The sequence below is a fragment of the Ciconia boyciana genome, chromosome 22 (assembly GCF_034638445.1).
Source record: "Ciconia boyciana chromosome 22, ASM3463844v1, whole genome shotgun sequence".
In the NCBI taxonomy this organism is placed as follows: Eukaryota; Metazoa; Chordata; class Aves; order Ciconiiformes; family Ciconiidae; genus Ciconia; species Ciconia boyciana.
In genome coordinates, this window is record NC_132955.1 from 7,202,185 (window position 1) to 7,274,273 (window position 72,089).

Here is a 72,089-nt window from a genome sequence, read left to right on the forward strand (position 1 = left end):
AATAGATATGGGGCTCTGGAACTTGAGGGCCAGGCAAATGAGGATGAGGATGTAGGTGAAGATCCATCCAGGGGGTTGCCTTGGGTAAACCAGCCAGCCCCACGTATTACGACTGCCTCTGTTAAGAAAAAAAGGAGGGTAATTGTTGTAGGCAATTCCCTTCTGAGGGGAACAGAGGGCCCAATATGCTGACCAGACCCTTCCCACAGGGAAGTCTGCTGCCTCCCTGGGGCCCGGGTTAGAGATGTTACTAGGAAACTCCCTGGTCTGGTACGGTCCTCTGATTATTACCCGCTATTGGTTATACAGGTTGGCAATGATGAGGTTGCGCAGAGAAGTCCAAAAGTAGCCAAAAGGGACTTCAGGGCACTGGGGCGATTGGTTGAGGGATCAGGAGCACAGGTAGTGTTTTCCTCAATCCCATCAGTGACAGGGAAGAATAATGAAAGGAACAGGGAAACTCACCTGCTCAACACATGGTTCAGAGGCTGGTGCCATCGGCATAGCTTTGGTTTTTTTTGTCCTGGGGATGTTTACACAGAACTGGGCCTGCTGGCGACGGATGGAGTTGAGCTATCTCAAAGGGGGAAAAGGATTCTCACCCATAAGTTGGTGGGGCTCATTGAGAGGGCATTAAACTAGGTTAGAAGCGGGAAGGGGATGTAACCAGGCTCACTAGAGAGGAGCCTAAGGGTGGCATGCCAATGATGGGAGTGAAATCGATAGCCTAGCTCAAGTGCATCTACACCAATGCATTCAGCATGGGCAACAAACAGGAGGAGCTGGAAGCCATTGTGCAGCAGAATAGCTATGACTTAGTCTCCATCACAGAAACGTGGTGGGATGACTGTCATGACTGGAGTGCTGCAATGGATGGCTATAAGCTCTTCAGAAGGGATAGGCAAGGAAGGAGAGGCGGTGCGGTGGCTCGTATGTTAGGGAGTGTTTTGATTGTGTAGAACTCAGCAATTAGGACAATAAGGTTGAGTGCTTATGGATAAGGATGAGGGGTGTGGGATAATAGCTGGAGGTGACTTAGAAATTAAACTTATATTCACACTTTTAGGTAAGGTACAGCATTGAAGAAAATTCCCGGGTGGAAAGCAGCTGACATGCAAGGCCATTCCATGGAAGTTCCCTAGGCCTGTAACCTTAGAGTTCAGTGACGCCAGGGGAGCTTGGTGTACTGACTCTAAGAAGGTACTGTTCAGAGGGTGGAGCAGTGTGGAGACGCCACGGCCAGGCTCTGCAATTAAATGGGAACTCAAAGGTATTGTGTGTGACCAGTAAGCTGCACATTTGCTATCCTGGGCCAACAGTCTGTCATGCTTCTCATAAAATGCTGTCCTTTGATGAACTTTGCTCATTATAACATCATTATGATACCAAAACACACCTCCATCCCAAAAGCTACCCGCCTCCAAGGTGCGACCACCCCTCACTGAGCTTGCGCTTTGAATTTTTCCTAGCCTATACCTTTAAAAGCGAAGCGAGAAAACTTTACACCAATCCTAAACAAAGATGTATGACTAGAGTCACTCAAGCTCCACCCAAAAGGTGAAAGATAGTATAAAATGGCTTAAGAGAAAGTGAATGTTAGGGAAGACACTATAGCGTACCACTCTGACCTCTGGGATCAGTCAATGGGTTGAGCCTCTCTTCCCCCCCATTGGGATGCCTTTGGGTAAGAGTCGAACACTTGGTTATTCCAGGTGCCTCCTCGGGAAACTTAGAAATCTCTCTAGAGTTGCTTTATCATCTTTAATGCGTTTATAGCCGGCAGTGTCACTCATACTCTTGGTATTTGCACGTGCTTTGCAGACAGTAAATTTATCACCGGTAATCCAAAGAATCTGTGTATCTGTTGCTCTAATAAACTGCACTCTTTATTAATGTGGCCGTGGTAGCTCATGCAACATGACTAGACTGGGGGGTGCAGCGCGTTTAAATTAACGCTGTTGCCTTTACTCTGATGAATGGCTGCATATACAGTCCTTAGAAAATAACCGTTGACCAAATCTGAGACTAGGACTGGACTTAGCCACACCTAGACTCTTCTCTGAGAAGGAGTTTAGAAAGCAAGGGGGTCCTGTCTGAACCTCGTGACTCAACGGGAGGGTTCCCCCCCCCCGTCAGCCACTCCTCAGACTCCTACACGACAGTAACTCTTAACGCAACAGAAAATTGGCGTAGTCGGCAGGATTACCATGGATAAACTGCTGCAAAAATACGGATGTGACCCTTCCCAGACTGGGAAGGAGTGAGCTCAACAATTTTGGAAGGATGAAAAGAAAGTGGTAGAAAGCATTAAGCAGTGTCAGGCTGCGCAAAGGCTAGTAGCAAAAAAAGGTAAAAGGGTAATTGGTGTGGTGTTAGGAGCCTGTTGGTCTTGCGGTCAGCAAGAAGCTAAGAGAATCCCTGCTCCCAAACTAATTTCCAATGTGGAATATTCAATTTTAGAATCGGAAAATGAGGTGTTGAAGTAATCATTGGCCCTTGAGAGGGAGACAGGAAAAACACTAAGAACCCGAGTTGATAAACTTGTGAATGAAAACGATAAACTTGTGAGTGAGAATGATAAACTTGTGCATGAGACTAATAAAGGTGTGAGTGAGAATAATAGACTCATGAGTGAGAATAATCATCTTAAACAATTGCTGGAAAGGATTAATAGGCTGCTAGACAAAATGCAACCTTCTGCTCCATTTGAGCAGATTCGTAGATTAATGCGTGGTGCAAACCCCGAAATTTGGGATGATGATCTTTGATTTGACAGTGATGATGATGAGGTCGAAGGTACCTCCAATTCCGAGCCTCAATTGATTTCCTTACAACCTTTGGTTAAAACTGAGACCACTGTTGAAGTCCGCACTACTGTGCGAACAATTCCATGGTCACCATTGGTCCAATCTCTGGGTAAAAGAAATAACCCAGCCGGGGAGAATTGCCTAGCTGGAAAACCCCCAACTCACAAGGAAAGTGCACCTTCTGCACCAGGCCTAATTGACGAGGCAGAATTTCAACAAAAAAAACTTCCACCCCTGGGGAGGGCAGTGAGCCACCCTGCTTGGCGGGTATTAGCAATTCAATGTCTCTCTGATGAATACTCTGACCCTATCATTGTCATTCCCATTGGACGCCGAAAAATATCCAATCTAAACCTCCCCTGGTGCAACTTGAGGCCATTTCGTCTCGTCCTATCACTTGTTACATAGGAGAAGAGACCAACACCCACCTCTCTACAACCTCCTTTCAGGTAGCTGTAGAGAGCAAGAAGGTCTCCCCTCAGCCTCCTTTTCTCCAGACTAAACAACCCCAGTTCTCTCAGCCGGTCCTCATAAGACTTATGCTCTAGACCCTTCACCAGCTTCGTTGCCTTTCTCTGGACATGCTCCAGCACCTCAATGTCTCTCTTGTAGTGAGGGGCCCAAAACTGAACACAGTATTCGAGGTGTGGCCTCAGTAGTGCCGAGTACAGGGGGCTGATCACTTCATTAGTCCTGCTGGCCACACTATTTTTGATACAAGCCAGGATGCCATTGGCTTTCTTGGCCACCTGGGCACACTGCCAGCTCATGTTCACCCAGCTGTCAACCAACGCTCCCAGGTCCTTTCCTGCTGGGCAGCTTTCCAGCCACTCTTCCCCGAGCCTGTAGCGTTGCATGGGGTTGTTGTGGCCCAAGTGCAGGACCTTGGACTTAGCCTTGTTGAACCTCATACAATTGGCCCCAGCCCATTGATCCAGCCTGTCCAGGTCTCTCCCCTCAAGCAGATCAACACTCCCGCACAACTTGGTGTCATCTGCAAACTTACTGAGGGTGCACTCGGTCCCTTCATCCAGATCATTGATAAAGATATTAAACAGGACTGGCCCCAACACAGAGCCCTGGGGGACACCACTTGTGACCAGCTGCCAACTGGAGTAAACTCCATTCACCACCACTCTTTGGGCCCGGCCATCCAGCCAGTTCTTTACCCAGCGAAGAGTACACCCATCCAAGCCATGAGCAGCCACTTTCTCCAGGAGAATGCTGTGGGAGACCGTGTCAAAGGCTTTACGGAAGTCTAGGTAGACAACATCCACAGCCTTTCCCTCATCCACTAGGCGGGTCACCTTGTCGTAGAAGGAGATCAGGTTGGTCAAGCAGGACCTGCCTTTCCTGAACCCATGCTGGCTGGGCTTGATCCCTTGGTTATTCTCTACATGCTGTGTGATAGCACTCAGAATGATCTGCTCCATCAGCTTCCCCAGTACTGAGGTCAGGCTGACAGGCCTGTAGTTCCCCGGGTCCTCCTTCCAACCCTTCTTGAAGACGGGCATCACATTTGCTAATCTCCAGTCAGCTGGGATGTCCCCAGTTCGCCAGGACTGCTGGTAAATGATGGAAAGGGGCTTGGTGAGCACATCTGCCAGTTCCTTCAGTACTCTTGGGTGGATCTCATCAGGCCCCATCGACTTGTGAGTGTCTAAGTGGTGCAGCAGGTCACTAACCATTTCACCCTGGATTATGGGGGCTCCATTCTGGTCCGCATCCCTATCTTCCATCTCCGGGTGCTGGGTACCCAGAGAACAATTGGCCCTGCTATTAAAGACTGAGGCAAAGAAGGCATTAAGTACCTCAGCCTTTTCCTCATCCTTGGTCACTGTGTTCCCTCCCCTGTCTACTAGGGGCTGGAGATTCTCCTTAGCTCTCCTTTTGCTGCTAATGTATTTGAAGAAGTATTTTTTGTTGTCTTTTACAGCAGCAGCCAGATTGAGCTCTAGCTCAGCTTTGTCCCTTCTAATTTTCTCCCTGCACAGCCTTGCTAAACCTTTGTAGTCCTCCTGAGTTGCCTGCCCCTTCTTCCAGTGGTCATAGATTCTCCTCTTTTTCCTGGGTTCGAGCCAGAGCTCTCTAGTCAGCCAGGCCAGTCTTCTTCCCCGCCGGCTTGTCTTTCGGCACGTGGGGACAGCCCACTCTTGTGCCTTTAGGACTTCCTCCTTAAAGAATGTCCAGCCTTCCTGGACTCCTTGGCCCTTTAGGGCTGCCTCCCAGGGGACTCTGTCGACCAGTCTCCTAAACAGGCCAAAGTCTGCCCTCCGGAAGTCTAAGGTGGCAGTTCTGCTGACCCCCCTCGCCGCTTCTCCAAAAATCAAAACCTCTATCATTTCATGATCACTCTCCCTAAGACGGCCTCCAACCATCACATGGCTCACAAGTCCTTCTCTGTTCGTGAACAAGAGGTCCAGCGGGGCCCCTTCCCTAGTTGGCTCCCTCACCAGCTGTGTCAGGAAGTTATCTGCCACATGCTCCAGGAACCTCCTAGACTGTTTCCTGTATTGTATTTCCAGCAGACATCTGGTAGGTTGAAGTTCCCCACAAGAACAAGGGCTAGCGATCGTGAGGCTTCTGTCAGCTGCTTATAGAATAGTTCGTCAGTCTCCTCATCCTGATTGGGTGGTCTGTAACAGACTCCCACCACAATATCTGCCTTGTTGGCCTTCCCCCTGATTCTTACCCATAGACACTCCACCCTATCATCACCATCATCGAGCTCTAAACTATCCAGACACTCCCTGACGTATAGGGCTACCCCACCACCTCTCCTGCCTCACCTATCCCTCCTGAAGAGTTTACAGCCATCCATCGCTGCACTCCAGTTGTGCAAGTCATCCCACCACGTTTCCGTGATGGCAACCATATCATAGTTTTCCTGATGTACAATGGCTTCCAACTCCTCCTGCTTGTTGCCCATGCTGCGTGTATTGGTGTAGAGGCACTTGTGAGATATTAATAGAAGTCTGCCTTCAGGCTATTGAGTCAAGCCTGGAGAAGGAGGTCCCAAGCTGTGTGCATGTGGTTTGTCTTCAGCTCATGCCATTTTGGGCACATAAATATTGATCATTTGGAATGTAATCTGACTCCAGATCCAGACACCTATTTGCAGGTGTCTACAAGCCCACTGGATGTCTGAATTCCCATCATAGTCAAGAATAATGAATCCATAAAGTTAATGTAGCCTGGAGGCTGAATCTACTGAAAAAGTGTAGCTGGCATCTATAGTCCACAGTGACAGCTTAAGCACCCACATCAAATGTAGACATTTGGATATTCTGATGCCTAAATAAATATGTCTAGTGTCATTTTAGATGTCCAGGAGTATTGCATCTGTCCCACAAATGCCATTTGAAAGTGATATGAGCCTCTTATAACTGTTGTAGCTCCCAGTTGTATGTCAGAAATCTTATACCTAATCTATGTTAGGGATCCATGCTAATAATGACTTGATAGATACTGCAACAATCATTTAGAGAGTATATGTGATAAGTCCAAGATGAAATCAATTGTTCCTGAAGAACAGAATTTCTAAATTTATCTTGGAATCTCTGTCTCTCCACCCTTTTATAACTACCACTAAATCACTCCTACTTACCTTTGGCATAGTGAAAGTAAAGATGTGATTAAATCACCAATCCATGCTCTCCATTATAAAAAAATTAAACAGCCTCTCAGTATAAGTCCTTCAGCTCATATGGTACATTATTTTCTGATTACATCAGCAGTGATATGAAATATGTCTCAAATATGGTTTTACATTTTAAATCACAGATGAGATTTGAAAAGATGATGTATTGAATCTCTTATTACCAGCTCATTTTCTGTTTTAATTCACAATGAAAAAATATTCTTCATTTTTCTATTTTAATTAATATTTTTCATACAAATTAAGATGTGAATAAAACCAAACACGTTAAGCTTCTGCAAAGAGGTACACCTTGTAATTCTTCCATGGAATTGCAAGCTCTCGATAAAAATTCAGATGACATAGAATTCAGAACACTGTACAATTATGGTGTTTATATTTACAATTATTTCCAGGAATGAAGAATTAATTTAAGGAGTCATTCATGTCCTTACCTTTCCAATTACATTTAGGTTTTGAGGATTTAATATAAAGAATTTGATTAACAGTTAGAGAACATCGCAGTGGCTATGTTCAATCAAATGGCCTCTTCTGAAAGAGTCATGTTGCAAAAATGATCAGACAAAAACACAGTGGGTACACTTAAGGCCCTCAGGGAATAACCTATCTGACCAGATTAGGTATCTATGGCACATATGTCTACATATAAGAAAAGACCAAGGATGTTTCTTTAGGGTAAGATTAATTACAACCTAGAATTTTTTTGTTAATAAAGGAGGTCCACACAGATTAGCTAAGATGCAGTAACCAGTATTGCAGCTACCTACATTTCACGAGAGGAATAATTCTTTAAGAGTTTACATCATTGCTGACATACAATGGGAATAGCATACTTGGCTTTTTTTTTTTTTTTGGCTGTTTTCTGTTTCGTTTTTTTTTTTCATTTGAAAGAAGAAATTCATTTCTTGGTGGAGTCACAAGGAAGATTGGGCTTTTCTAACTGCTGAATACAGAAAAAACAAAGAAAATTAGTGTAGATCTCAATAAACATGATATTTACAGGATTAGATGAAAGAAAGCCCTCTTAGCCTTGCTTCTTTGTTATGTTTCTCTCCTGACTTCAGATAATTTCACTGTAAGATCTCAAGGTTAGCTGCTGCTAGCTTTGAAATTGCTTGAGATAATACGATGAATTACATTAGGCCAAGATCATCAAAACCAGAATAGCTGAGGCTGGAAGGGACCCCTGGAGTGCCATAGTTTAAGACTCTCTGCTCAGAGCAGGGCCAACTAGGGCTCAAAGTCTTTTCCAATTGGCTTTTGAATATCTCCAAGGATGGGGACTTCACAGCCTCTCTAGGAAAGCCATTCCAGCATATGACTACCCTAACACTAAAACAGGTGGGTTTTTCCTTATTTTTAAAGTAGAATTTCCAGTATTTCAATCAGTGTCCTTTGCCACTGAGAAATCTGTCTATAATTGCAAATATGAGGGCCTTGGGTGGATTGGAGGGCTACAAAATAATCTTTTTAAAGTGACCCAGAGCTATGGATGTAGAACTGCAAGTTCTGGTTCTCAAGGGGAACTTTAACAACCACAAATACTTCACTTTTAAGATATTTCTGTTTTTTTAAAACTTTAGTGCAACAATATAAATTTTGCCCTTCATAAGCAATCTTCATAAGATATTTACAGAACAAAGGCTGCAGAACAGCAGATACACATCTTGAAAAAGGGCCACAAATTCATTAAAACCTTGAGTAGTTTAAAAGTGTGTCTTTTAAAAGAAGAAGCTGCCAGTGAAGCAAGCTGGTGGGTTTATTGGTCCTATTCTAAGTTTTGCTTTTCCATTCATCTCAGGGTTTTTGGTAAAGCAGTGATGGAATACGTGCAAAAAAGGTATCTGGTTCCTGAATATCAGCTGGAGCAGCTATGGGAGTAGCTACGGGAGCTGTTTGGTGTTTTGGCAAGGCATTGCATTCTCTTGCATTCTCTTCAAATATATGGAAGACAGCTCCTTTTTTCTTGCTATTACTAATGGTGCTAATTTGGCTTCTCTAATTCATTTGAGGATTTCTGTATTTGGGGTGCAATTCATCTGCTTTCATTGGGCATATTTGAACAGGACTCAGGGTTCAATTTATGGCAGGAATCCACTACTCAAGAAAACACCACCTAGGTACATTTTAGATGTTTTAGAATTCCTTAACTGTCTTCTGATCATCACTGCAGAAGGGTTTGGGTCTCCCACAGATCCCGAGTAGTATCAGAGAAATGTCTTTCATTACTTAAGGCATTTGAGATGAAATTAAATTGAGATGAAATTGAGATTTTGATCCAAATTCTACACATCATAGACTGTTCTTCATCTATAAAAAATTAAGTCTAGACTTGCTCTAAAATTTTTACAACAATGACTCTGAAATTAAGCAAAGATCTCTGGGGCAGGAATGCAATTTTGCACACTTTTTTTCATCAATAACAATCTCAGAACTCATAATTGGTAATTAGTAATTTCCTGTAGTCTTTATTATAACTTGAATTATGTCTTCTTCTTTCCCCAAAGAAATTTACTAAACATTTTCAGGAAATTAATGCAAACTGATGAAAACTTATTCTTCTCAGTTCTTTCAGTAAAGTCAGGCTCTTTTGTTAAAAAATCATTACTCTTTTGTTCAAAAAGTCAGAAGCATGTAAAACATATTTTTAAAGTTTCTGACAAATAGCAAGGAAAAAGAAAAATAAAGTATATTATTTAAGAATTCCTTAAGTATTTTGAAGAAGTTTCCTTTCAAAATCCTTACATAACTCTGCTAATGCTGTCGCTTATAGTTGAAAATCTACACTCTTCTTCCTCTTCCCTCCCCAAAAGCTGAAATGTTCTTGGGAATTATTTGGAAATTATTTTTACTGAACAAGAATTTACAGTGAACAATACCACCCAAACCACCTGAAACAATGAAAATATTCTATTTCACTTCCACACAAAATTAATATTCCTCCATCTTTTTCTCAGGGCTCCTTTCATCTCCTCATTCCTCAAACTATAGATAATAGGATTCAATAAAGGAGTCACCACAGTATAAGAAAGTGAGAGCAACTTATCAACAGATGCAGAGTAGCTGGATTTTGGCCGCAAATACATGGAGCTTGCTGTACCATAGAAAAGAGTCACAACTAAAACATGTGAGGAGCAAGTGGAAAATGCTTTCTGCTGGCTTTCAGCTGATGACATCTTAAGAATTGTGGAAATGATGCAAATATAGGAATAAATGATCAGTAAGAAGGGACCCACAATAGCAAAGAGAGCCACGACAATGACTTGAATTTCACTTGGGGAAGTGTTACCACAAAGCAGCTCCAAGAGGGGTTGAATCTCACAGAAGAAGTGGTTGATAGCAAGACCACAGAATGGTAAGCTGAATGTTATGATGGTGTGTACTAAGCCTACAGCAGTCCCACAAATGTAAGTTCCAGCAACCAGGCTTTTGCAGATTCTACTGTTCATAATGATAGTGTAATGCAAGGGGTAGCATATTGCCATGTAACGGTCAAATGACATGGCAGCCAAGAGAAAACATTCTGCAACTCCAAAGAAAAGGAAGAAAAACATTTGCATTGCACATCCTATTTTGGAAATACCTATTGTTCCCACCATTAAATTCTCAAGAATCTTTGGGACAATGACTGACAAATAGCAGATATCCAAATAGGACAGCTGAGCGAGGAAGAAATACATGGGGGTGTGAAGGGTGTTATCACCATTTATTATCAGAGCAATCACTGTGTTAGCCATCAAGGTGAGGATATAAAGAGAAAATAAGACTACAAAGAGCAAAGGATGCAGGTGAGAGACTTCAAAAAAACCCAGGAGCCTGAATTCACTCACTTCACTGAGGTTCATGGGAATCATCCCTCTTTGGTACCTAGTAGAACTATTCTCTCTTCATTTTAGGGCTCAGTAGTTGATGAGGTTGTAAACAGCCAGGCAAAGTGGCAATCAAACTACAATTGGCCAACTGAATAGGCAGGATGAGTAGAATATATAGAAATTATCCAGATTTTGAAAAGATCTGAACAGATTATAAAAGTTTCTAAAGAAAATCAGGCAGTCTTATGCATATAATTTCATCTCTTTTTTGGCTGATTTTTCTTCTTTCATAGCATTGCCTTTGAAGTTTGCACATTTACTACTGTCTTCAAATTAGCAGCTACAGTTTTTACCCTGTAGAACAAGAAAAAAAAATATGTTTATAGCAGATATCTTTTTATGGACTAATCACTTCAAGTTTCAACAGCACCAGTGCATCAGTAACAGCATTTGAATATTACAAAGATAATTTCTCTGTTATCTAAGTAAGTGATCTGCTCCAGGGGATGATTGCTTCTCCCAAGGTCAAGTGGTCCAAAGCATCTTGTGACTCTATTCATAGGTAGGCTACACATCATGAGAAGGGTTAAAGGGCCATTGAAGACAGGCTTGCATGCACAAGGTTTACTTGTGGGATCCACAGCTGATGGCAATCATGTATTCTGAAGTTACCTTGTGGGGAGGGTGGTGGAACAAGAGGAAGAAAGAGAAAATAATGATGGAGTCTCCAGAAAAGCATTCTTCTCCAAGCACTCTTTCCAGTGAAGCAGAAGAGATTATTTTCCCCAGCACTATATACTGTCCACTGAGACTCGCTAGTGCTGATTGGAGCAATAAGGGATAGTTGTTACTCACAGGTTGGTTGCTAAAAGGGTGGGGTATGTATATTAGTTGGACTCACAGACACCCCTTCCGGTCTCTCCAGGTTTAGATAACTTGGAGCACACTTCTATATAAACCCAGATGTCCTACTGGAATAGCAAGACCCGTCTTTGGCTTTGAAGTAATTACTATTACTTCATAATGCACTCAAATTAATGAGAGAGTTGTCACATAGGCTCATCATATTTATGCTTTCTCAGCAAAATTTGAAGGGAAAGCTGTAGAGAGAGGGGTACAGTCTACATTCATTTGGGGATATAAATCCTGCTGAGATAGGGGTGGAAGGCTGGGCCAAAAACACACAGTGAAAACTAGTGAGGTCCCATTCATACTGCCAAAAAGAACAGTTCTTGAACTAATATAAACACTAAATTGTACCAGCTTCAGTGTCGGAAAGAACGATCCCAGAAGCAATCTAGTTACCCATGTGTTGTGGACCAGGAGAAGAACTCAGGATGCAGTTGCTATTGCTGCTTTTCCCACGTTGAAGTTTAGAAATAATTTCAAACCCATCACATGGTAAACAATCAATTCCCATAGGCAAGAGTAAAAAATGTATTTTGTAATTCAGTAGCTCTTGAAGATTAGTGAAGAAGAAAAAGGCTGATTTAAGTAGCTTATCTTGCAGGACTTTGATACGTGAATACCAAATAGCTATGCTCTTAACATCTCTTATCAACAAGAAATCTGTACCATGGTTTTCTCTGCTATAAGTCTCATGCTTTTGACAGTCCTCAGAAGCATGACTTTACATAAATTACAATAACAAAATTACATAACTGAGTTGGAATTTATTTCCAACTTATTTCCAATTTATTTCCAGGAATGTGACTGACCTAACATGCAGATGAATAACGTCATACATCCATGACATGAAAACCTACCACTGACTGTCCTTAAATGCTCCATGGAAAAATTGTAGAAAATGTTTAAATCATGACTTCTATAAGATTAAGAATTTCATCACTTTCATCACTTCATCACATATTTCCAGGGCTATAGACATATCACAGTATAAGTTTCCTCATGGTCTAGCTTTTGAACTCCAGATTAAAGATAACCAAAATAGTAACTTCAGTAAATTCATTCCTCTGAGCTTCCTTGAAATGCACTTACTATTGCTGAGGGAATTAACCTACTTTTTAACTGCTGAAGATATGTATTATGAATACCGCCTCTACCCATAATCCTTTCTAAAGGTTTCTTAATATTTTCAGAACTAAGAAATGGTGCTTTTAAGAGTCCTTTTGAAAACTGAATTCATTCACCTGTCTTCAGATATCTAAAATGTAGACACCTGTTTTTGAGGTATTTGTTTAGATTCTTTGCTCAATTGTGAGGTCTTTCTCCATCTCTAGGGAGATGTCTTTTTCTGAACTGGAGCCAGCTTCTATTGAAGCTTCAGAGTAACTTAGGAGAAGATCTTTGGCATTCTTTTTCCTTGTGGACCTCCCAGATCATCATCCAGGTGTACCTCTGCAGCTGTTCAGCATTCTGGCATGTGTTTCTGTGATCCACCGATTTTCCTTCTGAGTCTCAGAGCAGTGGGTATGGAAATGTTTAATTAGGACTGCTGGGATTACTTCATCTGCTTAAGAATTTTATTTCATAACTCCTTTGCAGAACCCATGACTTGGGGGAAAAGAGTCAGCCGTCCAATACAGGTGCAGAGTAACAAGCAAGTGAAGAGCCAAGCAACTACTTACATGAGAGGAGACATGCTATGACCTGCTGTCCTCCACTGAAAATAAAAAGGTTAAAATTGTACAAAATAATTGGATTTCCTTAATTTAAATCATTTTTGTATTTGTGTAATTAAATCACATTGTATAGAAACGACAGCTTGCCTTGAATGAGCTGTATGTCTTCGAGAGTTTGTATTAATTACAAGTGTTTTGAAGACTCACTTTCTATGGAACAATTTCCAGATGGCAATCCTCATTTCATTGTTCCTCAAACTATGGATGAGGGGATTAAACATTGGAGAAACAACAGCGTGGAAGAGGTAGAACAGTTTATCAACATATGCTGTGCACAAGTATAAATTGGGAGAGGAGTGGTTGGAGAGCAGCCCTGCAGAAAGGGATCTCGGAGTCCTGGTTGACAGCAGTCTCAATATGATTCATAGAATCATAGAATCATTAAGGTTGGAAAAGACCTCTAGGATCATCTAGTCCAACTGTCAACCCAACGCCTCCATGACTACTAAACCATGTCCCAAAGTGCCATGTCTACACATTTTTTGAACTCCTCCAGGGATGGTGACACCACCACCTCTCTGGACAGCCTGTTCCAATGCTTGACCACCTTTTCAGTAAAGAAATTTTTCCTAATATCCAATCTAAACCTCCCCTGACACAACTGACGCAACTTGAGGCCATTTCCTCTCGTCCTATTGCTAGTTACTTGGAAGAAGAGGCAAACACCCACCCCACTACAACCTCCTTTCAGGTAGCTGTAGAGAGCAATAAGGTCTCCCCTCAGCCTCTGCTTCTCCAGACAAAACAATCCCAGTTCCCTCAGCCACTCCTCATATGACTTGTTCTCCAGACCCTGCACCAGCTTCATTGGCCTTCTCTGGACACGCTCCAGCTACTTAATGTCCTTCTTGTACTGAGGGGCCCAAAACTGAACACAGTATTCAAGGTGCAGCCTCACCAGGGCCGAGTACAGGGACACGATCACTTCCCTACTCCTGCTGGCCACACTATTCCTGATACAAACCAGGCTGTCATTGGCTTTCTTGGCCACCTGGGCACACTGCCAGCTCATGTTCAGCCAACTGTCAACCAGCACCCCCAGGTCCTTTTCTGCCAGGCAGCTTTCCAGCCACTCTTCCCCAAGCCTGTAGCGTTGCATGGGGTTGTTGTGACCCAAGTGCAGGACCCAACACTTGACCTTGTTAAACCTCATACAATTGACCTCGGCCCATCGATCCAGCCTATCCAGATCCCTCTGCAGAGCCTTCCTACCCTCAAGCAGATCGACACTCCCACCCAGTTTGGTGTCATCTGCAAACTTACTGAGGGTGCACTCAATCCCCTCATCGAGATCATTGATAAAGATATTAAACAGAACTGTTCCCAATACTGAGCCCTGGGGAACACCGCTTGTGACTGGCCGCCACCTGGATTTAACTCCATTCACCACCACTCTTTGGGCTCAGCCATCCAGCCAGTTTTTTATCCAGTAAAGTGTACACCAGCGTAAATCATGAGCAGACAGCTTCTCTAGGAGAATGCTGTGGGAGACAGCATTCAAAGGCTTTACTAAAGTCCAGGTAGATAACATCTACAGCCTTTCCCTCATCCACTAGGTGGGTCACCTGGTCATAGAAGGAGATCAGGTTGGTCAAGCAGGACCTGCCTTTCATGAACCCATGCGGGCTGGGCCTGATCCCCTGGTTGACCTGCACATGCCTGTTGAGCGCACTCAAGATTAACTGCTCCATAATTTTTCCCCAGTACTGAGGTCAGGCTGACAGGCCTGTAGTTCCCCGGATCCTCCTGCCGGCCCTTCCTGTAGATGGGCATCACATTGGCAAGGCTACAGTTGTCTGGGCCCCCCCCTGTTAACCAGAACTTCTGATAAATGATGGAGAGTGGCTTGGCAAGCTCCTCCACCAGCTCCCTCCGTAGTCTTGGGTGGATCCCATCCAGCCTTGTAGACCTGTGAGTGTCCAGTTGGCATAGCAGGTCATTAACTGCTTCCTCCTGGATTATGGGGAGTTTATTCTGCTCTCTGTCCCTGTCTTTCAGCTCAGGGGACTGAATGCTCAGGGGGCTGAATACCCTGGGGATAACTGGTCTGACTTTTAAAGACTGAGGCAAAGAAGGCATTAAGTACCTCAGCCTTTTTCTCATCCTTGGTGGCAATGTTGCCCCCCGCATCCAATAAAGGAAGGAGATTCTCTTTGGCTCTCTTTTTGTTGTTAATGTATTTGTGAAAACATTTTTTTTTTTTACAAATGAGAGGAGTGGCTGGAGAGCAGCCCTGCAGAAAGGCATCTGAGGTGCTGGTTGACAGCAGTCTCAATATGAGTCAGCAGTGTGCCCTGGCAGCCAAGAGAGGAAACTGCATCCTGGGGTGCATCAAACACAGTACAACCAGCCCATCAAAAGAGTTGATTAACCCGTTGTATTTAGCATTTGTGCAACCTCGCCTTGAATACTGTGTGCAATTCTGGGCCCAATAATTTAAGAAGGATGTGAAGGTCCTTGAATGCGTCCGGAGGAGGGCAACAAAGCTGGTGAAAGGACTGGAAGGCTTGTCTTATGAGGAGTGGCCAAGGACTTTGAGTTTGTCTACTTTGGAGAAAAGGAGGCAGAGGAGTGACCTCATTGCTCTCTAGAGATTCCTGAGACAAAAAAGTGGAGAGGAAGGTGCTGATCCAGTGTTAGAATGACCTTCACTCCCTGGGATCCAGTGATAGAACATGTGGGAATGGTTAAAAGCTGTGTCAGGGGAGGTTCACACTTGACATTAGGAAACATTTCTTTACAGAGAGGGTGGTCAAACTCTGGAACAGGCTTCCTAGAGAGGTGGTCAATGCCCCAAGCCTGTCAGTGTTTAAGAGGCATTTGGACAATGGTCTTAACAACGTGCTTTAACTTTTGGTTAGTCCTGAAGTGGTCAGGCACTTGAACTAGATGATCATTGTAGGTCCCTTCCAACTGAACTATTTCTATTCTATTCTATTCTATTCTGTTCTATTCTATTCTATTCTATTCTATTCTATTCTAACATTCTCTGTGTTTTTTGACCTAGGTCTTTGGTACACAGCTCTACTAGAGCTAAAATATAGGCTAAACAGTCAGATGTGGTGTAAGGTAAACACAGATGTGAGGAACAAGTGGAGAAAGTCTTTTGTCTTCTGAAGGAATCATCAGAGTGAAGGAATCATGAAACTTCAAACTGAAGGAATCATCAAAACTGTCCTAATTATTTCAGTGTAGAAAATAATGATCAAGGAAAAGGGGATGACCACAATGCTAAAGATAATTATATAATTTGTTTCTGTATGTGTCCACAAAGGCAAGTTTCAGTAGAGGAGGGGTGTCACAGAAGAAAATAATAGTTTCATGAGAGCTGCTGAAGGTCAATGAAAACACCAGATAAGTCCACTCCATTTGTACAGGGATGTTGTTCAGATATGAGTCAGCTACCAGCTTAATGCAGAGCTCTCTTGTCATATGAATATAATGCAGGGGTCATGTAGGGCCACATAACAATCATGGGCCATTGCAGACAAAAGGAGATGTTCTGTGACACCCGGAAAATGGAAGAAATATATCTGGGCTGCACAACTCATGGAGGAGATACTTCTACCCTTAGTCAGGAATTCAACCATCATCTTGGGCAGGGTTATTGAGGTGTTCTGAGGAAGAAATACAGTGGGATTTGAAGGGCAGAGTGTCCAACAATGATGAGGATAATCAAACCATTTCCTACCACAGTCACTGAGTAGGTGATCAAGGAAAACATGATGAGCAAATCTTGCAGTTTGGGGACGTCAGAAAATCCCAGAAGTATAAATCCAGACATTGTGATGTCATTTCCTTTCAAAATTCCCTGTATGCAGGTCCTTCTGAAGACAAGGAATTTAGAAAACATGGTTGTTTCACTCACATAAGGAGAGACCCCATCACAAGATCTTTTAAGAGATATGAAATAACATGCCATATAATAACAATAATAACAAATAACAATGCCATATTTACATTCCCCATCTTATGATAATAGTGGTATGCTTAAATGCATGGCTTAAAAAATAAAGAGAAAATCCTTATGCCTGAGAAGCGCATTACTTTCTCTGAGTTCAAAAGACTGGGATTTGAATTTTTACAAAGAAAGTTTGGGGATTCATCTAGGAATGGTTAAAACTTTTTCAAAAACAAAATCTAAGATGTCTTGTTTACAGACAAGTAAAAATGTTGAAAAGATTGGAAATGAAAATGCATAAGATTTTTAAACTCCTTAAAGTTAAAAGACTATGAACATTTTTTTAATGGAGGCAAGATTTTCTTTGGCAAAACAGAACTTAATCTGATTGTGTGAGCTGGCACAGGCAGGACACAGGAACAACCACAAAACCACGGATGAAATGCAAAGAGTAATTTTGTTACCTTGCCAACTGGGGGATCCCTGAAGCAGCACCCGGGCAGAGGCACACAAGGAGGAACGCAGGCACCACGGAGCTCGGTCCATGCTAGAGGATTGCTGAACCTGCTGTTTTCACCTGTATATCAGGGATTCACACAGGCGTAGTTTACCACTGTGCTTTGATCTTTCCCACAGCAGGGCAGGAATCTCAAGCATGTTCAATAGGGTGCCTCTGAGCCTATCACAAGCCTATGTTATCTAAACACAGATGTTCTACTTGTCAAGCACAGAAGACTAAACAACGATTAGTATGGTATATGTGTTTTTTGACATCTCAGCTGCAAGTCACTTGAGTGTGTTTACTATCCTCCTCGCCAATCTTCCATTATTTTCCCACACTGATGTAGGCAAGGAATGTACATTATGAAAAAATAAAAAATAAAACCAGGGAGTTTAGGGGAGATTTTTTTGTCTCTGTTGTTCTTTTTCTTTATTTATTTGTCTCCTATTCATGTGGTGGACAAGAGATGTAGATATGAGGTAAAAATTATTGGAGAATCACAAAAAATGGAGGCTATTCCACAGCAAATCGAATACGTTTTGCAATCTGTAGAATCAGACATTAATTCCCTTGTAATTAGCAGACTCTGATATGAATACACAGTTTTCTGACAGCCAGAGATTTTTCAAGAAGTGCTGCAACTCCTAAGGAAATACAATTGAGTAGCTAACCCCTGAGGAAGTCTATACTTCCTTGCATTTTTTTTGCTTTTTTCAAACTGACTACCAACACCTGTTACCTTGTGAAGGCAAGTGTCGTGGTTTAGCCCCAGCCGGGAACTAAGCACCACGCAGCCACTCGCTCACTCCCCCCTGGTGGGATGGGGGAGAGAATCGGAAGAGCAAAAGTAAGAAAACTCGAGGGTTGAGATAAAGACAGTTTAATAAGTAAAGCAAAAGCTGCGCATGCAAGCAAAGCAGAGCAAGGAATTCATTCACCACTTTCCATGGGCAGGCAGGTGTTCAGCCATCTCCAGGAAAGCAGGGCTCCATCACGCATAACGGTTTCTTGGGAAGACAAACACCATCACTCCGAATGTCCCCCCGCTTCCTTCTTCTTCCCCAGCTTTATATACTGAGCATGACATCATGTGGTATGGAATAGCCCTTTGGTCAGTTTGGATCAACTCTCCTGGCTGTGTCCCCTCCCAGCTTCTTCTGCACCTGACAGAGCATGGGAAGCTGAAAAGTCCTTGACTAGTGCAGCAACAACTAAAACATCTCTGTATTAGCAACACTGTTTTCAGCATAGATCCAAAACATAGCCCCATACCAGCCACTATAAAGAAAATTAACTCTATCTCAGCTGAAACCAGGACAGTATCCACCCCTTATTCCATACCATTTACGTCATGCTCAGGTCTCACACTATCCAATACATTCTCATTACCCACCATCACCCTTCCCATCCTTTGATATAATACACACATATCGTTCCCTTAGTCTATGGACCACCCCTACAAAATATTTGTAAAATGTCCATAAATGTCCACAAAATGTCCACTGAGTTCATTTAGTCCATGACTTTGGGCTTCATCTCTTATGGTTGTTACTCAGGACAGGAGAGGTGGTGTGTTTCTTGGAGTTATTGGGCACCAAAGCCAGCTCAGGTCAGGTCACTGCTGCACTTGCACTGCTTCTTGTAAGGCTTCTCCTCCATTTGTTCAGGTGGTTCCAGCTGTAGTAATTCCTATAACATGCAACTCAAATCATGGGTTACAACAATTTAAAGGTATATCCATTACAATGTCCACCCCAGTCCTTTTGGGCCAGGTTATAGGGTTTAACATTGCAACGAACTCCTCCCCTTGCTCCTAGCCTGGCTAGCAACAAGGGGTTCCTGCTATAGCAATTCCCACAACATGCAACTCAAATCCCGGGATACAACAATTTAAAGGTATTTCCGTTACAATCTCCACCCCTGGTCCCTTTGGACCAGACCATTGGGTTTAACATTGCAATGAAGTCCTCCACTTGCCCCTGCTCCAGCTTGGACTTATCCACAGAATGTAGTACCTTCAGAATTAAACTTGCTCTAACATGGCCTCATGCACAGCCACTGATGCTTCAAGGTGTACCTGCTGCAGCATGGACTTCATCCACAGCCACAGATGCTTTGAGGTGCACCTTATCCAGCATGGACTTATCCTTGGGCCACAATCCCTTCAGAGGTATACCTGCTGTGGCACAGACATAACCATGGCCACAGACGTCTCAAGATATACCTGCTCTGGCATGGGCTAATCCATGGGCACAGACTTTGGGGTGTCCTGCTCCCACGTGGATTCATCCACAGGTCACAGTCCCTTCGACTCGAGTTCACACCAGAGTTCCAGCCTGTCCTGTACAGCAGAACAGAAACAGCAGCGATGCCCTGGCCATCTGCCAGCCCAGGCGCAAGGCCATTGCTGTTATCAAAATGTTCCCAGGCACAGCAGAGAAAGATGAGATGATAAGCAGTACAGCAGCACGGCAAGCAGTGAAAGCAAAAAGCAGCCACTAACGAGCCCTAGACTCTAACATACAGTAAGGCAAGCAAGCCTATGACAAGCACAGAAGCCTGCTGATTAATAGCTAAACAGCAATAACAGCTATAAATTCTATCATCTGGCACATTCCAATCAAATCTGTCATTATCTCGAACCCTTCGAGCCCCACGTTGGGCGCCAAAAAGGACTGTCGTGGTTTAGCCCCAGCCAGGAACTAAGCACCACACAACTGCTCACTCACTCCCCCCACAGTGGGATGGGGGAGAGAATTGGAAGAGCAAAACTAAGAAAACTCAAGGGTTGAGATAAAGACAGTTTAATAGGTAAAGCAAAAACTGCGCACGCAAGCAAAGCAAAGCAAGGAATTCATTCACTACTTCCCATGGGCAGGCAGGTGTTCAGCCATCTCCAGGAAAGCAGGGCTCCATCATGCGTAATGGTTACTTGGGAAGGCAAACACCATCACTCCGAATGTCCCCCCTTCCTTCTTCTTCCCCAGCTTTATATACTGAGCATGACGTCATATGGTATGGAATAGCTCTTTGGTCAGTTTGGATCAACTCTCCTGGCTGTGTCCCCTCCCAGCTTCTTCTGCACCTGACAGAGCACGGGAAGCTGAAAAGTCCTTGACCAGTGCAGCAACAACTAAAACATCTCTGTATTATCAACACTGTTTTCAGCACAGATCCAAAACATAGCCCCATACCAGCCACTATAAAGAAAATTAACTCTATCTCAGCTGAAACCAGGACAGTAAGAAATGTCTTAGTAGATAAAAAAGTCTCATTTTTGTACTTTACTACAGGAACTCATTTCATTTAATGCTGCATAGTGCTCCAGTCATATTTTCTGCCTGTGACAAAAAAAAAAAAAGCATGTCTGTTTAAATGCATCTCTATTTTTACAACACCCAATGCTTTCATTTCCCCCGAACACATAAAAGAAAAAAAAAATCATAAAGGAGTTGCATAAGGAGTATCATAGCATAAGAAGTTGGTAAAACAATATAAAAATGCCCACAGATCATAGAAAAACATTACCTGTCACACAATCTATGCTGTCTCTGAACACTCTGATAAAGGCCAGGATTGCCCTTACCGTAATTCTTCATTAACAGAATTACTGTGGACACTAAGACTGATAGTGAATTTCCAAAATGCTTGTGAGGATTTAAAGAACATTTCCCATTATGTTTTAAATAAGTTTGATAGTGTAGGAAAATCAAACGTGAACTTGCTTCAAACACCCCATTGCATTGTCCGTATATTGATGTGCATGTAAAATTTGGGATGTCTCTGTTTCTCAGCAAGTGTCTGCACCACTATCCTGGTATTCATGGTCTTTCCCTTTTTCTTACAAAAAAAAAAAATTCAGATTATTATGAAAATACCTTTAGTGCTGGGCAGACAGAAATCCTTTCACCTGCTTCTCACAACTCAGTGTGATGAGTCTGCTGTATGGCTATGCCACAGCTGTATATTTAAAAGGCTGGTCAAGTGACACTGTGAACTTGGTTTGCAAGAAAGACATCAGACTGTGTTGTGCCTAGTCTATGTCCTGTGGAGGTGAGGGTGAGGAAGATTCTGTATGTGTCTGTTTGGGATGACTTTTTCTTAGTTATCTGAAATGGTCTCTGTGCATGCTCTTCCCTTATCTCCTCTCTGTAGCCTAGGTAATATATGTTGCTGCCTTTACCTGTCTGTTCTCTTCTGTCTTGAGTAAAACATGGGTTGCTAATCTAAACAATCCATGTACATGCTTATGCACAGAAGCTGTTTAGCCTACATTTCTCATTTTTCTGAGAAACTTGAGTGTAGATGCCAGCTGATATTCACTGGTGCTCAGTAAACTGTGGACTCAACCCATGTTGATGACAATCAAGTCCTGGCATAGAACTTCTCTCCAGGTATAAAACAGAATGCTGCCTTTCCTGCAGTGTGAGCTGGTATTTGAGGCAGGGTAGTCACTAAACTTCTTTGATATATAACTCTACTAGCAATATATTCACCAGGGGAAAAATTGACATGGGAAAGGAAAAAAAAAAAGATCGTTAGATCTGTGCTCTCTTCCATGTATGTTATCAGGCAAGACACTTCAGATCATGTTAACTTAGCATTCTGACCAATCAAATAGATATCCTCGTTCTTATTATTTCATGGAAACACAGGAAATACTCTTGAAGTTGTCCTTGATAGGATAACTAGTTCACTGCCATCAGTACCATTGTACACTCACCCCTTCATAGTGAGAACAAAGCTCTGGACTGTCTGATTGCCACAACCTTTCAAATATTAGTGACTTTGCAATGATATTGCTCCCTCAGTATGTGTGAGTGCATCCCTTCAGGGTCCATGGACTTGCATCTGTCTAGTCTGTTTAATGGTGTCTGACACGATCTTCCTTCACCAAAGTTAAATCTTCTTTTCTCTGGAATTTCACACTGGTTTAAGGAGCCTGGGAAACCTGAAGGCAAATCTTATCAGTAATGACCAAGGCGAAGAAAGTATTCAGTACCTCAGGTTTTTTCATGTCCACTGTCATCAAGTCCCTTCTACTATTCTGAAGTAGAGTGATGGTTTTGTGATATACCTGTAGAAGCTAGAAGTCCTTTTTGTAGCCCTTCACATCCCTCACCATATTTGATTTCAAATAGGTTTTGGATTTCCTAACCCCGTTGCTGCACGCTTATATAGTTTCTCTATACTCCTCCTTGGTCACCTGTCCCTTCTTCCACTTCTTGTATGCTTCCTTGTTAGGTTTGAGTCCAATCAGTGTCTTCTTGTTCATCCATGCAGGCCTCCTGCCACCTTTGCTTGACCTCCTGCACATGGGGATGAACCATACTTAAGGTCTGTTTCAAGGATCATTCTGAAATCAGCTAGCTTTCCTTGACACCTTTTCTCTCAAAGATAGTCTCCCATGGAAGTCTTCCAAGCAGATTGCTGAGAAGGCAAAAGCCTGTTCTCCCAGAGTCCAGTGTTGTGATCTTAGTATTTGCATTATTGCCTTCTCTCAAGATCCTGCACTCTACCATCTAATTTCCAGTGTTGTCAAGGCTGTACCTGACTGTCACATCTCTGACAAGTTCTTCAGTGTTTGTACATATGAGGTCCAGCAGTGCCTCCCCTTAGCAGCTCCTCAATCACCTGTGTCAGGAGACAACTTCATCAACAGTGCACTCCAGAAATTGCTTGTTTTCCTCACGCTGTGCTGTGTTTCCTTCCAGGATATATTGAAGTAGTTAAGTCCCTCATGAGGACCAGGACCTGTGAATTTGAAGCTTCCTACACTTTTCTGAAGAAGGTCTCATCAACTCTCAACTGGATGAGCATCCATTCTATGGCTAAGCTGGATGCATTCCCCCTGTTCTCTCTCACATAAAGGGCAACTCCTCATCCTCACCTTCCCTGCCTCTCCTTCCTTAAGAGTCTGTATCCATTCACTGCAGCACTTCAGTCATGTGAGCTCTCCAACTACATCTCCATTATCCCAGTAGGATCATATCCATGCAACCACACACAGAACTGTAATTCCTCCCATTTGTATCCCAAACAGCATGCACAGGTCCATAGGAACTTCAGATAGACATGTTGATTTCTCAGGGAAATGTTGAGAACTTCCTCAGAAAACTGTCCTCTTGCCACATCCTTATTTGAGTGCAATTTGGCTGGTCTCCCTTCTGCCTTGTTTTGCTGATTTCAAGGCCCCTGTTGTCCAAATATCTTTGCATCCTTTGGTTGCCAATCCAGTCTGCCACTTTCTCATGTGATTGTAGGGTTGTTTATTATGAAATTCACCCAGTTTAGCTTAATTTATCCAATCTGAGCTAGTTCTTCAGGTTCCCTTGGTATTCAGTGAGGAGAAATATGCACCACTAGAATATGTTTTATAGAGTCTGTTTTAATGGAGGGACTCTATTTCCTAAAACGTAGGCATGCAGAGCCATCTTACCTCATACTGGATACAATATCAATGCAGGGCTGACAAATGTGGTGTGGTACTTTGCAGCAGTTGCTCTTTTGAAGCAGCTGCTGTAGGTCAGGTGAGACAACACAGAGGAGCTCTGATGGCATTAGGGTACAGTGTTTAGGCAAACAAATCCCAATTCACATTTCTCCTAAAGACAGGATGGATTCTGCAGTGGTACATGGTAGGAGGATGAGAGAAAATAGACATGAGCTGAATTAAAAGAGATTCTTCTGGATATAACGAAAAAGTTTTGTCCCATGAGAACAGTCAAGTATTGAAACAGGCTGCCTGGAGGGGTTCCGCTTTTTCCACCCTTGCAGGTTTTCAAGACCAGATTGGTTAAACCCTTCAGTAACTGCTTTTCATCTCATGGCTGACACTGCTTTGTGCTGAAAGTTGAACTAGATCATGTCCTGAGGTCCCTTCCAACCTGAACTATCCCATGAACCTGTGATCCCACTCCAGATTTGCCTGCTGCTTTCCATTAGCGCTAGAGGTCTTCTAGGTAACTAGTAATGACAAGATGTTCATAGTGGAGATGTCTAATTTAGAACAGTGTACTGCTTTCTTTGGAGCTCTCATCAGAACAAAATGCAAGTATTTCTACATTTTTAAGTGCCACATTGTAATGGTTTAGGCTGGGATAGAGTTAAATTTCTTCATAGTAGCTCATGTGGGGTTACATTTTGGATTTATGCTGAAAACAGTGTTGATAACACACCAATGTTTTAGTTATTGCTGAGCAGTGCTTACACAGAGTCAAGGCCTTTTCTGCTTCTCACACTGCCCCACGAGCAAGTAGGCTGGGGGTGAACAAGAAGTTGGGAGGGGACACAGCTGGGACAGATTACCTCAACTGACCAAAGGGATATTCCATACCATATGACATCATGCTCAGCAATAAAAGCTGGGGGAAGAAGAAGGAAGGGGGAGACATTTGGAGTTATGGTGTTTGTCTTCCCAAGTAACCGTCATGCATGATGGAGCCTTGCCTTCCTGGAGATGACTAAACATCTACCTGCCGATGGGAAGCAGCAAATTAATTCCTTGCTTTGGTTTGCTTGCTTGCACGGCTTTTGCTTTACCTGTTAAACTGTCTTTATCTCAACTCATGAGTTTTCTCACTTTTACCCTCCCGATTCTCTCCCTCATCCCACCAGGGGGGAGCAAGCGAATGGCTGTGTAGTGCTTAGCTGCCTACTGGGGTTAAACAAAGACAAACACCTAATGACTCCAGACATGTCTAGTCTATGCAGCCATACCAGGACATTTTTCACAAGTGAAAAAGGGATCTCATTCCAGACTCTTAATTCAGAATTAAGCTGAGATTCACCTCACTCAAATCAAAGTATCTTTCAGCACAGTGTCTGCTTTGAGATCCCATTAGGACTCAAAGGAATCAATCCACATAGCTTCAGATTGAGTTGATTCATGCTCTAATCTCTTCTGAACATATTGGTTAGACTGCTGTTGCCTACCAAAAGTAGCTGGCTTCCATGCAGATACACTGGCAGAAATTTGGGTTTTTTGATCATGGGACAGTCTACACGACCCCAGGCCTGCTGGCAATAGATGGGGTACACCTGTCTCAAAGGAGGAAAAAGATCTTTGCGCAGGAGTTAGCAGGGCTCACTGAAAGAGCTTTAAACTAGATTTGAAGAGGAGAAAGGGATAAAACCAGGCTCGCTACAGATAAGCCTGGGGGTGGCAATCCAATGTTTGAGGGATGGTGTGCTTCAGTGTTGAGTACATCCAGTGCTGAGTACACTGGAGCACATTTGAAATGTTCCGATACTAATGTGTGCAGCACCTTAGCCATCTCAGTGGAGGTGGGGGATGGAGATCCATGTGGCAGCAAAGATGCAAGGGTTGTCCATGTGTTGGCAACCACGGAAGCACCTGAGAACAGTAGCATTGGGCTTCTCCCCCAAAAAGGTGGCAGGATCAGTAACCCAACTGAAGTGCATCTACACCAATGCACGCAGCATGGGCAACAAACAGGAGGAGTTGGAAGCCATTGTGCAGCTGGAACTGTGATATAATTGCAATCACAGAAATGTGATGGGATGACTCACGCAACTGGAGTGCTGCAATGGATGGCTACAAGGTCTTCAGAAGGGATAGGCAAGGCAAGAGAGGTGGTGGGGCAGCCCTGCATGTTAGGGAGTGTTTTGACTCTCTAGAGCTTGGTGATGGTGATGAAAGGGTTGAGTGTTTATGGGTAAGAATCAGGGGGAAGGCCAACAAGGCAGATATCACGGTGGGAGTCTGTTATAGACCACCCAACCAGGATGAAGAGGCAGAGGAAATATTCTATAAGCAGCTGAGAGAAGTCTCACGATCGCTAGCCCTTGTTCTTGTGGGGGACTTCAACCTACCGGATGTCTGCTGGAAATACAATACAGCAGAGAGGAAACAGTCTAGGAGGTTCCTGGAGTGCATGGAAGACAAATTCATTACACAGTTGGTGAGTGAGTCAACTATGGAAGGCATCCCACTGGACCTGTTGTCTGTGAACAGAGAAGGACATGTGGGTGATGTGATGCTTGGAGGCCATCTTGGGCACAGCAATCATGAAATGGTAAGAGTTTTCAGTTCTCATAGAAGGACGGGGGTCAGCAGAACTGCTACCTTGGACTTCCAGAGGGCAGACTTCAGCCTGTTTAGGGGCCTGGTTAACAGAGTCCCTCAGGAGGCAGCCCTAAACCGCAAAGGAGTCCAGGAAGGCTGGACATTCTTCAAGAGAAAAACCTTAAAGGCATGGGAGCAGGCTATCCCCATGTGCCAAAAGACAAACTGGCAGGGAAGAAGACCAGCCTGGCTGAACAGAAAGCTTTGGCTGGAACTCAGGGAAAAAAAGAGAGTTTATGACCTTTGGAAGAAGGGGCAGGCAACTCAGGAGGACTACAACAGATGTTGTGAGGCTATGCAGGGAGAAAATTAGAAGGGCCAAAGTCCAAGTAGAACTTAATCTGGCTACTGCTGTAAAAGACAATGAAAAATGTTTCTGTAAATACATTCGCAACAAAAGGAGGGTAAGGAGAATCTCCATCCTTTATTGGATGAGGGGGGAAACATAGTGACAAAGGATGAGGAAAAGTCTGAGGTACTTAATGCCTTCTTTGCCTCAGCCTTTAATAGTAAGATCAGTTGTTCTTGGGGTACCCAGCCTCCTCAGCTGGAAGACAGGGATGGGGAGCAGAATAAAGACCCCATAATCCAAGGGAAATGCTTAGCTACCTGCTACACCACTTAGACACACACAAGTCTATGGGGCTGGATGGGATTCACCCAAGAGTACTCAAGGAGCTGGTGGAAGTGCTCACCAAGCCACTTTCAATCCTTTATCAGCAGTCCTGGCTAACTGGGGAGGTCCCAGTTGACTGGAGGTTAGCAAATGTGACACCCATCTACAAGAAGGGCCGGAAGGAGGATCGGGGAAATTACAGGCCTGTCAGTCTGACCTCGGTGCTGGGGAAGGTGTCCTGGTTTCAGCTGGGATAGCATTAATTTTCTTTCTAGTAGCTAATATAGTGCAGTGCTTTGATTTAGGATGAGAATAATGTTGATAACACACTGATGTTTTAGTTCTTGCTAAGCAGTGTTTACGCTAGTTAAGGACTTTTCAGCTTCCCATGCTCTGCCAGGTGCACAAGAAGCTGGGAAGGAGCACAGCAAAGATAGTTGACCCAAACTGGCCAAAAGGCTATTCCATACCATATGACATCATGCTCAGTATATAAACTGGGGGGAGTTGGCAGGAAGGCAGCAATTGCTACTCAGGGACTGGCTGGGCATAGATCGGCAGGTGGTGAGTGGTTGCATCCCTTTTTTTTCTTCCTGGGTTTTGTTCCTCTCTCTCTCATTGTTTTCCTTTTCATTACAATTTATTGTTATTAATTATTATTGTTATTGTTGTTGTTGTTTTTATTATTTTTTTGTTTTTTTCCAATTATTAAACTGTTCTTATCTCAGCCCACAAGTTTTCTTACTTGAGCTTTTCAGATTCTCTCCCCCATCTCACCGGGGGGAGGGTAAGCAAGCAGCTGTGTGGTGCTTAGTTGCCAACTGAAGCTAAACCACAACAGAAGGTTATGGAGCAGATTATCTTGAGTGCCATCACACGGCACATACAGGACAACCAGGTGATCAGGCCTAGTCAGCATGCATTTATCATAGGCATGTCCTGTTTGACTAAGCTGATATACTTCTATGACAAGGTGACCTGCTTAGTGGGTGAGGGAAAGGCTGTAGATGTTGTTTACCTGGACTTTAGTAAAGCCTTTGACACTGTTTCCCACAGCATTCTCCTGGAGAAACTGGCTGCTTATGGCTTGGATGGGTGTACTCTTTGCTGGGTAAAAAACTGGTTGGACGGCCTGGCCCAAAGAGTTGTGAACAGAGTTAAATCCAGGTGGTGGCCAGTCACAAGTGGTGTTCCCCAGGGCTCAGTATTGGTGCCAGTTCTGTTTAATATCTTTATCAGTATATTAATGCTGAGGACAATTGCATTAGATTCAACAAGGCTAAGTGCTGGGTCCTGCACTTGGGTCACAACAACCCCATGTAATGCTACAGGCTTGGGGAAGAGTGGCTGGAAAGCTGCCTGGCAGAAAAGGACCTGGCGGTCTTGGTCAACAGCCAGCTGAATATGAGCCAGCAGTGTGCCCAGGTGGCCAAGAAGGCCAATAACAGCCTGGTTTGTATCAGAAATAGTGTGTCCAGCAGGACTGGAGAAGTGATCAGCCCCCTGTACTCGGCACTGGTGAGGCCACTCCTCAAATACTGTGTTCAGTTTTGGGCCCCTCACTACAAGAGAGACATTGAGGTGCTGGAGAGTGTCCAAAGAAGGGCAATGAGACCCTGGTGAAGGGTCTAGATCACAAGTCTTATGAGGAGCGGCTGAGGGAACTGGGGTTGTTTAGCTTGGAGAAAAGGAGGCTGAGGGGAGACCCTGTCGCTCTCTACAACTCCCTGAAAGGAGGTTGAAACGAGGTGGGTGTCAGTCTCTTCTCCTATGTAACAAGTGATAGGATGAGAGGAAATGGCCTCAAGTTCTGCCAGGGGAAGTTTAGATTGAATATTAGGAAAAATTTCTTCACAAAAATCACTTCACTTCTGAGCATTGGAACAGGCTGCCCAGGGAAGTGGTTGAGTTACCATCCCTGGAGGTATTTAAAAGATGTTTGGATGAGGTGCTTAGGGACATGGTGTAGTGGTGGACTTGGTAGTGTTAGGTTTACGGTTGGACTTGATGATCTTAAAGGTCTTTTCCAACCTATAGGATTCGTGATTCTGTGATTCTGTAAAATTGAGTGGAAAGAATGCCAATCATCAAGCCCAGGAACCTGGGCCAAAAAACCTTGTTTAGAGAGTTGTCTGAATTTTTTCTCAATAAAAGATCTTGAAATTGTGTAATCATCAATTGAATCACTCCTTTGAAATTAAGAAGTGTTGAATTTCCCACCATTGTCTTCTCTTTTAATCTAAAAGCTAAAGTGTCCATATTGGAAGAAGAATTATCTTATATCCCTTGTAGGCAGCAGTGATAAACACTTCTAAATGGTGATTTATATAGGACCTCTCTTCATTTACTAAACTTTTATAATTTAAGCTAAGCTGTAGGAATACCTTTCTTAGGTATCTGGGAATATTAAATGAGGGAGAATCGTGTAGCACCCTGCTGTATCACACTGTTGCTACAACTGAAAAAATGGGGTTTGAAACGGGAGGCAAGCTCAGATGAACCTATGTACAGCCATATAACATTTCCAAGGTGTCAAACAAATCTTCAAAGTAATTTCATCAGTGATATAATGTTTTGGAACTGTAATTCCTTGTGGTCTGGTAAGGCAAATTCTACCTCAGCATTCACTTAAGTGAATTACTTAAATTCAGCAAGGGGAAGTACAAAGTCCTGCACTGGGGAGGAACATCCCCAATATATGGGGGGTCCCCCAACATGCACCAATATATGCTGGGGGCCACCCAGCTGGAAGGCAGGTTGGCAGAATGGGACCCTGGGGGTCCTGGTGGACACTTAGTTGAATAAAAGCCAACAATGTGCTCTTGCTGCAAAGAAGGTATCCTTGGCTGCATTAGGCAAAGTATTGCCAGCACACTAAGGGAGGTGACCTTCCCCTCTACCCAGCACTGGTGAGGCTGCACTAGTGAGTCCACACTGGTGTACTGTCTCCAGTGCTGGGCTCCTCAGTAGAAAAGAGATGGACATACTGGAAAGGGTCCAACAAAGGGCCACAAGAATGATGAAGGGATTGGAGCATCTCTCCTATGAGGTACAGCTGAGAGAGCTGGGACTGTTCAGCCTGGAGAAGAGAAAGCTCAGGGGGGATCTTATCAATGTATAAAAATACCTGAAGGGAGGGTGCAAAGAAGATGGACCCAGGCTCTTTACAGTGGAGCCCAGTGACAGGAAAAAAGGCAATGGGCACAAACTGAAACACAGGAGGTTCTGTCTGAAAAACAGGAAACACTTTTTCATTGTGAGGGTGACTGAGCACTGGAACAGGTTGCCCAGAGAGGTGGTGGTGTCTCCCTCCTTGGAGATATTCAATAGCTGTCTGGACATGATCTTGGGCAACAGACTCTAAGTGGCCCTGCTTGAGCAGGGAGGGTCAGACACAGAATCAGAGAATCACAGAATCCTATAGGTTGGAAAAGACCTTTAAGATCATCAAGTCCAACCGTAAACCTAACGCTACCAAGTCCACTACTACACCATGTCCCTAAGCACCTCATCCATACATCTTTTAAATACCTCCAGGGATGGTGACACAATGACCTCCAGAGGTCCCTTCCAGCCCTGACCATGCTGTGATTCTGTGATTCACATTCAAGAGCATCTAAGTGGGATTTCCTTCTAAAGAACATTGACATAGTCTAATGCCATGATTACATTAACAGAAATACTAGTTAAAAGCTGACCCACCTAAATTTGCAATTAAAAAAGTGTTTTGGAGGTACTTCATTTTGCACTGTGACATTCATATCATTTTTCTATTTGTCATGTGGAGCATTCTAGAGAAATTGGATAAATGGTGTTAGAGAATGACATTATCGGTAGTTTCAGAGACTGAATTTACAGACCAACACTCTTTTATCCTATGTTACAACAACATCAATGCACTTTAGTTTCACCTTCATCTCATTGCATCCATACAGTCTGCTGGTAATACTCATACTCTCTTCAAATTAGTCAGATTTTTCCTCTATGGCACATGGTGAAGTACAAAAATACCTTCAGGTGAAAGTCTGAAAATCATCCAGTCCTAAGCAAATGTTCAGCTGATTAAATGTCAATATATGTAATGTAAACTTCTAAAATAACACCACTCACACTAGGTTTACTTTATTGTCAATGGATTTATCACCAATATAATCACAGAGCATACTGATCATAACATTTTAAATAATATGGTTTGATTAATCAAGCCTTAAAAATGTTTATGTTTCTCCACTGTGTCAAAAGGTGACCTGTATTTATTACCTCTGATTTGTATGCTGACACTGCATATATCTGAAATTAGGTAAAATTAATCACTCTAAAAAATAGCTAACTGTCCATTGACTGTACAGGCAGACTAGGATAAATGAAGTCCAGACATATGCATCTTAATGGAGTGTGTCAACATAAGTGGAATCAGTTTAATTTCAATAGCCAATGACTTGTTTATATTGTTACATAAAATTAAAAAGTAAATAAGTTTAATGAATGTATTTGCCAATAGCTTTTCTCAAAGCTTCTTTAAACTTTTTGTTTCTCAAACTGTAGATGAGAGGATTGAGCATAGGAGTCAGGATAGTATAAAAAACAGATAAGACTTTGTTTAACTCTCTAAGGGCTTTAGTTTTGGGCAATGTGTAGACAGCAATTAGGGTTCCATAGAAAACTGTGACTACAATGAGGTGGGAGGAGCAAGTAGAGAAAGCCTTTTGCCTCCCTATGTTGGAAGGGATTTTCAGGATAACAGTGATGATACAAATATAGGTTGCCAGGGTTAAAAGAAATGGAGGCATGGTGCATGCAGAGGCTAAAATGGACATGACCAATTCTGTTCTGTGGGTTTCACTGCAGGAGAGTACTAATAAGGGTGTATAATCACAAAAGAAATGGTCAATTTCATTGGGCCCACAGAAAGTCAGCCATGATGCATATAGTGTAGTACAGATGCTAGCCAGAAACCCACAAAGCCAGGATCCAGCTGCAAGAAGGACAGAGGATCTGACATTCATAAATGTTGTATAATGCAAGGGTTTGCATATTGCTAAATAACGATCATAAGACATTGCAGATAAAAGATAACACTCAGCACATGCCAAGGAAGCAAAGAAATAAAATTGCAAGAGACAGCTGTTAAATGAGATTCTGTTTTCCCTTGTCAGGAAGTTGACCAGCATCCTGGGCAAGATGTTTGAAGAGTAGCAGGTCTCCAAGCAGGACAAGTTCCCCAAGAAGAAGTACATAGGTGTATGTAGATGCTGATCTATCACAACCAGAAGAACGATGAGTATGTTCCCAATTATGGTCACAAAGTAGATTAATAAAAAAAACAGAAAGAGAAAAATCTGTAGTTTAGGGAGATTCCCAAACCCCAAGAGGATGAATTCTGTGAGGCATGTCTGATTTTCTTGTTTTGTGTCTGCCATGGAGTATGTGAGGATAAACCCACTAAGATCTGTAATAAAATTGTTAAAATGCACAAGTAGAATTAAACATACATTGAATGTTCCTACATCATATTATTTCCCTCTTTTTCAGTCTGAAAGTTGATTTGCAATCTTGTAGTAGAAGTGAATTAGGTCACTTAAGTTCTGGAAAGTGATTCTGGTGTCAATTCAGATGTCCCTGAGTAGCTGAGATTTCCACAAGGGCCAGTACAGATTTCACACAAAAGTATTGGAGACTCACATTCTTCTAGTCCCATAACTGGAAGTCAAGAACACTGGGGTGCCTAAAATGTCCAATTAAGGTAGCCAAACTGCATCTAAAGGTCAACGAAGTAAACAGCTAAATATAAGCTTGTTGCTTCAATGTTCAATTGGAACAAAGACACATTTCTAAATGACACTTCATTCTAACCCTAAAGTAGGCACTAAAATAGGTCAGATTACTTGTGTTCTACACATTATTGTTTCACACCACTTAGCGTAAGGAGAGTAGAAATGACCAGCGTATGTCTACAAATTTCCTTACAGATTATTTAAAACCAAACTCAGAATCAATACAAATTAGCACAAAAATAAAAATCATTGGCTGTGATTCGCAAACTAGGCTATAAGATTTTCTTATAGTCTTAGTAGAATTTGACAATTTGAATTCCCTATAATATTCAGAAAATATCCTAGACTAAAATGTCACAAAAAGACCCGTAAATTACAACAGTTTTGCAAATTATTTAAAAAAAGACAGTTTTGCAATTATTTAATTAAGTTACCTGTGAATAGGGTGAAATAGAGTTCCTAAATATGTATGTCCAGTGACAATTTAGACACACTAAGATGTATAAGACATCTGTACAGATCTGACAAATATGACACAGAACCGATGGAAAACTTTCTGCTTCCTGGAGCAGCTGCTGGGGGCCAAGTGAGATATTCTAAGATATCTAAAATTGATGCATCTAAATAAAAGTATTGTAATCTACAGAATTAATCCCATCTTGAAATTATTTGCTTAGTCAAATAAATAAATAAGTAAATAAATAGATAGATTTATCTGAAAAAATGGTCTTAGCTGCTTCCCTTACTAAGCACAATTCAAAATTTCACATGGTGAACAAAATTTTGAAAAGAGGACAAAAAAAGAAAGATCTTCAGTTCATATAGTACAATGAAAACAGTTCTGAGAACTTGTAAGCAATCAAGAAAACAAATTTTCCTTTCTTGATCAACCCTTGTCTAGCAATCATTGAAAAACTTAACATTTAACAGCATTATGATATAATTTTGCAATTCCTTTCTTCTTTTCTTTCACTTACTGTAATGAAGTTATTTAGTATTGTAATTTTAGTATTACATAGAAGCTCCAAACAGAAAACAACCACCCACTAAGGAGTAATACACAGACTCAGAATGAGACTGAAGATTTTTTTAGTATTCCAGGGACATAATCTTGTAAAAAAATCCTTCATAAATGTCCTTGTTTTGTTCACGAATGTGAAAATATGGAACATGTGCATTGGCATGTTTTTCTTTCCTTCAGATATTTTTGCTGAGACTCCCTTACTTAGTGTTAGAGACCTAACACTGAGAAGACTAAAAAAATATTAATTCACTGTACAGTCCATGGAGGAGAAAAAAGAAAATGATTCACTGCATTTTTAACATTATTGTCATACAAGGACAATGTATAATACACTTCTAAGTGTCTATTTTTCTCTGCCAATTAATGCAGGAAGCACAGACATTTTACATCCCTGAAACTGAGTGGAATCCCATTTTTGTCTATAAAAAAAGGAATGTTAGCAAGTATGTTACCTGCTAGAGGAATCTTTTTGAAAATTTAGGGGGACATCTTCATTCACATCCATAGGAACATTACCCAGGTTGTGCAGCTTATCTTCTCTGTATACTTCACCACAAAAAGCAAATCCTAAAAAAGCAAGCAGACAAAAAATAATTCAAAACTTCATTACTAAGTGGGCTTTGCAGAACATCTGTCCTGAAGATTGTAATATGAAGTAGCATATGAAGATAGATACATCTTCACTGCAATATCTTTTATTTGAATGTCTAATTGCCTATGAGTAAACTTAATTTAATCTTTATTTTTTTCATAAAATCATCTCATCCATTTCTGCAGTGTACAGGGTCTTTAAAGGTGTGGGCTCAACTTCTGCTGTCCTTTGCTTTTGTTTCTAGAACTCAGATTCATGCCTTCTCTCCTGAGGGACTTAATTAAGGCTTCTAACTTGAATGCCCTGTTACTTTGAAGAGAGATGAACAACAGCACAAGATCATTATGACCACCTGATAAAAGGAATCATTATGTGGTGGAATGCATCTCTCTCTTCATGGATTATGAAGGGAAATCAAGAAATTATTATGTTAAATTTGGTCTCACAAGGACTGGGAGTATGTATCTGAATCGAGGTGTCTTGATGCTGGAACACCTGATATATTGTGCATTTCCCTAATTACTCCTTTATTACATTTTGTATGGTGGTAAGCTTTCACAGGATGTGAGAGAGTGCCATGTTCAGAACATTAATCTTATTTTCCTATCATATATATTAAGAGAGACTTGAACTACCTTCAGGAAGTGTTTCCACCCCCTCCCCTTTGATTGTAGAAACACATACACAAAAAAACCCACCAAAAAAATTAAATTATTAATTTTTAAATGTCTAAGTCAAAGTAGGTTGAATATTAAGATACTTAAAGGAACATAGTACTCATTTTTATAATATTTTTAAATAATGTAAGAATAAGAACAAGTAAATTCTTAGCTATAAGCAACTGAATCTTGAACAGGAATCTTTCTATTGTTTTTTGGTCTAGGATAAGCTGTCTGTTACACTACCCAAAGGTTTCACATTCTGCAAGTATTTTAGGAAAAGATTACATAATTGATCGTTTTCTTTAGGGCATCCTTAACCTCTTTCCTTCTCTGACTTTTATGTAATGTGATTAATGAAAGAAGCAGTGTAAAAGGCAGGAAGCTCATCTCCAACACGAATCACCCTGTATCACCTGACTCAATTTTAGTTCACCAGTAGTCTGTTGTTTAATCTACTTACTCTAGACAGGAGAGACATAAACATTTTCTAAGAGTAATTAGGCAAATATGCCATTTCTACTTACTTAAAGATATTTCTAAGAGATCTTTCACAGTTTTCCCTATCTTAAAATGTATATGGCATCATGAAAGGTTTTAAGGTAGTATAGAAATTTCAGAGCCTGGGTGCACAGATTTAAAAACTGAGAAGCATTTTGCAGTCTTTAGTCTCAAGTTAAATGTACTCAATATGGAGGTTAAGTGGCATGGAAAAACTCATCTCTTTTCCAGTAAACTTTCTGGACATGAAAACAAGGAAGTCATGCCCTATCTGTAACTTGTTTGGAATGAGTCTTAACACAATATTTGGCTCACATGTCTTTCTTCATATTTCACATTTCCCTCTCCCCTTCTCAGATATCCCTATTTCTTCTTAAGACAGAGTTGTGATCATAAAATTCAGTTGAGCACTTGCTGCACACTGCGGCTACCATTCCCCTGAGGTTTTTTTGAAGGCTCTGCTGATCCTGCTCTTTCTGCTCAGATTTATGTATGACTGCCTTCCCTGTCTCTCAGCTAGTACTATGAGTGTGCCATTTTAGGACAAGGAGTCCAGAACCTTAACTTACAGGAAATTCCACATTAAAGATGTCATACACCAGATGCAGACACTACTTAGAGAGAGAGGGTAGCAAACACTGCCATTTCAAAAACCACTCAGCTCTGACTGTGAGCTCTTGGAAATTTGGGACTGGCAGTTCGCACTCTCCATTTACTCTCTATCACAGAGTAACATTTTTGCATGGGAATCCTAAGGCCATCTGCTTAGACCATGAAGACCTTTGTGGTGGTGACATAAACGGCTCACACTGGCAATGAGGATTGGGTTTACACGGCACCCTGAGCTGAACACTTAAACCCAAAGGGATTCATATCTCCAGTTTTTGTTCTCTCTGAGAGTTTAATCAATTTATCAAAAACAAGAGGTCTTCATGAAATTCTGTTGGCCACTGGCAAAGATTCATACATGCTGTTGTGAGTACTACTACTTGAAACTACATGGAAAGATTTTTCTCATCTCCACACAAACAAAGTGAGGGAACATTTTCTTCCTACCCTTGAAAATAAAAGTGTGTATGGTGCCCAAGCACTGCTAACCTTACAATCCTGAGTCGTATGGCCACTTAGCAATGATTACAAGCCACAAAGTTACTTCACCAGGCCATGCAGTCCCACAAGTATCAATGTGGCTGACTAACTGTGTGATGAGGAGCTTTGCTTTGAACATGAACACAGAAAATGCTGTTCACAACATCTCCAGGACAGCTTAGAAGAGCATGTGAAGACATTTATGCCTTTTCTGATGCAGGACATGGTTCATTATAGACCTCCTAAACTATGCAGAAGTAAAATCATTAAGAGCTTTTAACTGTTTCTTAATTAGTTTTAAAGAGAAAATTTTGATTTCTCTCCTTCCATATATGAATGCAGACTTTTCCAGTCTCTCTGAAACTTCCCTTGCTCTGCTTGGGCTTTATTCTTCCAGCTACAAACACGTAGCACACTGCCTAGGGCAATCCTTGCTCTACCACACAGACCTGCTTAATCTGGAAACATTTCTGCTACACTGCATAACTCCTCACAGCTCTGCACAGCCACTAGTTGCTAGAAATACAGTATCCAGCTGAATGCAGGACAGAGTATTTCCATTCTGCTGCCTGAGTCAAAGCCTGGTTCCAACAGTTGATGTTTGTTTTCCATGCTAGCAATACATATCCTGTATCCTATGTTGTATACAACACATATTCTGTCCTGCAATGGTGTCACCAGAGCTCAGTCCTAATTTAATGGTTAATTTAATGTCCTAATTTAATATCTAAGTCTAGACTTACCTTCACATCAGCAGACGCATCAGCATCCCCAAAGCAACCTGTCAGCTCATTTACTAACAAACCAGCAAACCTACTTCAAAAATCACAGCATAAATCTCAGATACAAGTAGAGTTTATTCACTGTTGGGGAAGAAGCAGGAGGAGGGGTAACCCCGAAGGAAGTGAATAAGATTCTGCTGCCTCTACTGCCTTTCCCTGCCACTGGAAAGATTCTTTGGAGTTCTGTGCAGATGCATGGGAGGAACAGGGAGAGGAATAGCAGCAGAGCAAGCAGTGAGAGGGGTGGAGAGATGGAAAGAAGCAGAAGAAAGGGTAGAAAGAGGTTGGGGGGGTCCCCTGTTGAAGACCATGGGGTCCCATCATGGAAATGGAGGGTCCCATGTTGCCCTGAACAACTTTAGAGCCTTGTGACTATCTTTCCTTAGACTCACTCTTGCAAAAACCCACATGGACACACACAGACACACAGGCACATAGACACATAACTCCCCAACTTCCACTCCCCGACACCACGCTTCAATTCTTTGTTGCCTCTGGTATCCATTTTGCAATGTCTGAGGTGTTTCAGAGTAGAGCAAATAAAAGATTAATAGGTGACTGAAAATTTTAAATAATGAAGAAGAACTAAGATGGCATAGAGCACTATTCACCCAACATACCAAAGGTACAAGCTTAAGTTTTCCTCTAGAGCTGCACACATACTTTCTTTTTTCTCACGCACTTTGGTAAATTGGTGAATAATGGTAGGTAATGAATGTAAAGACATGTTGCCAGTAAGCTTTCTTGCCCTGCAAAGAATGTAGCTGCATCTAAAATTCTTATTACAATGTTATCTTTCTTATTCCCAAGCTGTGATGGGGACAAAGAAGACATGAGTTTAATTGTATAAATGCTCACTTTCACATACCCACTGTCGTTCCTAGACACAATTTAATTAATAAGTACAGAGAAAGCTGGAGTCAATCCTCTCCAAAACTACAAATGGGTTTTATCTCAAAGGAAGAGACTGGATCATTTCAAAAGAGAGCCTGTGAATGAGCTACAATACATTACAAAAGTACCAAGGGCTTTATTCAAGCATACCTGCACCTATGAGCCAACACTTGAACATTTTGGATGATGAGGAACTTTGGCATCAAGGGCCAGTTTATCTATGTACAAGGAACTGTGGTTTTCCTGAATATGCACTTTACAAAGCTCAAAATAAAGGAATCAAATGGTCAGACACCCAGAAATCCCGAAGGAGACTGCAACACTTAGCGATTTCACTGTGTTTATGCCAAGTCTCTTTCCCAGAAGAGGCATAAGATTCTGTACAGGAGAAGGTTAGCATGAAGAATGAATTGGGCTGTCTAGTATCCACTAGTACTTTAGATTCTTGGGATGAGACTGATCTCCCCCACTTTAGATGTCTATATAGTAAACAGCTAAGACAGTAACTACAAGAACAATGGAGAGAGAGCAACATTAATCACAGGACAGGTGTCGAAGATAAATGAGATTAGCTGGCCTATGGAACCCTTTATTATGTCTAATGACAGTACAAGGAAATTGGAATTAAGAATTTATCAGTTTTAATTGCTCACACTTAGAACAGAAATAGCCAATCTCTTTCTTCTGTTCAGGTCTCCAGTAAGATACATTTTAGAACAGTAGCCAGAGCCTTTGTATTATACCCATGGCACTGTATGATTTGGGGCATATTCCTTCCCTTTTTTGTGTCTCTGAGGACAAGAAGACTCAATCAGTATGTGAAGCAGTTGAGGAGTTTTGGAGACAATACAAACAGTTTGAATTCCAATCCTCATGCTGAGGGAACATATGCTGCAGAGTCTGAAATGTATTGTTCTCTTCCCTGATGACCTTGTGCAGGGATGAAGATGCCAGTTGTACCTCTCTGGGCAGTCATATTTCTATAATCCAGTGCTGAGTTGCTAACAAGCTCCCATTCTGCAATCAAGATGTATCTACACTTCCATGGGCTCTAGTTTTGTGTTCCTCCCAATTTAGGAGTGGAAAAGATATACCAAAGAGAGCCTGCGTATTCAGAAGACAGCAAGTTCTTGCGCAGGTTTACTCCATTCGAGGCAGAGAGTGAGTCTGTCCCTTCCCTTCCCTTCCCTTCCCTTCCCTTCCCTTCCCTTCCCTTCCCTTCCCTTCCCTTCCCTTCCCTTCCCTTCCCTTCCCTTCCCTTCCCTTCCCTTCCCTTCCCTTCCCTTCCCTTCCCTTCCCTTCCCTTCCCTTCCCTTCCCTTCCCTTCCCTTCCCTTCCCTTCCCTTCCTTCTGTCCTATGCACTTATTAGTAAGGACAAGATGAGAGCTTATACTGTATACATTCAGTAGCGGAGACAGTAGAAGTTCAATTTTTTGTCAGGGATAAAATATTTTCCATTGTGCTTGTAAGCCTCTATGAGGAAAACATCATCATGATTCCCAGCTATAAGCTGGGAGGGACAGTTCTCAGGAAAGTATGGTCAGCCATTGATGAGAGGAACAGTGCATGGTTTTTTAGGTCACTAACAGTGTATAAAGATGATTCTTGAGACTTGTAGAAAAAGAGAATATAAGGTTAGAAATAATCTCCAGGATGGGAATCAGACTCAAAATAATACACTTTATTTTTTTGTATTAATAGTATCGATGCCTGCATGTGGCCTAGCGAAGGTGGCTTTGACAGACATCTAGTCAGTAAGTCTTAATAGCTACTCCACAGACCAAATCTTACTGTCTGTAGATGAGCTGAATAGTTCTCCAGATTCCATTGATGAGAAAGAGAGTATGACTTAAAGGAATAAGTTAATCAATATTAATATATGTTCAAAAAAATATCATTTTTATAAAATGGAATTACTTTTAAAAGACATAATAAGCAATGAATCATTTGGTTTGGCTTTGTAAGAGTGTCCGGAATAGTAGGGGATTCACCCCATTTAATTCAGAAATTCCTATTCAAAGTGCAAATCAATAAAATTAGATGAGATGCCTAATTCGTTACTTGCACGTCCATTCTCAGTTCCATCTGAAAACTGGCATTACATACAGGCTTGGAGAATCTATAGAACATGCAATCTAACCTTCTTCACAGCAGTGGTAAGGGGAAACCCAACTACATATTTGGAGAAAAATAGTCAATCAATTAAAGTAAGGCAAAACAATCCTAAAGAAGGATGACAACATCAAACTGAGTATGAAGCGTGTGAAATTTATTTCTGTAATTGTAGGGGTGGGATTCAGCTTGAGGTTTTACACATATGTATCACAATGCAGACTTGAGCTCATTTCAGTTAATTTGTCTATGCATTTAGTTCCATTTGAAATGCTGTAGGCTAACCAAGGCTTTGTATTGGGTGGGCAGATAAGAAGCAAGTCCAGAGAAGACTTGTGATTTTCTTCAGTCATAACTGGAAACTAGGCAAGATACATTAAGAAAGTTCAAGTGATGCTAGATTCCTTTGTGAGTGCAAAGGAGTCAAGCATTTAAACTAATTGGTCTATATTTCCTTTATGGTCACTTCATTGTCATCATTGCAAAATAAATAATTGCAAAGAGTCATTATTTTCCTCCAAAGAGAAATGTCTAAATTAGCTGGGTAATCCCCATTTCCGTTTCCATTTATTTTATCTGTCCTATAGATTACTACATTAGAATCAGAAAGTCATCTTAAAAATATTTGAAATTAAGATGGATAAATTCCTAACCTGAATTATTTCTCTGAATACAAGATTAAATAATCTGTCCATTAATCTGTGGATATATGGAGTATACTGTGCATGCTATTATCTTATTTACTGTAATAAAGATTGAAATGGGAGTTTGGGATGCATCAGACATTTCTAGGGAAAAGCACTGCTAAACTGTTTCAGATGTCTGACTTTCTATGAGATAAGTAAGAACCCACATATTGATTTTGAAAGGAGCCATTTATGAATTGCTCGGCATTGTATTTTAAATGTCTAGGAAGAATCAATCCTGCATTGTAGATGTCCAGTGTGATAGATATATCTCATTTATATTTATTCTATTTTAGGAATGTCCAGAAATGTGATGGAAACAGAAAACAAGACAGAAGTAACAGAAATTGTGCTGCTGGGATTGTCTCAGACACATGAAGTACAACTCTTCCTCTTTTTCCTCTTCCTCCTTTTCTATGTCATTGTCCTTCCAGTAAACATCCTCATCATCCTCATAGTCAGGGGAGATCCACAGCTGGACTCCCAGATGTACTTTTTCCTAGCCATTCTGGCTTTCCTGGATATCTGTTACTGTTCTTACTCCACCTAAGATGCTGGCTGATTTCTTCTGACAACAGAAGACCATCTCTACTAGAAGCTATATAGCACAGCTTTTCTTCCTCCACTTCCTGGGTGGAGCTGAGATTTTCCTGCTCATAGCTATGGCCTTTGACTCTTCATTATGCAACCTTAATGAGGAAAATGCTCTATTGGGTCTTGGTGGGGACAGCATGGGCAGGAGGATTCACACATTCGATCATCCAGGTTGCACTTGTTCATCTTCCCTTCTGTGGCCCCAACGAACTGGACAGCTTCTTTTGTGATGTTACACAAGTGATTAATTTAGCATGTACCAACACTAACATACTGGAGGTTTACCATGTTTGTCAACAGTGGCCTAGTCATCTTTATATGTTTCATTCTTCTGCTGATTTCCTATGCTGTCCTACTAATCCATCTGAAAACAGGCATCTCCAGAGGGAAGAGCAAAGCAGTATCTACCTGCACCACCCACATCATTATTGCCTTTGTTATGTTTGGACCAGCTATATACATCTATTGCTGGCCTTTCTGCAGCTTGCCCCTGGACAAGATGGTGGCTGTGTTCCACACCATGGTTTTTCCCCTCAAGAACCCCATGATCTACACCCTGAGGAACAGGGAGATCCTCAGTGCCATGAAGCGTTTGTTGGTGCAGTACTTTCTGCGGAGAGGGAAATAGAAGGGAAATGCAATCATAAAGTATAGAATTATAGGTCTTTTGTATATGGAACAGTTTTCAAGAGAGATTCGTAGGTCTATCAATGGTCCAGAATATTAGTGCAGAGTTATTTTGATAGAACATGGACCCAACATCTACAAAATCATTAAAATATTAGCAATGTCTTTGGAAAAGCTGCAAAAATCCTTATTTCTTACAGACAAATGTTGAATGGCATTGCCTTGCTTTGTAAGGACTACATATTTCCAATGCAGTAAGTGAGAGCATGCACAAAGTAACTCAACTGTATGTGTATAAATATCTATTAGCAGTTGTATGACATCTTTGGAGTGACTAACAGTTTAATGAGCCACACAAATGCATAAGTAGCTCTGGAAGAATTTTGTAAATAAATGAGTGCAAATATCTGAGGTGTAAAAAAAAGTTAATTGTACAGCAACACAGTTGTAGGTATGGTTCATTATGTCATGTTCAAGTAATGCGCACAACTTCCTTCCTCTTTGAATTTTTAGCCAAATATTTACATTATGTTTTCTGTTAAGTACCTCATTAGTGAGGTGCTTAGATTTACGTAAAATCTGAAATACCAAGTGGCAATGCTATGCATAATAAAAATTAGTTTATTACATTCTTAGAATTCATGAAGCACAACTATCTAAATACTAGGGGGTATAATCAGATCTCAGATATAATCAGATCTTGTGGCTGAGATATATCTGGGTTTTACATTTGAGTTGACTGAACACTGTGCATATTAAACTTTGTCTATCATGTCTGTTTCCTTTTCAGAAAGGCTGATGCTCAGCTAGTCAGTTCATTGCTTAATACCGACAACACAGGTTGAAAGATCTGGGTCTGTTTCTTCTAAGGAAGAGAAAAATGAAAAGGACAGAATTTTCTGGAAATGTGGGAATACCAGGACTCACTTGAGACATTTAGAATGTGATTTTTTTTTTCCTTTTTTATGGTGATAGATTCAAAGCCCCTCCTAGCCTCTATTACTGGTTCTCTCATATTTTGCTCTCCTCCCAAAGCTAGGGTGAAATGCAAACATTTACCTAGAAGGCCTTTGGAAGAAGTAATTTCCAACAGCACAAGCTAACTCTGTAATTATTCCCTTCATGACTTAAGCTTTGAGTGCAAAAAATGCCAGCAATATCTAAGGCAAGATGATTTAAACTTTACCCTGGCTTGCAGATTGCTACAAAACACTGTTGTAGAAGGTGGTGCTGGTTGCTGCTCTTACCCGAGAACTGTATGATGAGATGTTGCCCCTTTGGGTATCCTTCAGTACAGTTTGCCTGAATATGACTGAGATAACAAAATTGCTTGGGCCAAATCCAGGACCAAGTTTCTCTTGAGCATTGGAGGACCAACAGCAGGTGGACAGGAGACACCAGCAGTATAGCCACTGTAAATCAAGAGGACTTCCAATGAAGATGGTTGCTGTTGAAATTGCTCTAGAGTGTATTTAAGAGTTGAACACTGTTCAGGGATTCAAAATTCCTTCAGAAAACAAGGAGGCAAAATGAACATTTAGGAAATTAACACTAAGAAAGAATGTACACCAGATGAACAGATGGAAGTGGAATAGATGAGGATGGGCAGATGGTTGAAAGGGCAGGGTTATGTGTAGAGAACTATGTATGCATATATGTGTGTACATATATACAGTTTTGTATAGAGAACAATGGATGTATCTGTAGGTATATAAACGAGTGCATGTGGAGGATGGCTAGAGAAGGATGCAAAGGAATATGGATGGAGAGGTAGAGAAGAAGTAAATGGGATAGCTAGACTGATGCAGATCTTAGGATGGGGACAAGGAAATAGATGGAGGGAATTTTTTTTAAATTAACAGAAAAGATGTGTATGTAGATGGAGGGATGGAGGGAGAAACACAAAGAATGTCTAAGGACTTATGATAGTGGGTAGAAGAGATCTGTAGAGGGATGGATGACTGGATGGAGGAGATGAACAAGTTAATGGACAGATAGATGGAAATAAAGCATGTAAGGAACAGAACCTAATGATTATAAGATATGTATAGAATGGTAGGAAAGATAAGGTAAGCAAGAGAGGGAATAAGGGGAAAATAATATATGGAAACACATGCATGAAGAGAGCAGATGGAAATGGGGATTGATGCATGGATGGGTGGATGGCTGGGATGAATATAGCAGTGCATGGTGAAAAGTACCATGTGTAGTAGGGTGGGTAGACTGTCTGTTTGTTCCTTTTTTACTGGTAGAGAACCAAATCAACAGCAGAGCAAACTAGATTTAGTAAACCTTTTCCTCCCAAGTGCTGGGCATTAGCATAAACACGGGTTATAAGGGAAAATCTGACTCTTTGGATTACAAGGATTTTGTCCCATGTGGTGAGGAAGTTAGTTTTGATTCTTCAACAGAAATTTCCTGAGCAGAAGCTCTGTAATGATGAAACAAGGGCAGATGGTAGATTATAAAGACCTTTGAAAGTCGTATCTTGACTAATACCTGAATTGGGTTCTTGGGACATGAGTGGAAAAGAGCCAAGGTTATATTTCAGATGGACTCAAGTATCACGAACCTTGGGTAATCAGAATAATGGGCCTGCAACTTGTTTCTTCATTCCAACAAGAAATTATCAGGTAATACAATGTAATCACCATGTCCTGGGTAGACTTAGAGCTATAGGGCTTGGGATTGATTTTTTTTTCCTGCAGGAGTTGCCTCAGTAAGAGCGTTATAAAGCTAGGTTAAGCTATCATTTTAGACAGATTTTAAGGGAAGCTCAAAGATCTGTCCATGACTAAGCAATGAGCAAAGCTCTTGGGAGGTATTCATTTTCACCTACATCTTGTTATCATCCTTAGGCCCCAGAGTTGAATTCAGTCCATGGATGGTGAAAGCAACACCACAGTGAACAAATTCCTACTCCTTGGCCTCACTAGATCTGCAGCTCTCCAGTCCTTCCACTTCATCACCTTCATTGCCATTTATGGAGCAACACTGGTGGGAAACCTCCTCATCATAGTGCTGCTTATCTGTGAGCCCAGAATTCACAACCCATGTACATTTTGCTGCAAAATCTTTCCTTCCTGGATTGTTGTTACTCCTCTATAACTGCCCCCAAGGTTTTGACTGGCTTCCTCCTTCCCCCACCACAGGCAATCTCTTTTGTGGGCTGCATAGTTCAAATTTTCTTTTTCCACTTCACTGGAGGAATCAAAATCTTCTTCCTTACTGTCATAGCCTACGACCATTATGTGGCTATCTTCCATACATTTTGTTACATGATTCTGAGGAATCAGATGGCGTGTGTAGGGCTGCTAGTAACATGTTGCATAGGGGGCTTCCTTCACTCTATTGTCCAAGTGGCTGTCATTGTTCAGCTCCCTTTCTGTGGTCCTAAAGAGCTGGACAACTTCTACTGTGATGTCAAGTAGTCAGATTGGCCTCCAGAGACACCATCACAATGGAGCTGTTGATGGTATCCAATAATGGCCTAGTAACCCTTCTTTGCTTTATTGTATTAATCATCTCCTATTCCATCCTTTTAGCCAAACTGACAAGTCATTCCAGTCAAGAGCGTTGCAAAGGTTTTTCTACCTGTGTCTCCCACGTCACTGTGATCACACTCATCTTTGGACCTTGTATCTACATCTATACCAGGCCTTTTTTCTCCTACCCAGTGGACAAAGCAATCTCACTTCTCTACACAGTTATCACACCTGTCTTGAACCCCATCACCTACATACTAATGAACAAGGACATAAAGGTGTTCTTGAGGAAACTTTGGTGATTGTAATTGCAATGTTGGTCTGGAGAGAACACTGAGTAGAAAGAAAGAGGATAGTCCTGCTGTTTTGGGATCCTGTGAGGTATGTAATCTCTTTTGTGAGGGTGAAGAAGAAAGGCTATAGATGCCCCACAATGGAGAGATTAGGAACATTTCTAGGCATTTTCGCTCTAAGCATTTGACAGTGGCTTGGTTAGCTTTTTTTTTTTCTTTTTCCTTTTTTTTTTTTTTTTTAAATTTGATGTTTCTTCACCTTTCTGGGAGCAGGGTAAGGGGACCTGTGTCATGTTTGAATGTAGGTCCCTGTGCATAGAGTCAAGTCTTCTCTCCTACATTACAGGACTCAGAGATTCACAGCTGCAGCCTGTTTCTCATGACAAACATGGAAATGGCAAACTCATGTATGACTTAGTAGGGTGTTGAGCACAACAGATACCACAAAATCCATGCAGATGCTCACACATGGAAAGATCTGAGAATGGAAAAGTCCTCCTATCTGTCCTGTCCCCCTGACTCTCTTCACATGTATCCTGCATACTGCCAACCCACCGCAGTGACAGCAGATGGTAAATCCTCCTCCTTTGAAGGCTCACCAAAATTCTTTGTTCCCTGTAGCGTTACTTCACAATTGACCTTGAAGACCCTCCTTTGCAACTGCCTTTCTGACAGCCTGTTTGCCAAAGTCCTTACAGACCTGACCTTCTCTGTCACCAGAGAGACATGCTGAGACCACCCTGGACTAAGCATGTATAATGCTTCACATCCCACAGCAAATCAGAGGCTGAAATTCTAAGCTGCAATGGTGGGGACCATGCATTAAAACATTGCCTTGGAAGAATCCCAAAATGGTTTCTCCTCTGAGTGGAAGAAAAGCTGGCAATTGCTGTACAGTGACAGAACAGTATCATTTAACTTACAGGATTTGAAGATAAGGGGTTTCTACCTGATTGTGAAACCTCAACTGAAGAAGGACAGAAAAGTTTTCAGGGAAAAACTGCTAGATTTGGAGCAAACAGGAGATTTCTCAAAGTATGAAGTAATTATGTATTGGCTAACACAGACAATAGATAGGATGAAAGAAGCTACTAATTAAGCAATAGTCTGCTCACCACCCTGATAGGGCACTTCTGGAGTCTTTTCTGCCCAGTCACATATCAGTCAGGAGAAGAGTCCACCTCCACAGCTATCTAGCTATCTATAGGATAGAATCTATAGGAATAGATTCTTAGAGTTGCTGAGTTGCTTTGTCAACACTGCTAACAGTGATTAGATAGATACATACATGTGGTCATACAAAACATGCTTGGATTATGCATTTTTCTCTCCACAGCAACACAACTAGCTTCCATGGAGACATGAGAATTGAGGTTGTCTAAATCTAGGGAAGACAAATGTCAGTGCTGACGTACCATCCGTCTCCACACCACCTAGCAGAGAAGGTCATTTCACATCCATGGAGAAACATGCACAATTAACCCTAGAGCTAATTTGACTTCTTACCTTTAGTCTGCTTAAGGTGTGGTTGGGAGTGGCAAGACCTTCTCCCTTTCCATGTGCATATTTACTCCATTATTCAATTACAGAACAGTTTAGGAATGTCTCTCTGGAGGGCCAGATGGCTGGAGAGATAGCAGATTCTTTTTCCTCACATTGGTTCTGTAAACGGGTCAGTCTGTTCCCAGTTTACAATTAAGACCCAATTATCAATGGACCTAGTCTGACATCTTATCTGCGTACTGTGCTCTTTTCGGTGAGGTCACCACTTGCCATACTTGCTATCACGCTTAGCTCCTGGCTGGTTTTCTCTTGTGAAGGCGCCATTGCTTTCCTTTGCATAAGTGTCTGTCTTGTACAATGTCTTGTAATAATAAGATGCAATAATTGTACAGCAATTCCTTTCAAATAGTCTAAAAGCACTTTACAAATACTGGTGATTATCACTTGCAGCATTTGTAGAAGCTGAGACATAAAGCAACAAACCAATAAGTTCCTCCTTCCATTTCATGCTAAAAAGATCTTAATTTTCATCAACTTTTGGAACAGCTTCTCCTTATTTAAGAATCTGGTTACCTTGCTTATTTTAGTAGTATTGAAAAAGACTGGAATGCACCTCACTCAAAAGAGAGAAACAATATGTTTTACTGAGGTAAAATAATAATTTGACAGACATCAATAGGTTCGATGGAATTTAACAAAGTTTTAACAGTGGTTTCACACTGCAAGGTTCACCTTATTAATGACTGCATGGAAGAAACATACAAAGGAAAATTGAGTTAAAATTCATTGTACAGAGACTGGAGGCACAAAGACTAATGAGGACCCTCCCGTTGAGTCATGAGGTTCAGAGTGAACCCCCTTGCTTTCTAAACTCCTTTTTGGAGCCTAGGTTCAGTGGATCCAATCTTAGTCTCAGACTTAGTCAATTGTTTATGTCTAATGGAATTATCCATACAATGTTTATAATAGCTGAGTAGCTGCATGGAGTAGTAATGTTTCATAGTATTAATTCAGCATGCTATCAGTCACTTACCAAGGATCTGTCATGGGTAAGGGGTCTCTCCACCTTGGGTAAGGAAGGATCTCTTTGTCTCAGGTAAGAAATCTCTAACCTTGAGAGGCGACTCTGCTCAAGGGGAGAGTCACCTGCTGTGCAGTCCAGCTGCCATTCAGAGACAGCTCAAATTAGGCCCATCCTGATTGTAATATTTATAGGGCGAAGTAGTTGGCTGCTAGTCAATAGTATAAACAAGATAGATGTCTTCGTTTTAGCTATGATATCTTGTTCTGTACTTTGGTTATCTTGTACTTTTGGGTTTCAAAACTACCTTTTGAAATATTTGTCAAGACACCTTCACTCCCTTGTACGTGAGCCAGGGGCTTTCCAGCTCACAACTTCACCTCAAGGATGTGAGGCCTGTTGCCTCTTGGTCAGCCTGAACCAAAGTATGGCTAGGTGTGAAGCGTATCTGTCAGAAGTAGCAACGCTTTCTTGAGATACTTTGTCTTTAGGGAGAGAGAGAAAAAATGGAATAAATTAAACAGAAGAATTTCTTCATTTCTCAGCCAAGGGGCACTTTTCCACATAAACATTTTAGTTCAAACAGGACAAGGGAGAAACACAGTTAAATCTATCCATCCTATCTCAGCAATGCTCCAAAACCTAAAATGTTGGCCAGTGATTTTAGGCTTGATTAATAATAAAATAGTCTGCAGATCATGTTTGGTGAAATAAAAATTCAGTTCTTATGACACAGCATTGCCAGAGCCAACACTTCAGTAAATGCACAGACTGATATGGTGGAATTAAGCTATCCAAATGTGGACATTTTTAACCTAACTGCCTACAACAAAACTTTTCTCCTTTTATAGCTAATGGAGATGAATCACCTTTCTAGAAGACCATTCTATAGCATTCAGATTGTATTTTAGATTAGAATTGGAAAAATAACTTTTCTAATGGTAATTGTCTCATCCCACTCGGAGGGTTGCGAGATAGATGAATCGTTTTGATTCCCCAGGGATTTGTGTACCAACAAAGGCCGATCTCTGCTCGGCAGGAACAGTCAGACTAGCAACTTTATTAACTAGCAAACTACAAACTTAACGAACTAGCAAGCTCAGCGAACGAACAGAGGCAATTTGGCAATGGAGCTATTTTCTGGGCAACCCGTCACAATTCATTCAAAACTCATATGCCCAGATATATATATAGTGGAAGAGTAGAGGAAAAGAGAAGTGAGAAAAGGAAAAGAGAAGAGAGGAGGATAAAGAAAAGGAAAGGTAACACCACCCTTGGATCCCACGATGACGGTGACAGACGTGGCAATCCTCCAGTGATGGGCGCGCCCTGTTCCCTGGGGAAGGTGTCTCTTTATACTCTAATCCCTGCCTCAGGTCACATCCCTGGAGGACTTATGTTGTTCTGGTCCTCAAAAGTTCACAGGCGCTGGGGGATGGGGGTGGTTGTGAGGAGTTTCATTCCAAGTTTCGGGTGGTTGTAGGCCCATTCCTTAGATAAAACTCTGTGTGACCTCTGGCCATAGATGGTAACTGTGCATCCTCCGACGCGCTCTTCTCATCCCGTGCTAGCCGACTTGCTGCACCTTATCTCACTACAGTGTTTGAGACAGTACCTCTTTCAGTGTCTCACAAGACAATACCTCTTTTAGTTTCTCCTCCGAAGAGCTCTCCCCATCCCATGCTAGCCGACTTGCCGTCACCACGCAAATTGCGCCTCATCTCTCCACAATGTTTGAGACATTAACTCTTTCAGTCTCTCACAGTAATGTCAAGTATATTGAATCACATGCTGGGAAATGTAAACTTATTTCTACAAGCAAGGTCAATCTTCTCTAGTCCCAAATATTAGAACATTATCTATCCATAGAAAAATCTTCTGTCCCCTCAAGACAAGCATCACAGAATGGTTGTGGTTGGATGGAACCTGTGTGAGGGTGATGGGGGGAGCTGCAGGGTGGCTTCTCTGAGAAGATGCCAGAAGCTGTCCCCATGTCAGACAGAGCCAGTTCCAGTCAGCTTCAAGACCCATTGCTGTCCAAAGCTGAGCCAATCAGGGACGGTGGTAGCGTCTCTGTGATGATATGTTTAAGAAAGGGTAAAAACTGCTGCACAACAGCAGCTGAGAGAGAGGAGTGAGAATATGTGAGAGAAACAACTCTGCAGACACCAAGATCAGTGAGGAAGGAGAGGGAGGAGGTGCTTCAGGCACCAGAGCAGAAATTCCCCTGCAGCCTTTGGTAAAGACCCTGCAGTGTAGACTCTCCATGGGATCACAGCTTTCTTCAGGGCACATCCACCTTCTCTGGTGTGGGGTCCTCCACAGGCCACAGCGTGGCTATCTACTCCACCATGGACCTCCATGGGCTACAGACGGACCAACTCTGTCACTATGGTCTTCGCCACGGGTCTGTCTTGGAGTCGGCTGGAATTGGCTCTGTCCAGCATGGGGACAGCTTCTGGCAAATTCTCACAGAATCAACCCCTGCACTTCCCCTGCTACCATGTAAACCCAATACACAGGTACAGCACCACATAAGGATGCAGGGTACAGGATCACACTGGTCTAAAAGAGATTTGCCCAAAATCTTGTAAATGTGAATAATTTTGCAACAATTGACCCAGTGGCCATGGAGAGATTGGCAAAATTGAATTTCTGCAGACATTGCTAGAGTTAAACTTCTCACATATAATCACATATATGGGAATAGTTCAGCTCAGTTTTTAGGATCTAAGTTTAGTTGTCTTACATATATGTTCCCAGGTATAATGTGAGGATTAAGTTCAGTTATCAAATGTTTAGTGCTATTCAAGAACCCCTAAAGTTTCCAGGACTTCTTCACAGCACTGTCAAACATGACATAGGACTTATGGAAAAATCACATTTTCCTTGAGTGGCAGCTGGAGATCATGGGATAATCTTGGATCATCTAAAATTGTGCTAGAATCTTCTCTTTAGACAACTGAATAACACCCTAGAGATATACTCAGTGCCTACAGAGCAATTGGACTTACACTAAAGTAGGTAATGACATATGGCCATCTAGAATAGAATAGAATAGAATAGAATAGAATAGAATAGAATAGAATAGAATAGAATAGAATAGTTCAGTTGGAAGGGACCTACAATGATCATCTAGTCCAATTGCCTGACCATTTCAGGGCTGACCAAAAGTTAAAGCATATTATTAAGGGCATTGTCCAAATGCCTCTTAAACACTGACAGGCTTGGGGCATCGACCACCTCTCTAGGCAGCCTGTTCCAGTGTTTGACCACTCTCTCTGTAAATAAATGTTTCCTAATGTCAAGTCTGAACCTCCCCTGACACGGCTTTTAACCATTCCCACATGAACCCACACGTCTGGTCACTGGACACGGAGGAGAAGAGATCAGCACCTCCCTCTCCACATCCCCTCCTCAGGAATCTGTAGAGAGCAATGAGGTCACCCCTCAGCCTCCTTTTCTCCAAAGTAGACAAACCCAAAGTTCTCAGTCGGTCCTTACAGGACATGCTTTCCAGTCTTTTCACCAGCTTTTTTGCTCTCCTCGGGACACATTCAAGGACCTTCACATCCTTCTTAAATTGTTGGGCCCAGAACTGCACACGGTATTCAAGGCGAGGCCACACAAATGCTAAAAACAGCAGGTTAATCAACTGTTTTACAGGCTGGTTGTACTGTGTTTGATGCACCCCAGTATGCAGTTTGCCCTCTTGGCTGCCAGGGCACACTGCTGACTCATATTGAGACTGCTGTCAACCAGCGCCCCAGATGCCTTTCTGCAGGGCTGCTCTCCAGCCACTCCTCTCCCATTTTATACTTGTGCCCAGCATTACTCCATCCCAGGTGCAGAATCCAGCACTTGGACTTATTAAATTTCATGCCATTGATGAGTACCCAATGCTCCAATCTATCTAGATCCCCCTGCAAGGCCTCTTGTCCCTTGAGCGAGTCAACAGCACCTCCCAGTTTAGTATCGTCAGGAAATTTGCTAATGGTGCATTCAACTCCTGAACTAGATCATTGATAAATATATTGAACAGAACTGGCCCTAGAATTGAGCCCTGAGGAACACCCCTGTTTACTGGTCACTGGATTTCACTGTACTTCACTGATTGCACTGATTGGATCCCCATCATCTGCCAAATGGCAGTTTAGATATTTAGGGCTCAATAGGTAGAGATCAGCAGCTAGTGTTCTCTAGTATATCCTATAGTATTTGAAACCATTACACATGCCAACATATATGACTCAACACTTAAGAAATATCCAGAACCTTCTGTAGCTTGAGCATCTCAACTGTCCCTAGACACTGATTTCTAGGCAATCAAATTGTGCATCTGTATATTGACTCTGCATTTTAGACACTTAAATTTAAGACATCTGAATCTTACTCTCATAACATTTTTCATGTGTTTAAACATGTATTTTCCATATCATTTGAAATATTCTAGTGTGTCTCAGAGGCCTGGAAGATAGAACACAATATCTATGGGAGACTTACACTCTTTTGGTGTGACAAATGGAGGACTAGAATATCCTAGTGTAAATCAAATGGCACCTGATCCCTTTCATATTGTGATAACACAGTATTATATATGAGATCTGTTTGCCCTAATGTGCGATAATGTATGTATGGATGTGCTTTCAGGAACTGCATCTTTAAACAGTTGTGAGTCAGTCTGACTACAGTAGATTTTCCTGTCATTCAGTGTTGTGAACTACAGTGTAACAGGGAGAGGTAAATGTATCCAGAAAATTATTGAATCCAGAAAACTAAGTTCCTATAAAAAATTATTAACTTCAACTTCTGGAGTTGCCAATTTCTGTTTATCATACTTTTGCCACCTGTGTTTTGCACCTGAAGGTGCTGGTTCATTACAATACCAGTAAGAAAGGCACTCACACTCTGTAAAATATCACTTGAAATGCCACTTATGGGAGCTAACACTATAATGAAAAACAGGTTGTTACAGATAATCCTACATCCTTTCAGATGCTGGGAACCCTGAGCTGTGCAGCATCAGATGGATCAGGGAACAGTATGCTGTGCAGATCTGTCTGTGGAAATGTTATCCACTTTTGGTCACTCAAGCCATTACAGGGAACAATTGTTCCCTTAAAAGAGAATAATTCTATCCAGCATTCCTACTGTCAAACAGAAAGGATGTTCACATAAGAAGTTCTTGCTACGCTTTTATGTAAAGAGAAAGGCACACAAGTGGAGCAATCACAGGTACCAAGTGGGAGCTGATTGCAGGCTATACTGTTAAATTTAACTTAAGCAAAGCTTATCCTCCAGCCAATGGCACAGCACAGCACAACAAAGGCCTGAAGGCCAAGCTGTACATGCAGCAAAGCATATGCCTGGGCCTACTCAGGTTAAACATCACGTGGATCACTAATTCCTCAGTGTACAATGGTTTTCAAGTCAGGTTTACTACACACTACCATATGCCAAACATGAAGTCATGTAAAGGTATGGCTATAAAAATAGTATAGATACAGCAAGAATAACATTTTCTGCATACAGTAAGATTGTGATAGAATAAGGAAGTCAGCCTATTTTTTGACAGGTGTTTTAGCTCTCTTTAACTGTGTCTCTAGGGATTTGGCCAACTGTTTCTCAATGATATCCAACATTCCTACATGGGTTTGAAAATTATAAATCTAGGTTTTAGGATTTTCAAAAGGAAATTATCCATCAGCGAGGCTCTAGTATGACTAATTATATTGCTATTGTAGCAGAATAAATTACAGCCAGGTGTAGTTCAGTCATCAAAGCACCCTCATGAATGGGAAGGAGACACTTCCACATAGAAACAATGACACAATTTCTTCCTTGCCAGACTTCAGTGCAGCAAGACAGTGATGATTGAGTCAGCAATGAACAAGCTGTAGTGCACTTACTCAACTACATTTCAAGAAGGAAACTTCTCACTACTGTCCATGTTCCTCTGTATCCTTAGCCTAGGTGTGCAACTTATCAGTGTGCAGAACAGCTTGTACCTATGACCTTTCTCAGAATCTCTTTCACCTCCTTGTTCCTCAGGCAATAGATTAGAGGGTTCAGTGCTGGAGTGAATACAGCATAAAAGACAGACACTATTTTGTTGAGGTTGAATGGATGGATCCTCCTGGGCCTGGCATACATGAAGAGAGTGGCTGAGAAAAAGATAATGACTACAGTGAAATGGGAGGTACAAGTGGAAAAGGCTTTTCTCCGTCCTTGGGCTGAAGGCATACACAAGATAGTTGACAAGATACAGCAGTAAGAGAAAACAATGATCAAGAGAGGTATCAGCAGGATCACCAAGGCTAATACAAAGTCCACAGTCTCTGCAAGGGACATGTCAGTGCAGGAAAGGTTCAGGACTGGAGATATGTCACAGAAGAAGTGGTTTATGACTTGTGGACCACAAAATGTGAGGCGTGAAATAAAAGACACCTTGACCAAGGAAATGGAAAAGCCTCCTGCCCATGAGAGAATTGACAGCTGAAAGCACAACTTGTGTGTCATGATGGCTGGGTAGCGCAGGGGATGGCAGACAGCCAAATAGCGGTCATAGGCCATTACAGCCAAGAGGACACATTCAGTACACATAAGGGAGATAAAGAAGTATAACTGGGTCATGCAGCTGGAGAATGAGATGGTGATGCTCTGTGACCAGAACCCAAACAAAAGCCTAGGCAATGTTACTGAGACGTACCAAATCTCCAGGAAGGACAAGTTCCCCAGGAAATAATACATGGGCTTTTGGAGGTGATGGTTCCTTTTCACCACAAAGATGATGATTGCATTCTCAGTGATTGTTACCATGTAGGTGACCAGAAAGACCAGGTAAAGTAAGAACTGGACCTGCAGCCTATAGGAAAATCCCAGAAGAATGAACTCATTGATAGCAGTTTGGTTCTTCATTCCACATTGGGTGCCCACAGCTATCCCTGCAAGTGTCAAAGCAGAAGAAAAAGCAAATGTAAGAGTTCCAACAAAGCAAGTTTGTGTGAAGAATTAGGGCACTTAGTAAACTGTTTCCTGTGGAAATTTTTTATAAAGTAGAACCAACATTACTTACAAGAAAGAAAGAAAGTGAGAGGGACACAGGTCTGTTTCCAATGACTTGTTAGTTTGCTTTCAATAGCAACACTGGAAAAACAACACAAAACTTAGCAAAAAAAGCTCCAGAAGACAACTGTAATGCACACTATTTTCCTGTAGGATGGAGAATGGAAGAACACAGACACTCACATTGCTGAAAACAGGACCACAAAAGTTCAGGTAGTATATAGAAAAAAAAGGCTAAACATAGATGTAATACTAATTGAACACAGTTTTGAAAATGTTGGACTTTCTTAATTTCCTATTAGGAAGTTATCCACCCCTGTATTTTTCAGTGATAGTGGTGAGGTTTATCAGAAGAGACTGCTATAGAGATTACAACTCTCTTAACTGTAGATTTTAGGAGTTTATCTTTAAGCAAGAAATTTTTAGTGAATCTAAACACTGGCTCCTCCCGTGGGTGGTTCATCTAACTTGTGTTAAACACCTCTCTGAGAGAGAAGAATAATTCTTTCTCATTTTCAATTTGCACTTAGCTCTGATTTAGACATCTATCTAGTCAATGGTTTAACTTCAATAACTTAAAGTAGATATTGCATGTTTCTATTCTATTGACTGTTTTGCTATAGAATCCTTTTATAAGCAATGGATATCTGCTTAAGGCATTAATTAAGCCTTGGTAGCCTAGAGTATAATTTGTCTTTAGACATATCTCCTTCCAAAACACATCACATATTTGCACTCTAGAAATTCCTATTTCTCCTAATGGACATTTTAGTGATCCTTGACTGACCTTGAAGTAGTTGTCTGTACCATAAATGATTTAAGATGGAGTAGGTGAGGTTTATTCTTACTGCTTTAAGGGAAACGAGAGCAAATAATGAACACATAAATATACCTCATTCCAATCTACTTACTTGTGTGGTCCTGAACATGTGTGGTCCACATTTGTCGTCCCTAGTTAAGGGACGACAAATGTGACTGGAGACAAGGAACAAAGCTTTGGCAGTTTCTTTCTCGAAATATGAAAACAGAAGACTTTCAGGAAATGGCAAGCAGGATACCTTTTTGATACCTTTTGTCCATCCAAAAGAAAAAAAAAATCCCTTTCTACAGAACAAGTCCTGAGCAAGTTCTAAGATGCAAAGGAGATTCTGAGCAAAAAAATATTCTCTATAGAGAATAGCAGTGACTGTCTAAAGCTCAGTGAAGAGTTAAAATGGCACAAGAGATCATCAGGCATCTGCCCCCACATTCAGCCCCTACAGTGCTCCTTCTATCCTGTCTCTACTACTCATGTCTTCTTAATGAACTTAATAAAAAGAACTGTACATCTTCCAATTAGAAAAGTCATTTGTCAAAAAGAATAGACACTGATGTGATACACATCAGAGGGTATTTTTGGATTTGCAAAACACACTGGGTGTCTTTGTATTTACAAGGCACACTTACAGAACATCAAAATCAAGGCAAGGAATGGCAAGGCAAGAAAAAAGTGCTTTTTTATTAAGATGGAAAATTTAATGGAAAGAGTTGATGTGTTTTGCTATTATTCTTGACTTGCAGGTATATTCCCTCATTATACATCTGACAGTTTACATGAAAATGTATGGGATGGGATGGGATAATCAAGAAGAATTGGTTTTTTAAGCATTCAGCCCAATAATTTACACCGTAATGGATATATGATTTCCTGATTTATTTATCTGTTACTATAAGAAAGCATTAAGACTTACCAATTCAGGATTTCCGGGTATGCATGTGGCCTTTAAGCTTTTGTAATGAGCAGTGGATCAGATGTATTTTTTCTAACCTACCTGAAAGGTTGCCCTTTAAAGGACTCTGTGTTTTTCAGGGAAAGCTCCCTTGTACAAAAAGGCCCGAGCTAATAAAGTCCTCTGCCAGTTAAAGAAATGAAAGGGGAGAGGAAGCTTATTATCTCTAATTATCTCCAATAATTATCTCCAGATGTTAATTTATATGTATAATTGTAGGTAGTAGAAACAGAGTCTGAAATGAGATCAGGGGAATAAAGACCATAACAGAAACTATACTTGTCATGTTTTGTACAGAATAACAAGTGTTCTTTCTCTAAAATATATTAGGAAGACAAAACTAGGTAGGAATTATATTTGCTGAATTGTTGGGGAATTCTGCAGTTTTATTTTGAATAAAAAGATACATTCTGAGATGCATTTTTTTCTTTTTTAAAAAAATCTCCTTCAGTTTACACATCTAAACATTGAAGGTGCAGGAATTTATTCAAGTTCAAGAAATCTACCTGTACAGCACAGGTAGTCAAAGCTCTCAGCAACATGAAATTTCATTTAAAAAAAACCCAACACAAACCAAAACAAGACATTCTTTGCTGGACCAATTCTCTGCTTATATGAAAAAACAGTGAGAGATGGAAAGATTATACCAAACACTTTTACTTTTCACTTGAAACAATCTAAATGTCAAAGCTTTGAGAATAATTAGTAAGTAAATGATCAATTGCAATTGTTCCCCAACTGATTTTTTTTTTTTTAATACAAAGTGTTTTTTCTACCAAAGAAAAACTGAGGTGGCATTGTTTAAGAATTCTGGGGAATGTCTTTCAAAGCTTTTTACTCTTGTGTGATTCTTTCTCTCCTGTAAACACTATTTTCCATTAAAAAATGACAACAGGATTTCAAACAAAATCTAAAGTTTGATGGACCAACCTGTAGTTCTTTCTTGCCCGTTTTGAAGATGGATGCAATATTTGCATTTTGGTGGCTTTGCAGACTTCCCCTCATTTCCATGACCTTTCAAAGAGAGCAAAGTTAATTAAATGAAGCTATCTGGAACCAGGTTCAAAACAAGTGAAGTAAAGCAGTCTTTTTACAAAAGTTTATCAGTTAGAATGAGTTAGATCTAGTTAGCATAACTGACAGCATTAGCAGGTGAAGTATAACTGAATTTTGCCTTAGTACAATTAGACAAAATATGATTAACCACCTCTCCCAAACGGTAAAATAGCTTAGTGTGCTCAAGAAAATACATAGCCAAACTATTCAAACAAGATGTTAATCAAAAAGGAATGCAAAACTCTTCAGAAATGGCTGGGAAAAACAGGTTGTGAAAGCCAATAATGGTGACAGCATACCAGAGACCACCAGTGCAATTTGAATGGACACATCACCAATGTGGTATTCCTTACCCAGTCCTATTACTAAGGACACTTAGGAATGTCTGGGTTATCCAGGAGTACCTGATAGACTTCACAGGGGAAGAACCACTGGGATCCACAACCATGTCTCCAGGAAAATCCCATGTCTTTGTACCAACATAATATACAGCATGGCAGGACCTACCACACTATCTTGCCCAACGTCTCCCCAGGACTGCATTTTCTTTCTCCCACACAATGGGGAGGCTGCATAAAAAACCCACTGTGCTAACCCACTTGGCTTCTCTCTCTCTCTCTCTGTCATCTCTTGCCAAAAACAGGTAAGTTGGGTCATTCGTAAAATTGCATGTATCAGTGATGAAACTGTTCTGGTATCCAAATCCATTTAGACCTACACTGTCATTTGGTCTTAAACCATGACAGAAGGATAGCTGGAGCTGCACAACTCCTTTCCAAACAACATTGTAGATGCAAAAAGTTCACATTAGTTCAAAGGAAGATTGAATAAATATTTGGAAGAATAGTCTGTTGAGGATTACATAGCAGACAACAAAAATCAGGTTCAGAAAAATCAAAAAGTAGCCAGATAGTATACTCAGATGACATGACATATATATGCTTGCCCAGTCTTTGTTTCTATGGGCAATTTTTTCTGGTCACTGTTTGAGAATAGATAGAGGACTAGACTCATCCTTCTTCTGACACTGTAGAACTGTTCCTGTGATGAAAAGAATAGTGGTATAGAATTTTACCTATTTCTCCATTACCCATTCTGGGATCATACATTGTTAGATGTTGACATTTTTCATCTGGATATTTAAAATCAGATGAAATAACAAAATTTCTCTTTCCTTTAAAACTGACCTGAAGATTTCATAGTAACTTATAGTTAGTTAAGAATGATAGGTTATGTGATAAAAAGCTTCTCTCCACACATATAGAGGAGCACAGAGAAAGAATGACAGTGGTGGGAGGGGAGTACAAATAACCTAAAAAAGCTCTTCATCATGCTATCACAGGACAGCAATCAGCCCCATTGTCCAGGTGGAAAAATCATCAAGATGAGTCAATAGAAAGGTTCTTATATGATGCAGGGGAAGAGCACTTTGACATTGTAAAAGACTTATTATGGGATGTTTCTGGGGGGAACCAAAAGGGACACATTAAGCTGATTTAGGGAGGAAAAAGGATGGGAAAATAGAGAGATATGGGAATACAAGGGCATATTGGGTGTAGGTGGCAAGACTTTAGTAGCAGGGGTGTGTGTAGGTGTGGTCTCTGTGACAAGAGGCCAGGGGCTTCCCCATGTAGGATATAGGTAGGTCCAGATGGCTCCAAATATACCCAACACTGACCAATGCTGAGCCCATCAGTGATATCTGAGGCACCTCTGTGAAAACATGTTTAAGAAAGGGCAAGAAACATCAGACAGAGAGAGGAGGAGGGAAAAAAAGGAGTGAGAAACAGAAGAGTAGACAGCAAGGTCAGAGAAGGAAGAGGAGGAGGAGGTGCTCTGTGACGCCAGAGCAGATATCCACTACAGCCTGTGGGGAGTCCATGCAGAGCAGTTTTCCTGAAAGGAACTGCAGTCCATGGAAGAGCCCACGCTGGAGTAGATTTTCCTGATGGAAAAAGCAGCCCATTGAGAACACATGCCAGGACAGATTTTTTTCCTGAAGATCTACAACCCATGGGAAGCATCCACACTGGAGCTGGGGAAAAGTGTGAGAGGGAAGGAGTACTAGAGGGAAATCGCTATGTTATGCCCTCCCCCCATCCCACCCTGCACTGCTCAGGGAGGGGTAGAGGAGTATGGAGTGAAGGAGTGAAATTGAGATTGGAAGAGGGGAGAGAAAAGGTGTTTTAACATTTGTTTATCACTACCCAAACCTATTTTAATTGGCAATAAATTAAGTTGTGTCTGTTTTACACACAATACTAACCAGTAAGGAATGTCCCTGTCTTTTTTACACTACAGTGGTAACTGGTAAGCAATGTCCCTGTCTTAATCTCAACCCATGAGCTTTCTTACCCTATTTTCTCACAACATTGCTCAATTATTTTATGACTTTATGATCTCTAATGCACTGGCAGATATGGCTTTACTTTTACTGTAAACTTCAGGAGTAAAAGTAATGGCAAGGAAGGTTATCCCATGGACACTAAAATGGAAGCAGGTGCCAGTGAAAAGATGATCTAATCCTACCCACACTGCTGATACACATTGTAAATGTCTACATATGGACAGATTAATCAAATCCCCTTGTCTCACAGAGAGATAATAAATTGTGCCCCAGGTCTGGAGTTCTGTGCTGCGCATAAGAGCATGCCAACCTTGATAATGGGCTCAAATTTAGATGTCAAAGGCTCTGGAAACAAACTTAAACGCAACTGTCAAAGGCATTATACACAGCCCTGCTGATTAGCCTGATTTCTAGTTAGTTGATTAGTCTCGACTACAGACTGTAATGGCTGATTTGCTGATCACTCAAGAGGCATTTGACACAAAACACTGTGTTTATCAAGGCATTGATGAATGACCTACTCAACCAACTATTTTTTGTTTTGATTCTTGTATCTTAAAGCTTAGAACAGTTTTTGTACTGTGAAAGCTGCATTTTGAAATATTAATAGAATATAATATTTCATATATGCCTATATGTAAGCCATTAGATATAAAAAGAAATCTGAGTGTGGAATTAACACAGCTAGGTTTGCATACCTAAAATATAAATATCTGCATCTGAACTAATGACTCTTATGTTCCTTGCTGTCAATCAAGAAAAGGAGGCTTTTCAATGTAGTAGATCATCTAATCCTGTAGAAGACTTGAACAGATCATCAGTTTATTCATGACCTGAGAGTAATAATTTTTCTTCACTGATGTGGTGGTTTGACCTTGGCTAGCGGTCAGGTGCCCACCAAGCTGGTCTATCACTCCCCCTCCTCAACTAGACAGGAGAGAGAAAGTACGATGAAAGGCTCGTGGGTCGAGATAAGGACAGGGACATCACTCAGCAATTACTGTCATGGACAAAATAGACTTGACTTGGGGAAATTAATTTAATTTATTGCCAATCGAATCAGAGTAGGATAATAAGAAATAAGAACAAATCTAAAAAACACCTTCCTCCCAACCGTCCCTTCTTCCCAGGCTCACATTCACTCCTGACTTCTCTACCTCCTTCCCCCAAGTGGCGCAGGGGGATGGGAAATGTCAGTTGCCTGCCAGTCTTTCTTCCTCATGCTCTTCCCCTGCTCCAGCATGGAGTCCCTCCCAGGGGAGACAGTCCTTCATGAAATTCTCCAACGTGGGTCCTTCCCTCGGGCTGCAGTTATTCAAGAGCTGCTCAAGTGTGGGTCCTTTCCACAGGGTGCAGTCCTTCAGGAACAGACTGCTCCAGTGCGGGTGTCCCACAGGGTCATAGTTCCTGCCAGGAGCCTGCACCAGCGGGGGCTCTCCACAGGGTCACAGTTTCCTTCAGGGCACATCCACCTGCTTCATTATGGGGTCCTCCTGTCCTGGTTTCGGCTGGGATAGAGTTAATTTTCTTCCTAGTAGCTGGTATAGTGCTGTGCTTTGGATTTTAGTATGAGAATAATATTGATAACACGCTGATGTTTTGGCTGTCGCTAAGCGGTGTTTACACTGGTCAAGGACTTTTTTCAGCTCCCCATGCTCTGCCAGGTGCCCAAGAAATGGGACGGGGCACAGCCAGGATAGTTGATCCAAACTGACCAAAGGACTATTCCATACCATATGATGTCATGCCCAGTATATAAACTGGGGGAGTTGGCCAGGGGGTAGCGATCACTGCTCAGGGACTGGCTGGGCGTCGGTCGGCGGGTGGTGAGCGGTTGTTTTTTTTTTATTATTATTAATTTCTTTCTTTCTTTCTTTCTTTTTTCCCTCCCTTGGGTTTTGTTCCTCTCTCTCTCTTGTTGTTTTCCTTCTCATTACAACTCATTATTATTATTACTATTATTTTGTTCCAATTATTAAACTGTTCTTATCTCAACCCACGAGTTTTCTTACTTTTGCTCTTCCGATTCTCTCCCCCATTCCACCGGGGGGAGAGGGTGAGCGAGCGGCTGCATGGTGCTTAGCTGCCGGCTGGGGCTAAACCACGACAGTCCTTTTTGGTGCCCAACGTGGGGCACAAAGGGTTTGAGATAATAACAGATTAACCAGAGCGTATTAAGGAATTTAGATCTGTTAGTAGTTGTGGGACGTGATATTGATCCATCTGATTCTAGCTTTGGTCTACCTGATCTGCAACATGGTCATTTTTTTGCTGTACATGTTAAAGATCAGTGTTGGTTTTTGCAGTTTGTTGTGCTCTGCTTTAATTGGTGATGTTTTGCCTGTGAGATTTGTTATTAAAACAGTGACCATGGGTTTATTTTGGTATCTAAGTGCTGTACTGAAACCATTATTGTATGTCAGGTATCACCTTATGGAGACAATTCCCTATTATACCTCTTCCTCTGAGAGGTTTTTTATGGAGGAAATGCAGAATTGTACCTTCACTACTTTCTTCTACAATGCTTCCTCCTTCATTACAATAACTTTTCAGTATTTTGAACATCCTTGGGTAGTTAAGATGCTTCTATTGGTATTGCTTGGGAATATTATTTCGATCTTGTCCAAGATTAGTAAGCAATTTAAGAATATCATCCAGAGATCTGCCCCAAGGCCGGATAGTTATGAGTGGCAGGGTGTGTGGGATAACATGGGCAAATGCCTGAGTTACTGGGCACCTCTAGTGTTTTGGAACTTCACCCCTGAACAAGTGCAGAATCCTGAAAAATTAGTAGAATATTTGGAAAAAGTATGTCGTCACCCTGCCAATTCTAGGGAGACACAAATCACTGCAATGTGCTGGGGTCTGGCCCATGCCTACTGAGCCCTGTTCAACACTATTCAGAACCCTCAAGGATCTGGTGACAAAATGACAGGCACTGCAGCTACTGCAGCCCCTCCTGCGACAGGCACTGCGGCTGCTCCAACTACCCCTGCAACAGGCACTGCGGCTGTTCCGATTACCCCTGCGACAGGCACTGCGGCTGCTCCAGCCCCCCCTGCGACAGGCACTGCAGCTGCAGCTGCTCCGGACAACTCCGTTACAAACACTGCGGTTCAGACAGAGAACCAACCCGTGTCAGTATCAGTCGCCCCTATACATTAAAAGAAATCCTGGAAGCTAAAGTCAGCTCGTTTAGAAAGGGGAGATGAAAGAGCAGGGCCATCATAGGGAGAGGAAGAGGAAGAGGAAGAACTCGTAAATGAGATGGAAACCACCCGATCCCTATCCCTGAGTGAGCTGCGAGATATGCAAAAATATTTCAGCTGTCATCCAGGGGAGCACATTGTCACCTGACTGCTCCGATGCTGGGATAGCAGGGCCAGTAGCCTGGAATTACAGGGTAAGGAAGCCAAGCAGCTGGGATCCATTTCTAGGGAAGGGGGCATTGACAAAGCGATTGGAAAAGGGGAACCAGCCCGCAGCCTCTGGAGGCGACTCCTGTCAGCTATAAAAGAAAGAAAACCCTTCAAAGAAGATGTTGTATATATCCCCCCAGGAAATGGACCACCATGGAGAGACGTATCCAGTACCTGAGGGAATTAGCTGTGCTGGAAGTGATTTATGGTGATCTGGACGACGTGCGGTCACCCACAGATCCAGACGAGGTCCAGCGCACAAAACCTATGTGGCGGAAGTTGGTATAGAACGCACCACCGTCGTGTGCCAACTCATTGGCAATACTGATCTGGAGAGACGGAGATGGTCCGACAGTGAATGAAGCTGCTAGTAAGCTCCGGGAATACGAAGAAAGTATCTCTTCCTCCCTTGTCTCAGCTGTGGAGAAACTGTCCCAGAAGGTCCAGTGACTCGAAGAAGATATGTCCTACTCCCCACCTATACGGACCAGTGTCTCAGCTATTAGGAGTCAGCGTTCTTCTGCTCAAGAGAGAGGATATAGAGGGTACACACCATGGGGCACCCTATGGTTTTACTTGTGTGACCACAGAGAGGACATGAGGAAGTGGGATGGAAAACCTACCTCAACCCTAGAGGCACGGGTACGTGAGTTGCAAGGAAAAACAATCACCAAAGGGGGTTCTTCCAGGAAAATTGCTGCTCCCATTTCCAGTGGACAGTTCCCCAGACAGAGTGAAAGGGCTGATCTTACTCCTGATTTTAATGAAGAAACTCCTGACTCGTATATACAAGAAATGAGTAATGAATATTATGACCAGGATTAAAGTTCAACAATGGGAAGTGCAAAATCCTGCACATGGGGAGGAAAAAACCCATGCACAAATATATGCTGGTGGCAACCCAACTGGAAAGCAGCTTTGCAGAGGAGGACCTGGGGATCCTGTTGGACACCAAGTTGAACATGAGTCAGCAATTTTCCTTTGCTGCAAAGGAGGTGTCTAATTTGCTTCATATCGATACTGTATATATTCATATAAGTAAACTACCATATCTACTGTTATATTGTTGATAAGTTTGCTTCACTAATGGTAAGTTGTAGTAATCGGTCATAGTACATAACTACTTGGATGTTGTTGTTATTGCATGTACTACAATATTGATTGATACCATACTATTGATTGATAATATATTATTGATTGCTGGTAGTAATTTGTAATAGCTTGATATATATTAATTCATATTCACTTTATTAATTATAGATATATTCACCTGTGGTGATTTCTGTAGTAGTTTACTTGCTAGTGGTGATTTTTTTAGTATTTGTCATAATCTGCAATAGAGAAATGTAGAAGATAAAAGCGTCCATCTCCTTGTGTATTACGGAATCCTGTGAACCCGTGGTCGCAATCTCTACAGACCTGCAGGCTGAATAAACCTTTAGGTTGTGACAGAAGGCTAATGGTATCCTGGGCTGGATCAGACAAAGTATTGCCAGCAGGTGGAGGGACGATCCTTCCCCTTTATTCAGCACTGGTGAGGTCACGCCTGGAGTACTGTGTCCAGTTCTAGGCTCCCTAGTACAAGAGAGACATGGACACACTGGAGAGAGTCCAAGAAAAGGCCACAAGGATGATGAAGGGACTAGAGCATCTCTACTATGAGGTAAGGCTGAGAGAGCTGGGACTGTTCAGCCTGGAGAAGGCTCGAGGGGTAACTTATCAACGTATAGAAATACCTGAAGGGAGGGTGCAAAGAAGACAGAGCCAGGCTCTTTTCAGTGGTGCCCAGTGCCAGGACAAGAGGCAATAGGCAGAAACCAAAACACAGGAGGTTCCCTCTGAACAACAGGAAACACTTTTTTACTGTGAGGGTGACTGAGCACTGGAACAGGTTGCCCAGAGAGGTGGTGCTGTCTCCCTCCTTGGAGATATTCAATAGCTGTCCAGACATGGTCCTGGGCAACAGGCTCTAGGCAACCCTGCTTGAAGAGGGGGCTTGGACCAGATGATCTCCAGAGGTCTCTTCCAACCTCAACCAGTCTGTGAGCCATAAAGGGGTCTTGTGTGCACATGTGTGTGTGTCTTGGAGTTAAGCAACATAACCAGTGATAAAAACACTGTATATATATAGAAAAAGATATTTTATATTAATCCCACCTTACCTGTCTGAAATATATTGAAATAGAGTTACTTAGGATGCAGAGGCCCAGAGATTGCAAAGGACTAGATCAAGAGACCTCCCAAATCCCTTATCAGTTACCACACTCTGGATAGCAAATAATTTTGCAAGCTTCATGTGAATCGCTCTTACTTATAATGCTTGTTGTTGAGAACTTTCTGAGACCATCAAAATGGAAAAATAAACTTGTTGCTTCTGGGAATCTTCTCATCCATATATGTCTCCAGAGATCACTTGAAAACCCAAAGGATTACAAATAAATATATCTTCTTCCCAAAGCAGGATAAACAGCTACACTCAGTTTCTCTGCAGAAAAACAAAAACAAAAAAACCCACAGACATTCTTGGTCTATCCAGTCAGTGAGTTCTCCTTAAAAATGAATCTAGTCAGATGGGTTTTATCCTCATGGCTTGGAATGATATACACACTGAATGTTTCAGGACATACAGAATGAAGTTCAGTCCCTCATAGCAATATTCCCTCCTCCTCGGAGGCAGTAGGTTCCTGGTCACTGTCTGGGGAGAATAGGTGATGGTACCTGGAACAGAACAAGGAGGCAATGACAAAACAAAAAAACCCATTATGACTAGAACTGTAAAACAAAGTTAACAGAATACATATTTGTGGTGCCAAACTGGTGATGAGGATGTACATGAAGTGGCTCAGGAGAGATGTCCAGACTCATGTCAGTCAGGGATCTATTAACTCTGAAGAACTGTGGATGATCTCCATTTCATAAGAACCAATGGAACTGTGTCTGCTTTTCACTGGAGGTTGTTGACAGCTGCTGTTAGAGATTGACAAGTGTAGTGTCAAGATAGCTGCAATTCAGCTAGTTCCCTTTTGGCGTGAGGTGTCTACATCATCATGTTGTGTCTCTGCTCCAGCCAGTATTTAGGCCCTCTGACAAGACACTTAGTCTCATCTTCCTCTGTTTGTACATATTACCTTCCCCTGCTCCCAGCTGCTTTTGATCACCCCTTCCACCTTGTAACCACCTTTGTTAGCCTCTATGCCCTAGCTGCTCTCACCTATTACCCCCCAGTCACAGTACTCACCTTCAATGCTTTCAGTCCCTCCACCTCAGCAGCTTCTGTTCTCTTCCTCCTCTACCTCATCTCTCCTCACATACCTGCTGAACCAGTATAAGCACCGCAAAGCTGTACAGTATGTCAGTTGTGTGTCAGCAGCCTTCCTTAGAGTCAGACTGTGGGCCTTCATCCAGTTTTTTACTTTGTGTAGGAATATTCCTTTTTGAGTGACAGGAAACTGATAAAAAAGAACAACAATTTATTCGGTAAGATTGCAATACCAGGAATTCTGATGAGCATCAGACACCTGCTCAGACTTTGATTATGGACATTTTTCCAAGCATGTGGGCATCTTGGATAAGAATCACCTGCCCTAATCTAATCATAGATCCCAGGAGTGTAGACATATAATTGCCTGCCAGATTAAGTAGTACTTGATCAAATATGGTCATGATTAGTCCTCTGTGAAGTTGGTTGCTACATCCAAGCTGCATAGCATGTTTCCCAAGTTTCCCCTAGTCTCTGTGTAGTGTTTTGGTGGCTCTTGAAAGACTGTTGTTGTTTTGGGGGTTTTGTTTGTTTGTTTGGTTTGGTTTTCTCTTGTTTTTTGCCTCAGTACAAAAATTTGTTACACAACAAGATGTTATATGCATAGCATGGAAACGCATGTACTGTGGGTCTGTATGACAGCATATAAGTATGATTAATGGATCAAACAAAGCATCCTTGAACTGAATCAGGAAAAATTTATGTGTCAATATAGATATATCCCCACCTGATAACTTAACTAGGTTCTTTTCTGGAGTGCTTCACTGTTCCTTTATTACTTTTATTTGCCCATATTTTGAAAAAAAGTTCAGTTAAGCTGAGACCTCTGATCTCTAAAGGAATTTGTACATGAAGATCATGAACTTGAACATGAAGATCATACTAGGTGTTATTGAAAGGCATTTAAAGAGCCATGCAATCATCAGGCACAGTCAGAATGGATTCACAAAAGGAAAGTCCTGTTTAACTAATTTGATATCTTCCTATGATAAAGTCACCCGCCTAGTGGATGAAGGGAAGGCAGTGGGTGTAGTTTTCCTCTCTTTTAGTAAGGCTTTTGATACTGTCCCTCACAACATCCTTCTGGACAAATTGTCCAACTGTGAGATGAGTAGGTACACGGTGCGCTGGGTGAAGAACTGGCTGAATGGCAGGGCTCAAAGGCTTGTAGTGAATGTGGCTACATCTGGTCAACAGAGGTGTTCCTCAGGGCTCAATTCTAGGGCCAGTTCTGTTCAGTATTTTTATCAATGATCTACATGCAGGAGTTGAATGCATCAACTGAAGTGGTCAGGCAGTTGGACTACATGATTGCTGGTGGGATAATGGCTGAGGTGACTTAAAAATTAGAACTTATATTCACACTTTTAGGTAAGGCTATGAAGAAGCTCCCAGGTGGAATGCGGCTGACATGTAAGGAATCCATTCCATCGGAGTTCCCTAGGCCTGCAACCTTAGATGTTGGTAACACCAGGGGAACTTGGTGTGCTGACTCTAAGAGGCGCTGCCCGGAGGGTGGAGAGGTGTGGAGATGCCTCGGCCAGCCTCTGCAATAATAGGGGAACTTAAAGGTGTCATGGAACTGATAAGCTGCATATTTACTACCCTGGGCCAACAGCCTGCCACGTTTTTGACAAAATGCTGTCCTTTTGGTGAACTTTGCTCATTATAACATCATTATAATACCAAAACACACCTCCATCCCAAAAGCTACCTGCCTCCAAGGTGCGACCACCCCTCACTGAGCTTGCACACTGAATTTTTCTAGCTTATACCTTTAAAAGCAAAGCGAGAAAACTTTACACCAATCCTAAACAAAGGTATGTATGACTAGAGTCACTCAAGCTCCACCCAAAAGGTGAAAGATAGTATAAAATGGTTTAAGAGAAAGAGAATGTTAGGGAAGACACCATCGTGTACCACTCTGACGTTTGGGATCAGTTGACGGGCTGAGCCTCTCTTCCCCCGCATCGGGACGCCTTTGGGTAAGAGTTGAATACTTGGTTATATCAAGTGCCTCCACGGAAAACTTAGAAATCTCTCTATATATAGAGTTGCTTTATTATCTTTAACGCGTTTGTGTCTGGCCGTCTTACTCATATTCTTGATATACGCATTGTGTCTGGCCATGTTATATACATGTTTGTGTCCGGCTGTGTTATTCGTACTCATATTCTTGGTATTTGCATGTGCTTTGCAGACAGTGAATTTATCACCGGTGATCCAAAGAGTCTGGGTGTCTGTTGCTCTAATAAACTGCACTCTTCACTGCTCTGGCTGTGATAGTTCCTTCAACACGACCAGACTTGGGGGTGTAAAAATTAATGCTGTCACCTTAGCGAAAGCCCTGAACTAATGAGTGGCTATACACACAGTCCTTAGAAAATAAACCGTTGACCAAGTCTGAGACTAAGACTAGACCTAGCCGCACCTAGGCTCCTCTCAGAGAAGGAATTTAGAAAGCAAGGGGGTCCTGTCTGAACCTCGTGACTCAACGGGAGGGTTCCCCCCCCCCCCAGCCACTCCTCAGACTCCTATTTGTATGCAACAGTAACTCTTAACGCAACATTGCTGTAGGTCCCTTCCATCTGAACTATTCTGTTCTGTTCTATTCTATTCTATTCTATTCTATTCTATTCTATTCTATTCTATTCTATTCTATTCTGGTAACTTTACACTTTAGCTCCTACTCAGCCCAAAATTCCTGACCATCTGCCATGGTTCACACTTATTTGCACTCCGGTTCCTATCAGACACAAACTCCCAGAGAAGATTTGACATTCCTACCCAATGTGTTTTCCAGCTACACAATACTTAAGTGAATCTGTAGAACACACATACATAGGTGGTTGGAGGTCATTTGTTTTACTGTAGCCATTGAAGAAGTAGGTGATTCAGCTTGCAGATAAAAACAACCACATTCAATACTAACATTCAGTCAGACACCTAAAAAGTGTTTGTAGGCAATCTGGGTTCTCAGATTTTCTTTATGGCAAAGATGAACTGGAATAAGAATAGTATATAATATTAAATATAATAATGGAGAAATGTGAGGCACAGAGAATTAATATAGCTTCCCCAAGGATAACAGTATGTCAGCTAGTTGTCAGGGCAGGCCCAAGAAAAGAGGCAAAAATATAGGATGGGAAGGCTGTAAGCAGGAAACAGCTCAAAGAATCTGAGCCCTGCCTGCTAGCCAGTTTTATTAGTTCTCCTGACAACAACATAATCAACAACAACAATGGCTAGTGAAGACATATTTACAGAACATCTTCTCCTTTGAACAGATAACTGTATAACCTTGACACCATTCCACCCCCACTCACCCAGTATATGCCCTCACATCCTCCAATGGACCTGGTGTAGGAGGATAACAGGCACGAAAACTCAAACCTTACCCACAGCATGCACCCCGACACAGGCTCCCAGGAATGATCATCAGGGCCATACCCTGCCCAATCAAGCAAGCACTAAAGTGTACCCTGGGATATCCTGGAATCCAAAATAGCCTGGACATGACATTATCTCTGGTCCTGGACCATAACTGGAGGCAAAGGGTGAGATTGCTGCTAGAGAGGATCTGGGTGAGTGTTGCGTTAAGAGTTACTGTCGTGTAGGAGTCTGAGGAGTGGCTGAGGCGGGGGGAACCCTCCCGTTGAGTCATGAGGTTCAGACAGGACCCCCTTGCTTTCTAAACTCCTTCTCAGAGAGGAGGCGAGGGGCGGCTAAGTCCAGTCCTAGTCTCAGACTTGGTCAACGGTTATTTTCTAAGGACTGTATATGCAGCCATTCATCAGAGTAAAGGCGACAGCGTTAATTTAAACACGCTGCATCCCCCAGGCTAGTCGTGTTGCATGAACTATCACGGCCACATTAATAAAGAGTGCAGTTTATTAGAGCAACAGATACACAGATTCTTTGGATTACCGGTGATAAATTTACTGTCTGCAAAGCACGTGCAAATACCAAGAGTATGAATGACACTGCCGGCTATAAATGCGTTAAAGATGATAAAGCAACTCTAGAGAGATTTCTAAGTTTCCCGGGGAGGCACTTGGAATAACCAAGTGTTCGACTCTTACCCAAAGGCGTCCCAATGGGGGGGAAGAGAGGCTCAGCCCGTTGACTGATCCCAGAGGTCAGAGGGGTACGCGATGGCGCCTTCCCTAACATTCGCTTTCTCTTAAGCCATTTTATACTATCTTTCACCTTTTGGGTGGAGCTTGAGTGACTCTAGTCATACATCTTTGTTTAGGATTGGTGTAAAGTTTTCTCGCTTTGCTTTTAAAGGTATAGGCTAGGAAAAATTCAAAGCGCAAGCTCAGTGAGGGGTGGTCGCACCTTGGAGGCAGGTAGCTTTTGGGATGGAGGTGTGTTTTGGTATTATAATGATGTTATAATGAGCAAAGTTCATCAAAGGACAGCATTTTATGAGAAGCATGACAGACTGTTGGCCCAGGATAGCAAATGTGCAGCTTACTGGTCACACACAATACCTTTGAGTTCCCATT

General features: G+C 41.9%; 5 protein-coding genes across 5 annotated transcripts; 2 read left to right on the forward strand and 3 right to left on the reverse strand.

The window, feature by feature from the left end:
* Positions 1–9,380: 9,380 nt before the first annotated feature.
* On the reverse strand, positions 9,381–10,319 carry LOC140662655 (olfactory receptor 10C1-like). Its single transcript, XM_072886222.1, has one exon. It carries the CDS (start codon positions 10,317–10,319, stop codon positions 9,381–9,383), a length of 939 nt encoding a protein of 312 aa, XP_072742323.1.
* Positions 10,320–31,504: 21,185 nt separating this feature from the next.
* LOC140662656 (olfactory receptor 6B1-like) lies at positions 31,505–32,446 on the reverse strand. The gene has a single exon (XM_072886223.1). It carries the CDS (start codon positions 32,444–32,446, stop codon positions 31,505–31,507), a length of 942 nt encoding a protein of 313 aa, XP_072742324.1.
* An 8,992-nt stretch (positions 32,447–41,438) lies between these two features.
* LOC140662657 (olfactory receptor 4N5-like) lies at positions 41,439–42,362 on the forward strand. Its single transcript, XM_072886224.1, is given in 4 exon segments — positions 41,439–41,668; positions 41,670–41,813; positions 41,815–42,016; positions 42,018–42,362. Coding segments are annotated over 4 exon segments (921 nt in total).
* Positions 42,363–45,241: 2,879 nt separating this feature from the next.
* Positions 45,242–46,148, forward strand: LOC140662487 (olfactory receptor 4D5-like). The gene is given in 3 exon segments (XM_072885993.1): positions 45,242–45,410; positions 45,413–45,781; positions 45,784–46,148. Coding segments are annotated over 3 exon segments (903 nt in total).
* An 8,500-nt stretch (positions 46,149–54,648) lies between these two features.
* Positions 54,649–55,633, reverse strand: LOC140662433 (olfactory receptor 6B1-like). Its single transcript, XM_072885874.1, has one exon. The coding sequence runs from the start codon at positions 55,579–55,581 to the stop codon at positions 54,649–54,651; it is 933 nt and encodes a 310-aa protein (XP_072741975.1). The 5' UTR covers positions 55,582–55,633.
* Between the last annotated feature and the right edge of the window lie 16,456 nt (positions 55,634–72,089).

What these genes read in the sequence shown, in the direction of transcription:
- LOC140662655 (XM_072886222.1), bottom strand. Translation starts at nt 10,319, where the DNA reads ATGATTCCCATGAACCTCAGTGAAGTGAGTGAATTCAGGCTCCTGGGT.
- LOC140662656 (XM_072886223.1), bottom strand. Translation starts at nt 32,446, where the DNA reads ATGGCAGACACAAAACAAGAAAATCAGACATGCCTCACAGAATTCATC.
- LOC140662433 (XM_072885874.1), bottom strand. Translation starts at nt 55,581, where the DNA reads ATGAAGAACCAAACTGCTATCAATGAGTTCATTCTTCTGGGATTTTCC.